The sequence below is a fragment of the Symphodus melops genome, assembly GCF_947650265.1.
Source record: "Symphodus melops genome assembly, chromosome: 7".
In the NCBI taxonomy this organism is placed as follows: domain Eukaryota; kingdom Metazoa; phylum Chordata; class Actinopteri; order Labriformes; family Labridae; genus Symphodus; species Symphodus melops.
The window spans coordinates 2347971-2403313 of record NC_136697.1 but is presented as its reverse complement, the minus strand read 5'-3'; the positions used below and the strand labels follow the sequence as shown (position 1 = coordinate 2403313).

General features: G+C 43.2%; 1 protein-coding gene across 1 annotated transcript; it reads right to left on the bottom strand.

Annotated features, from left to right (window-relative positions):
* Window positions 1-11740: 11740 nt before the first annotated feature.
* On the bottom strand, window positions 11741-44234 carry abcc12 (ATP-binding cassette, sub-family C (CFTR/MRP), member 12). Its single transcript, XM_079348420.1, has 31 exons — window positions 44210-44234; window positions 42617-42675; window positions 42293-42444; window positions 42020-42166; window positions 41576-41723; window positions 41106-41342; window positions 40087-40260; window positions 36733-36880; window positions 36308-36456; window positions 30296-30403; window positions 27148-27576; window positions 26985-27056; window positions 26776-26900; window positions 24582-24654; window positions 22539-22742; window positions 20976-21110; window positions 20693-20789; window positions 19983-20033; window positions 19766-19858; window positions 18932-19035; window positions 18620-18787; window positions 18277-18503; window positions 17990-18127; window positions 17719-17908; window positions 17540-17629; window positions 17164-17353; window positions 15226-15385; window positions 15043-15121; window positions 14752-14865; window positions 12358-12522; window positions 11741-12284 (listed from the first exon to the last, which is right to left on the bottom strand). The coding sequence occupies exons 2-31, from the start codon at window positions 42668-42670 to the stop codon at window positions 12192-12194; spliced, it is 4314 nt and encodes a 1437-aa protein (XP_079204546.1). The 5' UTR covers window positions 42671-42675; window positions 44210-44234; the 3' UTR covers window positions 11741-12191.
* Window positions 44235-55343: the final 11109 nt, after the last annotated feature.

The following is a 55343-nucleotide window of genomic DNA, read 5'->3' as shown; positions in this document are numbered from 1 at the left end:
AAAAAAACATGTAATGCTTATCGTTAAACAGGACTACTGAGCCTGCGGTCAACTACAGTATGCGTTGTGACTCGTCTTCCCCCCGGTGCGCTCTGCACTCCAACTTATAGAGGTCTTAGTCTCACAGAGCGGACCTGACTTTGTCCATCAGGTTTGGTCTACAGGACCCTGCCCAGTGGCCATGACCACTGAGGAGCAGTGGGGTCAACCACTAGGACAGTCTCTCCAACACTAAAGTTCTTTTTTACTTTTGTCCACTTCTGCCTCTCCTGAAGCAGCACGATATTCCTTTGTCCATGGGTACCAGAAAAGATCGGCCATATACTGGACCTGTTTCCAGCAGCACCTTGCATAGAGGTCAGATTTCAGGAAGGTTTCAGGGGGTAAGATAGGCTGTGCTTTAAGCAGGAGGATGTGATTTGGAGGCAGTGGCTCTAAGTCATAAGGTTCAGAGGAAACTGCTGAAAGGGGGCGACTGTTGAGAATGGACTTCACCTCACAGGAAACAGTTTGGAAACAGTTTGAAGGCCTTCATCATTGATGGTTCGCTGATTGAGGGTGAAGTTCAGTAGACAGATCTTATGAGTCTTTCCCAGACCCCTCTATGATGTGATGCTGCTTGTGGATTGAAACTAAATTCCATGAGGAAGTAGAGCATCCTTGATTTTTGATTGATTCAGGGAACTAAGGGCCTTTTTAAACTCCTCCTGAGCTCCAACAAGGTTTGTTCCATTATCAGATATGATGTGCCTAACCTGAACTCTGAGAGGACTTTCCTTGCTGCTGAGTTTCCATGAATAACCCAGTATTTTTTGCGGAGTTGTGAAAGCATATGATTTCTCCCACTGTGTCTAAAGCGGTTGTGGGTGTGTCTTAATATGAGAATTGAGATGTGGGAATCTTTGGGCGAGATATAGGGGTGTTTATTCTCTTCATGCGTTACAGATCTGTGAAGCCTGCCACCTACCCTAATGATTTCTTCATTAGGATGGGAATTTCATTTTATTCTCAACATCTTGATATTTAAGCTGCCCTAATGTAGCTGACTGAACCATAGCTACTCTCACCGGCACCTGCAAAGTGATGCAGTCGTGTACATTTTGGTTTTCCATAATTTTGAGGCTTCGTACTACTTGCTATGTTGAAGTTTTTTTTTTTATCCTTTCTGGACTGCTCATCCATTCAATCCAGTTATCTGAGATAGCTTGGGGCAAAGGCTCATCCCATCCAAAGCCTCTCTGGCAGAGCTCCTGTAGCAACTGCTTCGCTGGTAAGATGAGAGGAGCGAGAAAGCCAAGCGGATGAAAAATTGAACAGACAGTATGCCTCGTCGGATGTGTGGTCTTTGTCCGAGATGGATATGCAATTTGAAATCCATGCACCATTGCAGTCCCAATGCTCTTTCAACTGGAAGACTGTCTTTGTCTAGATCCAATGTCCTAACTTCCTTTGCCCTTTGTTCTTTGAGGATGGAGGCTAAAACTGCTCGGCTGTCACTAACCTACTGAGTAAGCTGAAATCCACCTTGGCTGCACAGTGTGGTGAGCCAACTGAATTGCTTCAGGTTCTGTCGACAAAGACTTTTTCAGCTACCTGAGAGGAGAAACAGCTTACATTTTCATCAGCTTGGGAGGAGGACACTGCACCACATACAGTGGGTAAAGAAAGTGTTCAGACCCCTTTGTCACTCTTTGTTTCATTTCAGCCATTTGCTAAAATCGAAAAAAATAATTTTATGAACCTTCAGCCCAGTCTGAGGTCCTCAGCACTCTGGAAGAGGTTTTCTTCCAGGATATCTCTGTGCTCCGCTGCATTCCACTTTTTTTTAATTGCAACCAGTCATCCTGTCCCTGCAGCTGAAAAACATTCCCACAGCATGATGCTGCCACCACCATGCTTCACTGTTGGGATTGTATTGGGCAGGTGATGAGCAGTGCCTGGTTTTCTGTGCTGGAGGAGGATCTGTGCTGCCACAATTCTGTCTCTGAACTCCTTGGGCAGTTCCTTTGACCTCATGATTCTCATTGTCTCTGACAAGCACTGTGAGCTGTAAGGTCTTATATAGACAGGTGTGTGCCTTTCCTATTTAAGTCCAATCAGTTGAATTAAACACAGCTGGACTCCAATGAAGGAGCAGAACCATCTCAATGAGGATCAGAAGAAATGGACAGCATGTAAGGGAAATATGAGTGTCACAGCAAAGGCTCTGAATACTTATGACCATGTGATATTTTCAGCCTACTCTTGATTCAGGAACTCTAGCTAACTGTAGACCTATACCTAACCTTCCTTTTATCTCTAAGATCTTAGAGAAAGTGGTAGCTAATCAGCTGTGTGACTTTCTCCATGACGGCAGCTTGTTTGAGGAGTTTCAGTCTGGATTTAGAGCTTACCATAGCACTGAGACTGCACTAGTTAGAGTAACAAATTATCTTCTGTTAGCCTCGGACAGGGGACTTCTATCTGTGCTCGTCCTGTTAGATCTTAGTGCTGCTTTTGACACAATTGACCATCAGATCCTGTTACAGAGACTAGAACAATTGCTTGGAGTAACAGGAACTGCTTTAAGTTGGTTTAGATCCTATTTATCAGACAGATCTCAGTTTGTGCATGTTCATGATGAGTCCTCTATGTACACCAAAGTTAGCCATGGAGTGCCTCAAGGATCAATGCATTATATATGCTTCCTCTAGATAGTATTATGAGGAAACCCTCCATAAAATTTCATTGCTATGCAGACGATACTCAGCTATACATATCAATGAAGTCAGATGACACCAACCAGCTACGTAAACTAGAAGCCTGCCTTAAGGACATTAGGACCTGGATGACCAGAAACTTCTTGCTGCTTAACTCAGACAAGATGGAAGTTATAGTGATTGGACCTAAGAACCTCAGAGAGACTTTTTCTGATGATATAGTGGCCCTTAGTGGTGTCAGCCTGGCCTCTAGTAACACTGTTAAGAACTTAGGAGTTCTCTTTGATCAGGATATGTCCTTTAACTCTCACATTAAACACATTTCAAAGACAGTTTATTTTCACCTGTCACAAAACCATGCAGAAAAACTAGTTCATGCATTTGTTACCTCCAGGTTGGATTACTGTAATTCTCTTTTATCAGGGTGCTATGATAATCTCTAAAGACCCTTCAGCTAGTCCAAACGCTGTCCTTTAAAGTTACTAACCTCTCTTTTTTCCGGGAGCTCCTGAGGTCTTAGGTTCCTCGGGACTGTTGATGAGGATGGCCTGCCCAAACAACCACCCACCCCCCATCCTATCCTACCCTTCTTTCTGCATCTTATCCCATCTCCCCCATCCCATTTCAAGCCCAGCACAGTTTAGCAGATGGCTGTTCCGTCATGAGCCCGGGTCTGCTGAAGATTTCTGCCTGTTAAAGGGAAGTTTTTGCTTGCCACGCTATGACGGATTAAGCTGGGCTCTTGGAATATAGCCATAAGTAAGGTCCTTTACTTGCTTTTAGTAATCATAACGATGAGTATGGTCTGTTTACCTGCTCTTTTGCAATGTTAACAGACAAAGAGTAAGGTGTAGTGGAAATTCTCCTTTGTGAAGTAGAGAGTTGCTAAGTCTCAGAAGAACTTCAGACTTCAGCGTTTGAATCAGATCTCTTTAATGACAATCAAACATCACATTCTTTCACATTCTTCACATTCTTCCTGTGCTGTGAAGACAGGAAGGGTCCTGTCTTCACAGCACATTTGCTCATTCAAGGAAGACTATGTAATTTCTTACATTCCTCCCTTTTGACACAAAGTGTCAACACAACATCTTTAGAAATAACCTTAAAGTTTCAAAAAGAAAATTATTAACAACTACAAAATCAAAACTGACTGTTTGTTACAGTAAATAAAAATACAACAGTACATTAAAATAAACCAAATGAAAAAGAACAAAATATGCAACTTATGTTGTTGAAGCACTTTTCTGTAGCAAGCTTTAGTTCATCCTTGTTGGATGTTTTGATCCTGTGTTGGTTCTCGTGTCTTCTTCTGCTGTTGTACACAGTCCATGTTTACCCTTCTGTAAGAGATGGGGTGTCTAAGTATCAGTATACATGACATCAGTTTGATGAGTGCAAGTGAATCAGTTGGTAATGTAAAAATTATGAATATATGAGGACATTTGGAGTCCAATCTTTTCTCTGCTGTAAGCCAGGATTGGCAACAGCCATTGTGGTGACCAAAGCAACGATGAGGACCACAGCCATAATCGTCCAACGGTGTCCTCTCTCAGCACTCAGGTCAGGTCGCTGTTCTTCCTTCGGCGGCATGGCTCAGAAAAGGTTTGCAGTGATGCATGGATCCAGGTTTTCCCATGTGGAGGATGGGCACCCACCTGTGGTTCTCTGATACCTCAAGCAAACATCCCTTTGCTCACTCAAGGAAGACTATGTCATTTCTTACATATGGTCCTGCTTTTTGTAAAGCTTCTTGTGAATTTATACTATACAAGTAAATAAAGATTGACTGATTAAGATTGAACATTCCCACCCTCCAGGACATCTTCACAAGGAAGAGCACAGCCCAGGCAAAGAGGAACATGAGTGACCCCCACCACTTCATCTTCCTGCCCTCTGGCAGGTGCCTTCCACACATTAAGGTGAACACAGAGAGACTCAGGAAGAGCTTCTTTCCTCAGGCTGTCCAGACTCTTAACTCCACTCTCCTCACTTAAAAACATAATCCTTCAGATTGCACTTTGACACCCCTGGACATTGTATACATTATTCTGTACGTTTATATTTTGTACATTCAATAATCGATCATAATTTTTTTAAACGTTTATACATTACTATTTTACTGGACCCTAGCTTCCTGGTAGATAGTCACCTAATGAGGGTCCTTCTCCCCCCCTGCTCTGGCTCCCTGTCTTCATGAGGGTCGTAGCAGACGAGCTCGTGGCAGACGCTCCGGTAAACGTGTCAAATTAAATATATGGCAAAGGAGGATGAACATGATCAGGTCTACAGGGATCTGTCTTTATTCCCTTGCCTGCTGTGATCATCAACAGCGCTGGATCAAGCCTGTTCACCCGGCGTCTCAGGATCTCGATCAGCTGTTGCAGCCCAGCGGGACAACAAGGAGGCGGAGCAAAGGCGGAGGTGTTTCTGTGGATAACCTGCGTCTCATAGACTGCACAGCGTTGCAGGTAGATGGAGACCTGAAAGTCCGGATGGCTCTCCTAAACACTCGGTCTCTGACAAAGAAAACTTTTGTGCTCCGCGATCTGTATAATTCCAATACGCTGGATCTAATGTTCCTAACGGAGACGTGGATACGGGAGGGTGAAATAGCGCCCCTGGTGGAGCTTTGTCCTCCTGGGTCGAGCTTCTTCAGCTCCTCGAGGCTGATGGGAAGGGGAGGAGGGGTGGCTTCGCTTTTTAAGGACAGTTTTAAATGCAAACAAATTTCTAACTGTGCCTCCTTTACCAGCTTTGAACTGCAGCTTTTCACAATAAATCACCCCTCTGTTGTTTTAATCGCTGTAATATATCGGCCACCAAAGTATAATGACACTTTTATTTGTGAGTTCTCGGACTTTTTATCCGCATTTATCCTGCACTACGAAAGGATTTTAATTGTTGGTGATTTTAATATTCATTTGTGTTGCGATGACAAGCCATTGGTCAAAGAGTTTGTCAATATCATTGAGTCTTTTAATCTTTCACAATTTGTGTCAGGACCAACACATCAGCAAGGACATACATTAGACCTAGTGTTAGGCTATGGTATGTCTGTGTCAATCAATGAAATCACCACTCAGCCAATTTCTGATCACTCTCTTATTCTATTTGATATTTTAATCCCAAATCTCCACAGCCTGGAGGCAGCAACAAAGACACTGAGGTCTTCTCGTTATATCAGCCCCAAAGCTTTGAATGATTTTAATTTGAGAGTGCCAGATACAGTTGAGCCAGTATTTAGCCAGTCATCTTCAGTGAACTGCCTCACTGAAAATTTTAACAGCGTGCTTCGAGGCCTGCTGGATTCAGTGGCCCCAGTAAAGATTCGCAGGTGCCCTCAAAAAAGTCCTTTACCCTGGCTCAATGAGGATTTATTGTCATTGAGAAAGGACTCCAGGAAAATGGAGCGTCAGTGGCGTCATTTTAGGCTTGAAACACACTATCAGATGTGGCAGGATTGTCTGAGTAATTATCAGGCTAAAATGTCGGCTGCAAAGGCAGCTTATTATTCTAACCTTATTATGAGCAATAAGCAGAACCCTAGACTGCTATTTGACACTGTGTCTAAGCTCACAGAGTGTCACCAGTCAGTCAGTAGCTCTGATCTCTCAGCCCATGATTTCTTGGTGTATTTTAATGATAGGGTTGAGGGCATCAGAAACAACATATCTCAGTCCTCCACTGTTGTTGGGGAGTGTCTTTTTGCCATGTCTGATCACACAGGACAAGGCCTGACTGAATTTGAGCCAATTTATTATGATAATCTGACCAAGGTTGTTATGGCAGCAAAATCTACAACCTGTTCGTTGGATCCTGTTCCATCCTGGGTTGTTAAAGACCTCTGGTCCACATTAGGGCACTATGTGGTCACTATCCTGAATTTATCACTCTCTTCTGGAGTTTTTCCATCCTGTTTTAAAACTGCTGTGGTTAAACCCCTATTGAAGAAACCTGGCCTTGATGCAGAGACTCTCACCAATTACAGGCCTGTCTCAAATCTGTCCTTTCTGTCCAAGGTTTTTGAGAAGGTCGTGTCAAAACAGCTCTTGGACTATCTATCGTCTCATGATCTCTTTGAGCCACTACAGTCTGCATTTCGAGTAAATCACTCCACAGAAACAGCACTGACTAAGGTGGTGAACGATTTATTGTTGGCTGCAGATGCAGACTCAACATCCGTTTTACTGTTGCTAGATCTCAGCGCAGCCTTTGACACTGTGGACCACTGTATACTGTTAGATCGACTGGAGAAACACTTTGGCATCTCGGGTCATGTGCTTCAGTGGTTGAGATCTTATCTGTCAGAAAGATCTCAGCGAGTTTTATTTAATAATGAGGTCTCTGAGTCTTGTGCTGTAAAGCATGGGGTTCCTCAGGGGCCTGTCCTCGGTCCGCTGCTGTTTTCTATGTATCTGGCACCACTGGGTCACATTTTGCGTTCGTGTGGGATTGCTTTTCATTGCTATGCAGATGACTTGCAGTTGTATATGCCAATTGTAGCAGGTAATGAGTCTGTTGCGTCGAAGCTTGAGTCCTGTCTAGCTGCTGTTAGAGGATGGTTGTCTTCAAACTTCCTGCTTCTTAACTCGGCCAAGACCGAGATGATGGTTGTCGGCCCAGCAAGACTGAATCATTTGTACGATGGCTTTACTCTGTCACTTGATGACTGTGCCATTTACTGTAGGGACAGAGTGAAAAATCTTGGTGTTGTGTTTGATCAAACTCTTTCTTTTGACCTTCACATTAAAGAGGTGACAAGAGTGTCATTTTTTCACCTAAGAAACATCGCTAAAATTAGATCAATCCTGTCCTTTAATGATGCTGAGACTCTTATCCATGCATTTGTATCATCACGGTTGGATTACTGTAATGTTCTTCTGTCGGGTCTGCCCAAGAAGAGTCTGCGAGGTCTGCAGATGGTGCAGAACGCTGCAGCACGCCTTCTTACTGGATCCAACAGGTATGAGCACATAACTCCGGTGCTCTCCTCTCTCCACTGGTTGCCTGTTCACGCCAGAGCGGATTTTAAAGTGTTACTGCTGACTTTTAAAATTGTAAATGGCTCTGCACCAGCATACCTGACTGGTCTCTTAGATTTGTATGTGCCTGCTCGGTCACTTCGCTCACAGGGGACTGGCCTCTTAGCTGTCCCTAAGGTTCGCAAAAAGACTATTGGTGAGCGGTCCTTTTCATTCCGCGCTCCCACTCTCTGGAACACTCTCCCTGCGGACATCAGACTTTCTTGTTCCATTGATGTGTTCAAAGCAAAGTTGAAGACCCACCTTTTCACTGCTGTTTATGCCTGATGTTTTTAATGATGTGTTATGTCTGTGTGTTGAGCTTTTAAGCTGTGTAAAGCACTTTGTCTAAAAGCGCTCTATAAATAAAATTATTATTATTATTATTATTATTATTACCTAAGGAAGTTAGTCGTCCTCTACAACCCCATCACCCAATGCAGAGTCTCTTAAATGTTTAGGGCGCCACCGTGGGCGAGTTGGGGGATTGGGGCAAACAGGAAGTGCCAAGGCATCGTAGTTGTCACAGAAATGATCAAGACTTGACACCACACATCAGATGGCTTACATAGATGAAAGGTTATACATCAGATGAATTCTGCAGGAGACATGATTCAACATCACACTTGAGGTTCAGTGTCATGCACATAACTACCTGGGCGTGCAGTAATCTGTTTTTCTGTGGCTGTCATGGAAACGAGCCACGCCAAGGCCCTTGCCAACGTTGCCTGCATCGGAGTGTCCCGCACGGCAACCCATAGGGGGCTTGGACCAAAAGGGCTGAGTGGGGGACTCTGGAGAGCGCATTACGCACGGGCTCTCAGTCAAACTCTGACTTGGACATTTTGATGGGGCGCATGCGTCAAAAGATCGGCGTTCATGAGAGGGAGATAGCATCTCCGAAACACTCAGCATACGGTGAGAGGGGAACTCTGTGTGCTTCTGCATGATGTCCCATCAGGGCAAAAAATTATCACATCTCTCATCACCTGACCCACGAGCCTGGGAAAATGCTTTGTGTGTGTGTGTTGTAGAGCATTTACACTTGACTTCATCAGATGAGGAGGAGAGGAGACGCTGCTCACAGACTGAGATCTTTTGATGTGATCCACATTAACTGCACTCGTCGGCTCATTATTCCCCATTTTATTGGAAAAATTGATTGATTTTCTCTACGTGCAATAGAGGAAGTATTTTAACTTTCATAATGCAAATATGATTTTTAAATGTAGCCTTGTGTGGAGCATTTGTGTATTGTGATATGATTTCTATGTTTTATTGTACTGTGTGTGCATTCTGTGTTAACCTGCCCAGGGACTGCAGACGGACATGAGCAAACTGCTATAATCTGGTACAAAGCCTCTTTTCTCTGTGAGATTAATGTTGTTTTTGTACATGGTCAACTAAACTAATAAACTAAATTAACTAAAGACACATGGAGATGAACGATGGTAGGACAGGACAAGACACTTTGTAAGTGATGGTTTGATGACAGATTAATATGAACAGTTTTAAGGATATGTAGGGGCGCTGCTGAGCACTGAGCAAGGGTGCAGGTTTGATATTGTCATTCGTGGGGACATGAAATCAAGGCTTACAGTATTTGAAGTATTTAAATAATGTATTGTTCTGTACTGGGAATTGTCTTCAACTATTAAATCAAAAAAGGTCATTTTAGTTCTCATTAATGAAGACTCAAATAAAAACTATCACATGGTCATAAGTATTCAGAGCCATTGCTCTGACACTCATATTTCACTCACTTGCAGTCCATTTCTTCTGATCCTCATTGAGATGGTTCTGCTCCTTCATTGGAGTCCAGCTGTTTAATTAAACTGATTGGACTTAAATAGGAAAGGCACACACCTGTCTATATAAGACCTTTCAGCTCACAGTGCATGTCAGAGACAATGAGAATCATGAGGAACTGCCCAAGGAGCTCAGAGACAGAATTGTGGCACCACAGATGTGGCCAAGGTTACAAAAGAACTTTTGCAGCACTCAAGGTTCCTAAGAGCACAGTGGCCTCCATAATCCTTAAATGGAAGAAGTTTGGGACGACCAGAGCCAAACTGAGCAAGAAGAGCCTTGATGAGTGAGGTAAAGAAGAACCCAAAGATCACTGTAGCTGAGTGTGATACTCACAAAATAAGTATTTTGTAAAGATTACCACTTTGTTTATTTCCTTGTATTATGATTGTATTTTATGCTATTTTGAATGATAGAACTTAATTGATGAGAGATTAGTCAATGACATGCTGTTTCACAAAATGGCCACAGGGTGGCAGCAACCTCCAGCAGCGTCGCTCGGGGACGTTTAGCAACGCGCAGAGCAAGGAGAGCTCATAATCCGGTGAATGGAGAATGAGCAACTGTTGTTCTGCGTCGCTGATTTCCTTGTAATATTCCCAATATTTACAGGTTGGTTACACGCTTTTTTTGTGACTTGTGTGTAGTAAAATGTAATGTTAATGTTCTGTTCAAGAACAGCTATGGCTGCAGCTCCGTGTAACGACTCACAAGTTGATATTAGATGATGACGCAGATTCAGGTCAGGAGGTTTGGCGCCAAGTTACGAGGCGGTCATGTTGATGATTTATAGTTGTGTTCATATGTGTGAATTTAATACAGTGTGACTGCAAATAAGATTTATTCTGTTTTATGGAGTGAAACTTTAACTTGTAAGATGAACAGTTATTACAAAAATACTCTTTTGATGAGAGGGCAAAGATGTTAAAAAGTGCAGACATGATTGATGAGAGTTAGAAGATGTGATTTAAAGAGAAAATATTTGTTTTGGTTAAGTTGTTTGGAACATGTCAGGAGACATTGAACAGAACTTTTCAATGTAAAGAAGACAAAATAACAGATCTTTAAATGCAGTTACAAGTTGAATTCAAGTATGAAAATAAACATAATCCGGTGAATGGAGAATGAGCAACTGTTGTCCTGCATCGCTGATTTCCTTTTAATATTCCCAATATTTACAAGGCTCCTTTCCGAGGGTTATCTATATATCTGCCAGCGGAGACCTAGCTGGCACCCGCTACATGAGCTCCAGAGATGAAATAGGGAGAAAGTTCCAGAAGTCAACTGTCACTGCAGCCCTCCACCAGTCGGGACTTTATGGCAGAGTGGCTTGATAGAAGCTTCTCCTCAGTGTAAGACATGAAAGCCTGCATCGAGTTTGTCAAAAAACACATGAAGGACTCTCAGACTATGACAAAGAAGATTCTCTGGTCTGATGAGAACAAGATTGAACTTTTTGGCATTAATTCTAAGCGATATGTGTGGAGAAAACCAGGCACTGCTCATCACCTGCCCAATACAATCCCAACAGTGAAGCATGGTGGTGGCAGCATCATGCTGTGGGGATGTTTTCCAGCTGCAGAGACAGGACGACTGGTTGCAATTAAAGGAAAAATGAATGCCAAGTACAAGTTATCCTGGAAGAAAACCAGACTGGGCTGAAGGTTCACCTTCCAACAAGACAATGACCCGAAGCACACGGCTAAAATAACAAAGGAGTCGCTTCGGAACAACTTTGTGACCATTCTTGACTGGCCCAGCCAGATCCCTGACCTAAACCCAATTGAGCATCTCTGGAGAGACCTGAAAATGGCTGCCCACCAACGTTCAACCTGACAGAAATGGAGGATCTGCAAGGAAGAATGGCAGAGGATCCCCAAATCTAGGTGTGAAAAACTTGTTGCATCATTCCCAAGAAGACTCCTGGATGTATGAGCTCAAAAGGTGCTTCTTCTCAATACTGAGCAAAGAGTCTGAATACTTGTGACTGTGTGTTATTTCAGTTTTTCTTTTTTAATACATTTTAAAAAATGTCTACATTTCTGTTTTTGTTCTGTCAAGATGTGGTGCTGAGTCTACATTAATGACACATAAAATTAACTTTTTTGATTTTAGCAAATGGCTGAAATGAAACAGAGAGTGACACATTTAAAGGGGTCTGAATACTTTCTGTACCCACTGTAAATAAACCCTTCAAAGCCGAATAAGCAGTGTTATCAAACCATCTCTTTAAAAACGTAACCCTAACCAAACACTATGGAAGACAAAGAAAAAGAGGAACATGCAGCACAAAGGCATCATTGTAATCCTGCCTTTATGGCAGCAGCAACATGTCTCAGTTTGTGTTCAGTGATTCACATTTTCTGTACAAAGTGTTGAAAAATTAAAGGTTCGAGGGTTGTAGTGTATGCAGTTTGTAACGTGGCAGAAGACAGTCACTTGTACATGAATTAATAATATAATTTTTAAATATACATAATGTAATGTGTATCAGCGGGCAGGAGAGAGAATTGATGTATTTACAGAAACAATGAATTTTTCAGCACATCTCTCCGTCTGCAGCTGGGTCATATAACATACAGGTAAGTCTGTAGCTACAAAAAAGAGGCTGTGACTGAGTTATCCTTTGGTTTGTGATTTTGTGGTATACTGGGGAGCTTCAGGTGTTAACAGTGTTTGCAGCATTCAGGAGGGAGGAGAACAAAGAGTCTGGTCTGTGTTTCAGCACATCTGGATGCTCTAACTCTGCCACCTGTCAGACACGATGAATACAGTCAGTTTAAGGGTCATTAAAATGTCAGCATCATTTGCTCTTTTATTGTTACCTTCCCGTTGTCCATGACCAGGATGCGATCTGCGTCTATCACAGTGTTGATGCGATGGGCGATGGTGAGCATGGTGCAGTCCTGGAAGGCTTCTTTAATTGTGTTCTGGATCAAAGCATCCGTCTCTGCATCGATGGATGCGGTCGCCTCGTCCAAGAGAATGATCTGATGACAACAGGAGAGACATTGAGTCTAAGAGATGGGCATGGAAGGTGGAAAGCTTAGTTGACACAGGGTAGCTTGTAAATTGTTCCAAATGAAGAAGTCAAAAAGCTCCAGCAACACTTACACAGTAGTATAAAAACGTATTTTATTAACTTTTTTAGACCAACTTGTTTCTGCTCGTGGACTTCATCAGGCTCATGAAATGGCCTCAAAGAATGGTAGGACAGGACAAGAGACTTTGTAAGTGATGGTTTGAGAACAGAGTTATGATTCCACACAGTGGTCATCCATGAACACAAGAAGGGGAGGCAGGGAATCCAAACAGGGGATTCGAAATCATGAGCAGTTTTATTGGTGTTGTAGCACTGAAGAAAGTTGCAGAAACGATGTGTCTGCAGAGGCAGTTAAAAAGGAAACTCAGAAAACCGAAATATACTCAACAAAAATATAAACGCAACACTTTTGTTTTTGCTCCCATTTGTCATGAGATGGACTCAAAGATCTAAAATTCATTCCAGATACACAATATTACCATTTCTCTCAAACATTGTTCATAAATCTGTCTAAATGTGTGATAGTGAGCACTTTTGCTTTGCTGAGACAATCCATCCCACCTCACAGGTGTGCCACATCAAGATGCTCATCAGACACCATGATTAGTGCATAGGTGTACCTTAGACTGTCCACAATAAAAGGCCACTCTGAAATGTGCAGTTTTGTCTCACAGCAAAATGCCACAGATGGCGCAAGCATTGAGGGAGCGTGCAATTGGCATGCTGACAGCAGGAATGTCAACCAGATCTGTTGCTCGGGCATTGAATGTTCATTTCTCCACCATAAGCCGTCTCCAAAGGCGTTTCAGAGAATATGGCAGTACATCCAACCGGCCTCACAACCGCAGACCACGTGTAACCACACCAGCCCAGGACCTCCACATCCAGCAGGTTCACCTCCAAGATCGTCTGAGACCAGCTACTCAGACAGCTGCTGAAACAATTGGTTTGCATAACCAAAGAATTTCTGCACAAACTGTCAGAAACCGTCTCAGGGAAGCTCAACTGCATGCTCGTCGTCCTCATCGGGGTCTTAACCTGACTCCAGATCGTCGCCGTAACAGACTTGAGTGGGCAAATGCTCACATTCGATGGCGTCTGGCACGTTGGAGAGGTGTTCTCTTCACGGATGAATCTCGGTTTACATTGTTCAGGGCAGATGGCAGACAGCGTGTGTGGCGTCGTGTGGGTGAGCGCTTTGCTGATGTCAATGTTGTGGATCGAGTGGCCCATGGTGGTGGTGGGGTTATGGTATGGGCAGGCATCTGTTATGGACGAAGAACACAGGTGCATTTTATTGATGGCATTTTGAATGCACAGAGATACCGTGATGAGATCCTGAGGCCCATTGTTGTGCCATACATCCATGAACATCACCTCATGTTTCAGCAAGATAATGCACGGCCCCATGTTGCAAGGATCTGTACACAATTCTTGGAAGCTGAAAATGTCCCAGTTCTTGCATGGCCAGCATACTCACCGGACATGTCACCCATTGAGCATGTTTGGGATGTGCTTGACCGGCGTATACGACAGCGCGTACCAGTTCCCACTAATATCCAGCAACTTCGCACAGCCATTGAAGAGGAGTGGACCAACATTCCACAGGCCACAATTGACAATCTGATAAACTCTATGCGAAGAAGATGTGTTGCACTGCATGAGGCAAATGGTGGTCACACCAGATACTGACTGGTTCTGAGTCCCCAGACCCTCAATAAAGCAAAAACTGCACATTTCAGGGTGGCCTTTTATTGTGGACAGTCTAAGGTACACCTATGCACTAATCATGGTGTCTGATGAGCATCTTGATGTGGCACACCTGTGAGGTGGGATGGATTGTCTCAGCAAAGCAAAAGTGCTCACTATCACACATTTAGACAGATTTATGAACAATGTTTGAGAGAAATGGTAATATTGTGTATCTGGAATGAATTTTAGATCTTTGAGTCCATCTCATGACAAATGGGAGCAAAAACAAAAGTGTTGCGTTTATATTTTTGTTGAGTGTATATAGAGAGGGTTGAATTTGTCTGTTTCTTACCTGCTCTTTAGTAATGTTAACAGACAAACAGTAAGCTCCTCTACCTGCTGTTTGTAAAGTGTCTCGAGATAACACCTGTTATGAATTGACGCTATACAAATAAAGATTGATTGATTGAATCCAAGTACAAACCTTGGAGTTGCGGAGTAGTGCTCGAGCCATACACATCAGCTGCCTTTCTCCAACGGAGAAATTCTCTCCATTCTCCAGAACCTGAGCCTCTAGTTTCCCCTCCAGTCGAGCGATCTGAAGAAGAAATGTTTCTTTCATTTTGACACTCCACAAGAAGGTTTTTCGTAGTTTTCACACCACACCAGGTCCATCCATCACACATATGTGACATCAGAAGTGAAATATAACACTGTATACCTGCGTATAGCTTGTACTACAGCACTGTTTTTCTGATATTATACTGTTACATACTGAATCCTTCATGTAGGTCTTCTGCAGCACTGCCCAGATCTCCTCGTCTGTGTAGTTATTGAAGGGGTCGAGGTTGTACCTGGAGGAAAACGCACTCTTTATTTTAGTGACTGAATAAGTCTGTGTGTGTGTGTGTGTGTGTGTGTGTGCAAAGCTCTGGAGGGTTAATGTAGCTTCAGTTACCTGACTGTGCCAATAAACAGTACAGGATCTTGGGGGATGATTGATAATTTACTGCGCAGATCCTCTAAACCAATGTACATGATGTCCACTCCATCTATCAAGATGGTTCCTGCTGACGGCTCCACAAGCCTGAATAGAGCCACGCCTAAAGAAGACTTCCCTATAGAAAACAAGTTTACAGAGGTTAGTTTTTCTGCAGAAAGTCTGGGTATCTTAATACAACAGGTGCAGTCCAGAGTTTGAACAGAAAGCAGGATAACTGCACGCACAAGTATTAGTGGGAGACTACAGACTCCAAATTTATACTCCATCTAAGCTCTACAAGATCATCATCACAGCATACTCCATACTTCTACACTCCGAGAACACAGCAGCAACAAGGCTGTCCTCATTCCCAAGCCATTATGCAGATTCTTCTCAGACTAATATTAATATCAACTCATCAACTCTTCATCCTCAGAGCAGCCTACAGTCCAGGTTACCATTACGCCAATGCATGGCCTCTTTCTCCTTTCATAAATTCAGACACTTGCCTCCAGATTTGGCTTTGTATCCATCATCAGTCTCATTGTTTCACAACTCCTCCACCTGAGGCAAGGACTCCCCACCGACCCGGAGAGGGCAAGCCACCTTTTTCCGGTCGAGAACCATGGCCTTAAGATTTAGAGGTGCTGATCCTCATCCCAGCCGCTTCACACTCAGTAGTGAACCACCCCAGTGTGCGCTGAAGGTCCGGGTTCAATTAAGCCAACAAGACCACATCATCCGCAAAAAGCAGAGACCCCATACTGGACACCCTCCGGCTCCTGCTGCACCTAGAAATTTTGTCCATAAAAGTAATGAACAGAACCGGTGACAAAGGGCAGGTCTGACGCGCACCAGGAACGACCGTCCTTAGCAAAGGGCCCCGAACCCCATACTCATGGAGCACCCCCCACAGGGCGCCACAAGGGACACGGTCGAACGCCTTCTCCAGATCCACAAAGCACATGTGGACTGGTTGGGCGAACTCCCATGAACCCTTGAGGGTTCATTGTATTTCTTTGCTTTATTAAACCTTCTGGTTTGTTCAATTTGACCCTGAGTCTCTTCTATCCCTACTCTACGAAAACCAGCACGCACAAGGTGACTTAAAAACCCTTAAAAGGCCCTTCATCACCACTTGTGATTTTTCTTCTTCTTTTTTTGTTCCGCAACTTTGCCGCCATTTTGGACGAGCCTGAATGTGAATGAAAGCACAGCATGAATGAAGCTATGGCCACAGCGCACCATCATGATGTCTCGGTGTTCCCCTTTTTTATTTTCCCAAAAGGCCACGCTATAGAGGTTTTTTTCTCCGACATGCATGACATTTTTTTTGTATATTCACCATGTTTAAAACTAGTATTATTATCTTGAGACACACTCAACACTGGTGTCAACAGAATAACAGATAATTGATCTGGAAAAAGAAAAGCAGTCTGATATCTGCAATAGGCCAGACCACAACATGCCATGCTGCTGTTTCCCACACTAATGAGGTCAGTTAATCCAGAGTCTGTGTTTGTGTTGTGCTTTAAGAACTCTGGAGAAATGAGATCAATAAGAAAAGATCTTCAGAAAACAACGAAAATAAGTCATTATCACCATAGAGAAAATAAAATGTACACACTTCTATGTGTCAGAAATTATCCTTATCACTAGAAGCTAAATGTCATATTACAAGAAACACTGACAGACACTACGGAGCCGGAACCTACCACTGTTGTAGGGGAGGTTTGGGACAGTCCAACTTGAGCTGGCCTTTTTAACACAAGTGTTGGAGTAAGTAAAAACCCTGCTGATTGACATTCATGTAAAAACCCTACAGACTGTAAAAACCCTGCAGATTGGTATTGCTGTTAAAAATGCAGTTCTACTAAACTCTTTTGATAAAAAGCACAAAAAAGACATGTTTACCAGATCCTGTCCTTCCCACGATGCCTAACTTCTCTCCAGCTCGGATTGGGAAATTGAGATCGCTGAGGACGATGGGTGTATTCTCCCTGTACCTCATGTTATAGCCCTGGAAGGTGATGGCGCCGCTCTTTGGCCAGTCGTCTGGGATCTGAGCCCCCTTTATGTGTCTGGGTGCCTCAGAAATACAATCCTGTTAAACATAATGATAATGTGTTTTAGAGTGAGGGGTCAGAGAGGGGTTAATGTTAAGGTGAGGGGTTAAAGTCAGAGAGGGGTAAAAGTCAGAGAAGGGTTAAAGTTAGAGTGAGGGGTTAAAGTCAGAGTGAGGGGTTAAAGTGAGGGTTTTGCTGTTTGGTGAAGAAGACCCGAGTCTTACATTGCTGTATTCCATCAGCCGTTCCACTGAGTTGAACCTCGCCTCCACCTCTGTCGCCTGCCTCACTACGAACTGAAGCATGCCTGTTAACTGGATCACAACGACAGATTTGGTTTTGTCCTGTATGTTCTGTCTTTTAGGAGATAAACCATATGCTCATTGAGTTTGTGCAAGTTTACCTGTATGGTGTAGGACAAGGCCAAGCCTTTCATTGAAGGACTTATGAGCTCATCCCCACTGAGCACAATGAACAGAGCCACTAAAAACGTCATGGCGGACGCCATGAAGTCCAGCCAGAAAGAAAGCCAGCGTGTGCCAGAGTGAAACAGTAGATAATGGTTGGAGTTCAGGTCGTTTAGTGTCTTAAATCTACAACATGATGGACATGATACAGATAATAAATTGTCAGAAATGAAAAGGAAGACATGTTGAAGATCTCTGCTATCTTACTGTTTAATGTGGCTGTCTCTTATGTTGTAGGCGTGGATGGTGCTGAGGCCCTGCAGGGTGGAGGTTGTCATAGAGATGCAAGGAGAGCGACTAATATTTTCCATCTTTTTCATCTGACGAATACTCCTCTGGAACACACTGCAGAGGAATCATAACACATATCTATTGGCACAGGAGGGCTCTGATTGTCTCTAATGGTGACTGAGCCTGAAAGGATTATTTCGAGTTGACTGTTCTGGTGTTTGTTTATTTTAAGCCACTTGTAGTGTTAAAAGTTTTGAACTCACAAAAGGATGAGCGTAAACACAGCTCCCATAACAACGACAGCCACAAGCATGGCTGGGAACACGGTAGAGATGATAATAATGGTAAAGGTGACCATCAGAGTAAACTGAATGAAAGGGTCCATGTGAAGAGGAAGAACTGTGTCCACCTCCTCTTGATCTTTAGAGAAACGGTTAATGATACGACCAGTCGGTGTCGTGTCAAAAAAACTCATGGGACTGGCGATGATCTGAGGAGAAAAACAGCAATTAGTTAGATGTCCACACTTGTTAAAGAATCACAGGTTTCCACTTTTTGTGAACAGTGGATTTGTTTGGTCGCTGGAGATCAGTCGGGCCATGGTACCTTTTTAAACATGGTGTCATGGAATTTGCAGGCAGCACTCATGGTGGCCCGAGTGTAAAAGAAGCACTTTGTCAGTGCAAGTAACACCATGACGACAACCATCACCCCGTAAATGATTTGGTAGAAGTGCAGGTCTGGGTTTAGTGAGATGTCCGCTTCACTAGAAGTCTAATGAGAAAAACCAACAGATCCATTATTAATGTTAGACAAGACGACGACCATGAGGAATAATGAAGAATAAAATGAAACCCATTTGTGTGTGTGCGAGGAAATAAAGACTCATAACTGGCTCATAACAGGAACAGTCCTCACCCCGTTCCCATTCCCAAGCCAGTAGCTTAGCCACCAGTTACTGAAGGCCGTCGATCCCACCAGCAGCACGATGTTCATCACTGCGACCAAAGTGGCGAAGTAGCCTGCAGTGACACAGAAACACTTCTATTCATTGACCAGAGAGTGTACATGTGATCAGTGCAATCATGTTTGATCATGTTTGTGCGTTAGTGTGTGTGTGTGTTAGTGTATGTATGTGTGTGTTAGTGTGTGTGTGTGTTTGTGTGTATATATTTGTATATATGTGTGTGTTAGTGTGTGTGTGTGTTTGAGCGTGTATATGTTTGTATGTGTGTGTGTTAGTGTGTGTGTTTGTGCGTGTACATGTTCGTATGTATGTGTGTGTTAGTGTGTGTGTTTTAGCGTGCATATGTTTGTATGTATGTATGTGTGTTAGTGTGTGTGTGTTTGTGTGTATATATTTGTATATATGTGTGTCTTAGTGTGTGTGTGTTTGAGCGTGTATGTTTGTATGTATGTGTGTTTGTGTGTGTATATATTTGTATGTGCATGTTTGTGTGTATGTACTGTATGTGTGTGTTAGTGTATGTGTGTTTATGCGTGTATATGTTTTTATGTATATGTTTGTATGTATTTTTGTTAGTGAATGTAGGTGTGTGTGTATATTTATGTTTGTTCGTGAATGTATGTGTTTGTGCATGTGTATGTTTGTATGTGTATGTTTCTGCATGTGTATGTATTTTTATTTTATTTAACGAGGACGAGAAACTCATTGAGATTAAAAATCTCTTTTTCAAGAGTGCCCTGGACCATGTATGTGTGCATGCATGCATGCATGTGCGTTTCTCAGACCTCCAGCTGCCTTGCAGTACTCCCGGTAGACTCTCCAGGACACAGCTCCTTCTGAGGAAGACTCTTCACTCACCAGCTGATCACCGGCAGCAGCTTGAACAGGAGACAAGGATTTCTTAGAACCATGAAGAAATTCAACAGATTCACAGACCAATTAAATGAGCAACATCTAAAACAGTAATTATGTCTTAGCGATACTTTGACATTGAAGACTTACAAATGTGATCAGCTGTTGACCCATAATCCCTCTCGTCTGACATGTCAAAGCCTGAAAGGAAGCACAGTATCCAAGTGAAAGAGAATCACTGCTGGACTAAAGCTTTGGTTATTGGCATGTATGACTATGACAGACGTTCATGTCTGTCTGTCTGTCTGTCTGTCTGTCTGTCTGTCTGTCTGTCTGTCTGTCTGTCTGTCTGTCTGTCTGTCTGTCTGTCTGTCTGTCTGTCTGTCTGTCTGTCTGTCTGTCTGTCTGTCTGTCTGTCTGTCTGTCTGTCTGTCTGTCTGTCTGTCACAGTCTTCACTGTACAGGACAAAATTAAGTGGGCCCACACCAAATTACAGCTTACCTCAATATTGGAGCCATGTTATGTAAAAAATGTGTACTTTGTTGTTAATACTTCAACGTACTGTTGCTGTGCAAACCTGTGTTTGTTGTTCTTGTCCTATATAAAAAAAACAGACTGAAATAATAATAATAAATAATTTCTCAGTCTTTGTTAGCAGTTTGTGAAATTTTGTGTTCGCACGCTACGTTCGGTCACATCCTGTGCATCTCTTGGGGGCTAAGTCCCCCCTGTCCTTAAAAATTAGTAATGCCCCTGCAGACGACCATAGAAAATCTAGATTATATTTTCAAAAACTTTTTTTTATGTTGAATCAAGAAATCACAAAGTCACTCATGTAATCCATCTGATGTCACCATACCGGGGTTTAGTATCCCACTGTCTGCACGATCTCTCAGTTCAATTTCCTTCAACTGGGCGACATCTTGGGCTGAGACTTCTTCATTGTCTGTCTGAGTCTGTAAAGGATCAACAAGAAGTCAGTGACACACAGAGTCCGGACACGTTGGAAACAACTAAATATCTTAGTGTTACAGAAAGTCCTTCCTAAGGGTTGAGTTATAAGACAATCAGACGACTGGTGACAGTAGATTAAACAGCATGTAAAGACACGATGAGAGGAGCAGAGCTCTGTTCACTCTTACTGTGGACTGTTCTATCTGGTAGTTGCTGATGAGTTGAGCGTAGCGTCCGTTGACTTTCACCAGGGCCTGGTGGTCTCCGGCTTCCAGCACCTTGCCATCCTCCAGAACCAAAATGTCATCACAAAACTCCAGATACTGACAGAGAGAAATCATGACAACTGTGTCAATAAAAGCATTTCAAACCAGCCCAGTGCTTAGCGACCACAGCTCCACACCATCACCTGGACATGCATCCAGTGCTTGGGCCGATTCTATTTACATTATATATGCTTCCTCCAGGTAATATAATGAGAAACTCCATAAACTTTCATTGCTATGCAGACGATACTCAGCTCTACGGCCCTTAGTAGTATTAGCGTAGCCTCTAGTACCACAGTTAAGAATCTAGGAGTTCTGTTTGATCAGGATATGTCCATTGATTCCTAAATTAAACATTTCACCTTGGTAATATCTCTAAGATCAGGCAGATCCTGTCACAAAATGATGCTGAAAAATTAGTTTATGCATTTGTTACCTCCAGGTTGGATTACTGTAATTCTATTTTAGCAGGGTGCTATGGTAAATCTCTAAAGACCCTTCAACTCGTCCAAAACGCTGCAGCTCGTGTTCTGACTAGAACTAGGAAAAGGGACCACATTACTCCTGTATTGGCTTCTCTCCATTGGCTCCCTATAAAATCTAGAATAGAATTTAAAATCCTTCTTCTCACCTACAAAGCTCTAAACGGTCAGGCACCATTGTATCTTAAAGAGTTAATTGTACCGTACTATCCATCAAGAACATTACGTTCCCAGAATGCAGGCCTGCTCGTGGTGCCTATAGTCTCTAAAAGTACTATGGGAGGTAGAGCCTTTAGTTATCAGGCACCGCTCCTTTGGAATCGTCTACCAGTCGGGGTCCGGGAGGCAGACACACTAGGTACTTTTAAGAATAGACTTAAAACTTTTCTTTTTGATAAATCTTATAGTTAGGGCTGGCTTAGGACCAGCTCATAGTTATGCTGCTATAGGCCTAGACTACCGGGGGAACTGGCACCAGGATCTCTTATCTCTCTCTCCCTCTTTCTCTCCCAGCTTTCATATCTTATTACTGCTTGTCTCTATCTTTATATTCTAACCTCTCCTTTTTCTGGGAGCTCCTGAGCTCTCTTAGGTTCCTCGGGACTGTTGATGAGGATGGACTGCCACTGATTGGGCATCTATATCAAGTATGTGTGTTTGAGTGCATTTGTATACGACTGTCATAATTGAATATACAGAATATTTTTACTCACAAGGCCTTTGTCCAGCTTTGAATTTTCTTTAAAAAAATAATGTGTTTTTGATCACCTCAGTATAGAAGAATGTTTCAAATGGGTCATATACTTTAAACCTTATTTTATTTGATCACTTTACTTGCTGAATTGTTTTGACTATGATTAGCTGCAAACCATGTTTCAACTTTGCTCTTTATAAAAATGTTAAATTATATAAAAAACTGAATCAGATTGAAGAATTTGTAACCAATTGATTGACAGCAACGCTTACATTTTGATTGATGGTTTCAAAGTAAAAGACTTCCCACCTGGAGTTGGTGCGTCGCCAAGATGATTGACTTCCCATGGAGCTCCTTCTTAATGCACTCTTCAAAAATGTGTTTCCCAACATGAGCGTCCACAGCAGACAGTGGGTCATCCAGCAGGAAAATGTCCTTGTTGGAGTAAACAGCTCTGGCCAGACTGATTCTCTGTTTTTGTCCCCCCGACAGATTCAGCCCCCTCTCTCCAATCTGACGAGGAAAGGGCAGCAGAGCAATCAGAACCGCTCCACCTGTCTCTTCTATTGATTTACTACAGTTCATTAGGAACGAGGATGGCACTTCCACTGCCATCATCAGCACATCTGGTTCTTCACTTGATTACTTGTTTCAACTGAAGTTATACTATTCTAATGAAAGGGATGCAAAACAAACATGTGAGTGTTAAACTTTTGTATATTTATATATAGATTTATTTGGTTGGAAGGTTTCGGCTGTGAAGAACTTTGTTTCATGGTTTGAACGGATGTTTAGTTTATTGAGAGAAAAGAGCACAGTGAATCATTGGTGGTCTGATCAATGATGACATAACGAGCACACAGAGAGTTTAGTGGAAGAAAAAGTAATACAAATACTGGGTCACAGTGAACTCAGCCATTTAAATGGTAATAAGCTGATGTTCACATTGAGAGAGTCAAAGGTCAATCAGGATTGACTGTCTTTGTGGTTTTATTTAAAGGACCAATCAGAGAGCTGTGAGAGAGATGATGACTCTGTGATCATGAAGGAAACATGCTGTGTTGAAGCTTCTCTTTAACAAAGCAGCAGCCAGTATGTCCTCCTTCTAACTTTAGATTCTGCTCCTGAATGCTCTGGATTTGTTTGGACCAGAGAAGGTTGGCGGGGCTTTGAAGGCCGTTTTGGATGCCCCTGGGTTTGCCAGATATGAGAGCAGTTATCAGGTGAACAGGTGTTGCAGCGATGGAAGCGGGCAGTGGAAGTGCTTCAGATAGAAGTGATTGTACCCGAGCTAAAACGCCTCTGCATGTTTCTAATAAGCTCCAGCAGCAGAAAGCTGCTCAAACTAGGATCAATGTTGGAGATGCTTTTGAAACATGAAAGGATTACAGACCCATGCAGAGCTGGCTAAACACTGAAGCTACAGTGTCCACGGGTGACCTGTGTGAGCATCCACTCTAGAGAGGAGTCAGAGTTAAATACTGCTCCTTTAATGACTTTTGAACCAACAAAAAAGTGAAAGAATGACTAATATTGGCTCAGTGACTTATTTGAACAGAGAAAAAAGTTTTAAAATAATGAAAAATATAAAAAATATAATTTTAAACTGAGATAAAAACATCTTGCTCAATATCTACACTACATAATAAAAAATCAGCAAACAACCAATCAAAACTGTTTGTTGAAGGACATTGAGGAGTTTTGATGTTTGGCTCCTCTGAGTTCAGAATCCTGGATGCACATTACTGACATTCAAGTTTACAACCATATCAGATCTCCCCCGAGTAATTCTTTTCTCCTCCTCATGGGTTTTCCTGGAGCAAATAACTGAGTATCTTTGGAGTCAACTGTTGGACTTCATACACCAGTTTGTCCCAGCATGCTGTGCCTCATTCAGGATCATCTTCTGTAGAGACCATCCCAGATGGTTCAATCCATTCAAATGCAATGTACCTCAACTTGGTCAAGAAGATCTTTACCACTCTGAAGAAAAGTCTGAAGGGGGTTAGGGGTCTGGAACCAGAGGGTTCAATTCCTGGTAAAGATCAAAGTAAAGGATTTGGGTCTGGTTGCTCCTGGGGGTCCTGGGGAGTTCTTCTACTTCTTAACCCCTGCACAGCGGCAGAGGTCTTGAAGGCTACTTGTAGTACATTATTTGGGCAGCTGTGAGGTGACTTGGTTTCATCCCCAGCAGCTTAGGATTTCCACATCTGCAGGATGCACTCAAAAACGTTGTTCAGTACTAACATATCTGTGATCATGGGTTACTGATCTGCGACCCTGTCAAGCCCCCTGGACTTTGTGTAGCTACTCTAAAAAAGAATCTTTAAATATCACAAAGAGAGTGCCTACCTCAGTTTGATCGCCATGAGGAAGGATTTTCAGGTCCGCCTGGAGACTGCACACATCAACAGTTCTGTCATATCTGTGGAATAAAACATTAAATGATCTGAACATCAATGCACAACATCAATTTCAAGTCTGATCATACAGCTAAATTCAGTTCACACACAGTTCTGTCTCTCAAACTGGGGCTTTGGGGTGTCTGAGAGGTTGAAGGATTGTTGGGAACATGGGGACCATGCATCATTAAGTAGGCCAATAAATCCCATAATATCAGAATCAGTATCAGTTTTATTGCCAAGCACATTTACATATACAAGGAATTTGTCTTAGTGTAATGGTGCGAAAGGAAAAACAAGGCTAAAATAACAGGAACTTAAATAAAAAGAAATATGAGAAGCAGAAGCAGAGAAATTACATTAAAAACCAGAGGGCATTAATGGGACGCATAAAGAAACAGTTTGAGCCTTCACTACTGTGATGTTTCCTGACTGTGCGGCTGATAAGAGTCTGTGTTGTATGAGGGGAGGGCAGGGATATTGTTCAGGAGGCTGACAGCTGAGGGGAAGAAATTGTTCTTGTTATGAGAGGTTTTGGTCTTGATGGAGAGGGGAGAGTCTCAAATGTGCAGGGTGAGAGGGGTCGGCCACCATCTTACCTGCACGCCTCAGGGTCCTGGAGGTGTACAGGTCGTGGATAGATTGCACCCAATCACCTTTTCTGCAGGCATGCAGGGATCAGACAAAGGGTCCGTGTGATGCTGCAGCATCACATGAATCAGAATATTGTCAGCTTTACATGGATCACCTTATGTTGGAGTTATGTGACAACAGATGTCCCAGCAGCTTTGTTTTAAATGATGATAAATCCTGTCTCTTCAGTTTCATACAGACTTCATTTGCTAACTATAGGACATTTCCTGCCACCCCCTAAGTAAAACTTTCTGCAAGAGGTGGGGATGAGCCGAAACGTGAACACAGGAGATAACAATCAGGAAAGTGACCTGAAAAGAGTCAGTGGTCTGTTCTTTTACACTCTTTCATGAACACCACAATTTACAGGTTGCCTTGTTATGAAGGCTGTCAGACTCTGTTGCTTGCTCTTTTACCTCCTGAGACCTTCTGTCTGGGTTAGGGGTTATCTTTTCGATGAAGAAGGAGAAGTCATTCTGAAGTGTAAATCAGTCATCAGGAGTGCATATGAGAAAGGGAATAATGTCCCTGGCTGTTAATGTGATGTATAATGAGAGCAAAGTTCCTAAGCATGATCATAAAGACCATGTTGATGATGTGACTCATCTGAAAAGTATCTTTCAAAGATCCTCTCAGATAAGAGAAGTGAACGTAAACTACTATGACAAGTAACTAAGAGAACTTTCCCCCAGTCAAAGATCTCTCTTGTGAGTCAGGCGTGCAGGACTCAGTTTTATAGTCAGTGTCAGCGCATTGAAGAGGTAAACATTAACATCCCATATGATCACCTCAGTTTATACAAGGTTTTCCTAACAAAAAGGTGACAACTGTTGAAGCTGCTTCTCCTGAACCACCTTACCCACTGGAGGTTTACCCTAACAAACAAAGTGGTAGGGGTTTGAATGATTTAAAAAAGGCCCTATAGGCTGCACAGTGGTGCAATGGTTAGAGCTGGTAAACTCATACTAAGAATGTTCCTGTTATCAAACCTGTCAGACACAAGCTCTCTGTGTGTGTCCGTGGAGTTTCCCCACAGTCCAAAGACATTCTCATTAGTTACATTTGGAACTTGTATGTGTATTTCTCTATATGTCAGCCCTGTGATTGCCTGGTGTTCATCAATTCTAAATCATAGTGGAGGAATCCTGAGTGACATTACCCATAACCCATTGGTTTCTTCTATTTTGGAAGCCTATCCATCGCTGTCGCCATATAAAACAAGCTGATTGTGTCAAACATTGGTTCAACTTAACAGACAAAGATGTCGAGCTGAGGCGGGCCTTAAGCCTCCTGACAAACCATGTCCTCACAGCAGCCTGCAGTCGAGTCCTTCATGCTTCTAACTATGCACAATCTCCTTTATAAGATCAAAATGGGTAAGTTATAAAAACTTAAACAGCGTGTGCCAAGAAAGACATGAACTAAGACTTATTATATTAAGACTTATTTTTTTCTACCAGGCTAGAAAACATGTTTAAGCCACTGTTTAGGTGGTCATGTGACTTAATTACTTGGCCTGATCGAAAGGTTCCCCCATCAGGATATTTTCTTGAACAGTTCCATGAAATATCCAGGCCTGCTGGGAAACGTAGGCAAATGTCCCATCAGTTGAGAGGGAGCCTTGAAGAAGGTGCATCTGTGACAACAAAAAAGCACAATTTATTGAATTATGTTTGATTCAACACAAAAGAAAGCAGGAGCATCATCATGTGAGGCTGACCTGTTCCAAAATGCTGGAAATCAGTGACGTCTTTCCACTCCCAACATTCCCACAGATTCCAAGCAGGTTCCCCTTCCAGAGAAAACACAGTGACAGGATTAGTACCGTCGCCTACCTCCCCCAAAGTTCAGGCCATGAAACCTTTGTCAGTGGTAAAGAACACCTTGGGCAGTGTGAAGGAGATGTTTCTCAGTGTAGGTAACATTTCTGTCTTTTCATGCTGGGACGTCTCTTCCACTCTGTGTCTGTTCATCCCATTGGCTGAGTCCACTCTGTGCCTGTTCATCCCATTGGCTGAGTCCACTCTGTGTCTGTTCATCCCATTGGCTGAGTCCAGTCTGTGTCTGTTCATCCCATTGGCTGAGTCCACTCTGTGTCTGTTCATCCCATTGGCTGAGTCCAGTCTGTGTCTGTTCATCCCATTGGCTGAGTCCACTCTGTGTCTGTTCATCCCATTGGCTGAGCTGGGGGTTGAGTCAGTCTGACTGTCCAGTTTAGTCCAGGATAGTGAAGCATTCTTCATCACTATGGCTGAGTCACTGTTTTTTATGTGGCTAATGTAGGGCTCTGGATTCTGGATCAGCATTATTTTCTGCAGGAAAAGTATCAAAACTGCATTAACATCGAATTAGATATACAACACAGATACACATGAGGACTTCGGTAATTTCAGACTTAATTCAGAAAAAGTAACCTTTGCCTTTTACGACCCCTGGGTCCAAGAGATCAAGCCATTGTGACGCTAAAATGAAAGTTCCTCATTTGAATTCATAGGACTGAGTCCAAAAACCGACCAGTCCCTGTAAAGCCTGATACTTGTCCAAGTGTACAGCACATATGTTTACATGCTGGTCAAATAAAACAGAAAACATTGAGGACTTCAATCTCTGAGATTTAGATACCTCTAAGACATTCAAAGTTTAAATTATTTATTCAAGCAGTTAAGTGGCGGTGGCTCAATGCTTCCTTTATAACCTCCTTTAGGAAACACTGGACCATCCTTTACGAAAGGACTTAAGAAAGTGCCGCCCCACAATTCATTGCGGCCTCAACTTTTAAAGCGACTCGACCCATATCCGAGCGTTCAGGAAAACTAAGGATCTGTCAGAGGAGAAATGTGGAGACAATCTGCACATTGATTTGACTTATCATTATTTACAGCCTTTGATGTTGATGTTATAAAACCATCACAGTGAAGTTTCCTGGTATCTAAAAAAAGCCTACCTTTTATTTTAGTTCACACCTTGTGGTTTTTAGCATTATTTCACCGGTAAGAAGGCACAGGAAACATTTTTAGATAAGCTTTTTGTAGTCCATTTTCTGAAAACTGTAGTTCCACCATGGCAGACTCGTCACTAACCTCCGCTGCCGTCACATTATTATGACATCACCGAGTGAAGTGCGGTCGGATTGCCAAAACAACGCGATCGCCTTTTCCTAAGTCCTTTGTGAATTCTCCTAACACCTTTCCTAAGTCCTTTATGAATTCTCCTAACACCTTTCCTTAACCCTGTGACTTTTTCACGGGGTTAAGGTAAAGTGGATAGTGAAAGTAGATAGGAGGGACAATCCGAATGCACCCACTGTTGGGGCGTACACACTAATTGTCTGTTTTGATTTCATGGAAGTTCAAAGTTTGATATACATTTGAATAACAGGGTGCATGCCTGACCTGACCTACAGGTGTTTGTCAGGACACTTAAGTCCCGCCTCTGATTCACCTGTTTGTCTGTCGGGCTGATAGAAAGCTCGGTTGAGTAAGTCAGCTTTTCAATACCCATTGGACAATTTCGCTAACCCAACGTCTGATCGATACACTGAACCTGATGTCTTGGTTGAGAACTGTTCCTAACCTGGTAAGTTTGGTCACGTGACACTTGCACAAGTGAATGGATGTCATGTGACCCAGACCAAGATGGCAGCATAAGCAACAGGCTCCCGATTAGCACCGGATAAAAGGGGGGGGGACTATCTACAATAGTAATAATAAACTTTATTTATGTAGCACCTTTCCAAAACAGGGTTTACAAAGTGCTTTACATGATAAAACACCAGAGTCATAAATGTAAATCATGAGACAGAAACGATATCAGTAAAAGCAATACTAAGCATAAAACAGTCATAAAACAAAATAATAAAAACAATAAAAACAGATGGAGTGGGAGAATAAAACAGAGGACCATTCGAAGGCTAGCCTATAAAGGTGTGTTATAAGAAGTGACTTAAATGAGAGAACAGTCTTTGCCATCATAATCTCCTCTGGGGGGTTGTTCCAGAGTCTGGGGGCAAACACTCTGTCACCTTAAAATGACACAAGCTTGTTGTGTAACACAGAGTGCAGGGTAAAAATACTTAGGTTAGGTATAGGTTTGACTACCGGGGGAACTGGCACCTTGAACTCTTATCTCTCACTCCCTCTCTCTCTCTCTGCTTTCATATCTTATTACAGTATGTCTCTATCTTTAAAGTTACTAACCTCTCCTCTTTCTGGGATCTCCTGAGCTCTCTTAGGTTCCTCGGGACTATTGATGAGGATGGCGTGCCCAAACAACCCCCCGCCCCCCCATCCTATCCTACCCTTCTTTCTGCATCTTGTCCCATTTCAAGCCCAGCACAGTTTAGCAGATGGCTGTTCCGTCATGAGCCCGGGTCTGCTGAAGATTTCTGCCTGTTAAAGGGAAGTTTTTTCTTCTATGACGGATTAAGCTGGGCTCTTGTAAATTTGCCACAAGTAAGGTCCTTTACCTGCTTTTTGTAAAGCACCTGTTATGAATTGACATTATAAAAATAAGGATTGATTGATTGATTGATTGAATGTCCTCCAGACAATTCATAAACGAGGACATTTCATTGGGGTCACAGCTGAGATAAATCTGGGTGAGGTCTGTGTAAAAATGAAAACGAACGTTGTGTGCTCTCATGAAATGTCCTCGTGGCAGCATGTAAATAGTAAAAAGAATTAGAAACTGGCACAGAACTGAACCTCCCATTGTACACTAGTGGTTAGAAATGATAAGGATTAACACTTCAATGTATATACTCTGAATAATGGACTCCTGTAACCATGGCTGTTTGATTACTGGTAATTATTAAAGATAAATAAAAATGTAAGTGAAAAAAAAAATCCACAAGCAATAAATAATTTTATCTTCAACAAATATTGTCTCTGCTGGCTCTAGAACGATGACATGCCAAATGATGAAATGATTGAAAGAAAGGTGGTGGGTAAACTAAAACAGGAAGGGAACCTATGAAAGCTGTATCAGAGTAGTAACAAACACTAACTGATATTAAGACAACAGAAAGCTTACCTTCAGTCGTGTTAACGACACTGCAGCCTCAGCCAAGGTTTTTACAGACAACGGCATCAGAGCGAGGCAGAACCTCATGGAGTTAAAGATGGCAATAGTGGTAAAAGCCTGAGAAACAGAAGGAATGATTGTCAGACAAAACCTGTGAACAGGAACATCGTCCTCTAACAGCCAGCGGTTTTATACAGAGTCCTTGTTCCTGTGTGCTGTCAGCTCCATCCAACACATTTTATTCACACAATTTTTAAAGCAATTTTCAGTTTATATTGATTAGTATGCAAAACTGAAAACCTCCCCCTGTTATTTTAGTGTTTTCCAGTAATGACATTAACATTTATTTCTCTTTTTTACATGAAAACCAACATATAAATTACATTTTATATTCCTAAGATTACACACAAATGTATGTAAAAATACAATAATTATTTGTAATTAAAAAAGTAGCTCATTATTGTGAAGGCATATATCTATAGAATTTTTTTTGTGTTTTTATCTGTAATTTTGAAATGAATCTTATTAATGTCGGGGGGGGGGGGGGGGGGGGGGTATTTTTATATTCAAATTCTGTGAAATTCTGTCACTGATCCTGGAGGAGGTGCAAGCTGGAGTTAAGGAGAATCGAGCCTGCCAGATGGTGGGAGTGTGACAGCAGGGAGCCTGGACAGGATGGGAGCAAGCAGCGGAGCGCAAGGTCACATGGACTGAGCTGTGGAAGGCTGAACCCCATAGGTTAAAATTCCTGATCCAGGTGGTCTACGATGTGTTACCAAGTCCAACCAACCTCTTTACCTGGGGGAAGGTGGAGACACCAGCTTGCCTCTTCTGCCAAAGGAGAGGAACCTTGAAGCATATCCTAAGCCCTGGGTGAATTATGTTACCGCTGGCAACACAATCAGGTCCTGAAAGCCATAGTGGATACCGTCCACAGTGGGATTAGCCACAGCAAGAGCCTCCATCCAGCGAAGAACACCGCTTTTCTCAGAGCTGGGAAGAAGTCAACACCTTATCTGTCCTGTTGGCAACGACGCGCGACTGGGAACTGTCAGTTGATCTGGGGAAGCAGCTGAATTTCCCTGAAGTGGTTGCCATAACAACTTTAAGGCCAGACATTGTGCTGACTTCAGTGACCTCCAAGTAGGTATTCCTCTTGGAGCTCAGAGTGCCTTGGGATGACTGGTTGGAGGAGGCCAATGAAAGGAAGCGGACGAAGTACTCTCAGCTTGTGGAGGAGTGCAGGAGCAATGGTTAGCGGGCAAGATGCCAACCCATTAAGGCACGATGTCGAGGTTTTGCGAGCCAATCCCTCCTTAGGGCCTACAAAATGCTTGGCATCACAGGGGCCAACCAGCAAAGGGCCATCAAATTGGCCACTGATGCAGCAGAAGTGGCATCAAGGTGGTTGTGGATAAGAACGGGAGAGGCATGGCATGTAGCGCTACTTGGACACAAGCTGGGGCTTGATCAACCCCGGCTGGGTCACCCAGCTGGGTGGGGGTCTGATTGTTGAAAGATACGAAACCCCCTGAGATCTTAGATTACATCACTGATGATGCCTCCAGGCGCACCGAATGGTGTATCTAGAACTATGTGTAACTGTCTCTTTCTTTCACAGTATTTGTCACATTGTAACTCTGACACCTGTTGAGAGATCTCAAAATGAACTTTCATCTGGCCTGCTAGGAAAAACCGCAAGTGGAAAGATTTGTCTTGTCTCAGTCAGAAAGTTGTGGTTAGCCAGCTACCAACTGTCAACTGCCAGGTGCAGCAGAAAAGGAAATTCATATTTGTTCATGCTTTTACTTGTGTTATGGCCACACACTTTTATTGTCAGAGTGCAGAGGAAGTAACAAGAGGGAGATCATACTTAGTGCTTAACGCTTATTTTGCTCATGTTCATGTAAGAACCCAGTTTTGATGGCGTGATGTGAGAAGGGTGTAAACTTATCTGTCCTTTGCAGTAGCCTTATGCAAATTATTATGACAAGCATGTACTCACACTGGCAACAGTATATATATAGAGATGAAGGAAGAGCAGCAGCCTTTTTTCCTCGGACGAGCAGACTACCTCATCTTTGAGAGCAGAGACTTTGTCTCCTGAACTTCATCTTGAACTTTCAGAGCCTCACAAATGATAGATAAGTAGCTTTATTATATAGCTTACATCCAGGAGGAATTTAGCTTACTTATAACCAATTGCTGCAATTTATTATTGCTGTGTATTATTAAAAACTATATAGGAAGTCTTCCATTGTAAGACTTACACCAAATAGAACTCGTCTATTTTTTTTGTTCATCTATGAGAGCCAATCCGGACGAACAACAGGGTTCCCACAACGTAAAAACATTCTCCCCAGATCTTCCATTAACCAGAGAAGGTAAGCATAGACGAAGGATCTGAATTATAGAACCAGAGACCGCAGAGTGAGAGCCTGAGGGGTTCAGTCCTCCGGTAGGAGAGGTAATCGATCCTCATCCCATCATCTGACCAGTGGGAAGAAGCGAGTCTCGAAGCGTACTATATACTTTCGCCAAACCACATCGAAACTATAGTCCAGTAGAGCAAACCTGACGAGATCCAAACTTAACTCAAATAAAGCAATTAAACTGGGGAGTTCAAGAGGGAAGCTCATCATCTACAAAAAGCAGAGACAAGATCCTGTGGTGCCCGAACTGGACACCCTCCGACCCCTGGCTGCACCTAGAAATTCTGTCCATGAAAGTTATGAACAGAACCGGTGTCAAAGGGCAGCCCTGCCGGAGGCCAAGGTCCAACTTACTGCCAGCAATGTGAACCAGGCTGCTGCTCTGGTCATACAGGGACCAGGCCGCCCCTAGCAAAGGGCCCCGATCCCCATACTCTTGGAGCACCCCCCACAGGATGCCACAAGGGACAGGGTCGAACGCCTTCTCCAGATCCACAAAGCACAAGTGGACTGGTTGGGTGAACTCCCATGAATGCTCTCCATCATGGACAACACACACCACCCTCTGCACAGCACCTTCACCGGGCAGAGGAGCATGTTCAGTGACAGACTGCTGTCACAGCCGTGCTCCACGGACAGGCTCAAGAACTCTTTTGTCCCCCTGGCCATCAGATTGTACAACACCTCACTGTCACGGCAGGGAAGAAGCACACTGTGAACCCTGAACTCTTTTTTTCTTTTCACTTTTTTCTCATTCCTCATCTGCACTGCTGACCTCAGAGTCAGCCCCCAGTTGGACACTGTAATGCATATTGATAGTCACCTTACTGAGCACTGGTCACTCTAAAGATAATCACCCTAATCATGTCTGGTTTCATCCTACTGTTGTGTTTAGCTACATCTGTAATGGTTGACATGATCACCCTAACTAGGTCAAGTTTCACTCTATTGTCCTCAACACTTAATGCTAATCTGCTCCTCAATAGTTGGGTACTTAACGATAATCACCCAAATCACTCCTAGTTTCCGCTTATTGTCTAGGACACTTAATGCAAATCACTGCTCCTTTAAGTTGGTGAGCCAATTTACATTCCTGCATTGACTGTTTAACGACTGTACTCACACCTCTGGCATAAGCTCAAACACCTCTGTACATGCACGTGTAACTAGTTTCTAGAAGGCCAGCACTTTGTTTCTAAGGCTCTTTAACTGTTTACAGGTCTCTCTTAACCAACACATGTTTTTCTCTCCTCACAGGTTATGTACATTATCTATCTATCTATCTATCTATCTATCTATCTATCTATCTATCTATCTATCTATCTATCTATCTATCTATCTATCTATCTATCTATCTATCTATCTATCTATCTATCTATCTATCTATCTATCTATCTATCTATCTATCTATCTATCTATCTATCTATCTATCTATCTATCTATCTATCTATCTATGTATGTATGTATGTATGTATGTATGTATGTATGTATGTATGAACCCTCGAGCACCCTCGAGTGTAGTGGAACCCAGCTCCTCAAGAGGGACTGGACTCTTCATCTGATTTCATGACACATTTCAATTAGTATTTTGCTTTAGACCCTGTGTCACCTAGCGTTTTTTTTTCTCGAAGCCTGCGTCTTTTTTCAGTTGTTTTTAACGGGTAGGGAGCTTCGCAGCAGAAAGGGCATGTCTGGATGAAAAGCGCAGCATCCAGTGTCTTTTTGCCATTTTTGTGAGTCCACTTCGAGCACTTTCCTCTTTTCAGAAAGGCTCTGTTGACCTCATGAGTGCTCTTTTCAAAATGTTATATGTGATATTCTCTGTATTTTAGCTTCCTACAAATCGTAACTTCTACCCACATCGCCTTTGCTCTGTGTCTGCTGGGTTTAAAAATGATCTCTAATTTTAAACGTGCAGTCAAAAGTAACAGAGTCTGCTGCACAGCGGCACTTTGTGAACAAACCGTTGTCATGGAGACAGGATGGACCGGCAGCAAGTGAGTTTGATCAGTGGTTAATAAACTTTGATGACATGTGGGCCTATAGCTCGGTGTTTTTGCAGGGGACTACTTTGATTGGTGAAGTTTGTAGGGAAAACTGTAACATTACAATAACAATATAACACTGACTTGGAAAAGCACAAAACAGCACAATTGTACTTTCTTCACCTATTTTAAAGGTGAAATCATGAGCTCAACAGTGCGTCAAGCACAACCGTTGAGTATGACCAGTTTCAAAATAAAAACACTAGATGCCAAACTATTTTTAAGGGATACGGAAATTCCCAGAGCAAAGACAAAAGAGATAAGTAAGGTCCTTTACCTGCTTTTTGTAAACATAACAATGAGCATGGTCTTGTTACCTGCTCTTTGTTAATGTTAACAGACAAACAGTAAGGTCCTTTACCTGCTTTTGTAAAGTGTCTCGAGATAACGCCTGTTATGAGTTGACGCTATATAAATAAAGATTGATTGATTGATACAAATATTGAAAGACGGCCAGTATCAGTGTGAGGCTATGCGATGTTGATGGGTTGAATAATATAACTGTCCCTAAAGCTGAATCTATCAACAGACTGGATAATATTCACGCAGCATATCACGGCCGTGGTTCTGATCTAACAGACAACACAGAGACTCTGTGCAGGCTGAGAGATAGACATACAATTTAATGGTCACTGTGGAGCCCTTATATACAGCACAACAGATGTTACAAATTCCATCCCACTTTAGATATTTCTGTACATGGTATGAAGAATCACATTACCTTTACTCTTTAAATGTCAAACCTCTATTTGAGTAACACTTCATCATTGTACTGTCAACTGAGACCATACATTATACTTTTGTGATACCTCATATATCGTGTTTCTCTTCACATATGGTAATATCTTCTCAGAATAGATCGTAGTCTGCTAACAGCAAAATCTTCTCTACAAGATGTAACCAAACTGAACGTATTAACAGAAATTCGTACTATCAGATGTCTAACGTTTGCATGATGTCAGGACATGGTGTTAGTTAGTACAGTATTAAGACTGATGTATGTATAATACTGAAGGTACTATTTTACAACTCTAATTATACAATTACTGAACTAATTGCAGTTAGATTGTATTTTTACAGGTCTTAAAATACTTTTAACTTGTGTGAACAAACTTTTTAGAATGTGTTTGATCCTAGTAATAGTGGTGATAGTGAATTTTTGGTTTTTGTTTGTCAGCCATAGCTGCCAGTCATTTAGCTACTTGTACGTTTTGGATACCCTAACCCTAACCCTAACCTTTTTTGAACGTTTTTTCAACGTCATTTTCTGCAGAGCCTTCAATGGAAATTTCTGTAAATTTACTGTTTGTGCACTTTATTTGAATTAGGATATTTTACTTTGAAACTAAAGTTTTTGTTTGTTAGCCGTAGCTGCCAGTCATTTACCTTCTTTTTACGATTTTTTATTTTTATTTTTTACAGTGCAGATAATCATGTAAACATAAGTTTCCTGTCTCAGGAACAAGCATGCACACTTCAGCATGCTTTTATCTTCTGTTCATCACAAAGCAGTCCTGTTTGGTATGTGCAGCTTTGATACTCACATCAGAGGTGTTCAGACTTAAGCCCAACAAAGTGTGCACGGTAAAGGTGAGAACAGTAGCAACGGTGGGGATGATGCCTGTGATGCTGGTGTTCAGATTCTGGATGTGACAGACCCTCTTCAGTTGTTTCTTTTCTTTTTTCCGCAGAGCTGTCAGAGACATAGTCAGGATCAGGACAATACTGTATTTTGTTCTTTTCAGCACTATTACATTAGTAACAGTGGATCCTCTGTCAGCTCAGTTTCACATTAACGGCCTGTTGAAGGTCAAATCTGTCTGTTAGTGTTCACTTGAATATTTGGGTTAGATGTTTATTAAAGTGTTTCTGAATGTTCTGAGGAGATTTTTTGATGTGGTAAAGAATATTGAATTAAAGTGTCGGACTGAGCAGATGACTGAGCAGAACAGATGTTCGACATTGTTACCTGCCACCTTCTTCTCAAAGGATTCTTCCCAGGCGTACATCTTGATCAGTTTGATACTGTTGAGAATCTCATTCATTGTGCGAACACGGCTGTCGGTTATTAAAATGGTTTTCCATCTGAAGCCGGTGATGAGCTTGGCTAAGAAAAACTTGAAGCAGAGAAAAAGCATGTAGAGTAATAAGTGACAACACGTGTGAACAGAACACGTGAACAGATGAAATGAAGTTAACTTGTGGATAAAGATACTCAATTCATTACCAATGGAGCTCTCTAAATATCACATATGATCAAATTATAAAATCAATTAAAACCGCAAGCGGTGATGAAGGGACCGAAGCACCCCGCGCATGTCGGCGCGTGTCACGACCGCGAGAGTGTGACCACGGGAGTGCAGCTGCGACAAGTGGCCAAGCAGCAGGCCTTACAGTCAACGAACGTTAAAAAATTGGAATGTAACCTGTGAAACGCGAATTTTCGCCATTAAAAAAAAATATGGCAGACTTCCTGTTTAGTATTGACTATGGGTGTAAGAGGATTTTTTGTAGGTCGTGACATTATGAACGTACAAAAAAATTGTCATGCATGTAAAAGAAAAAAACCTCTATGGGGAGGCCTTTCAGAAAGGTAAAATAGGGGTGCACCGAGACATCAATGTTTGATGGTACGCCATGGCCACGCCCTTAAACAAAATAACGTGCGGAGCACAACGAGAGATCTTCAACATGTCTAGAACACACTAAGATTGAGTTTACGATGATCGGATAAACGCTTTTGGAGGAGTTTGTTCAAATAGCTAACCTGTGAACCGCGAATTTCAGCCATTAAAAAAAAATATGGCGGACTTCCTGTTTGGTTATGACAATGGGTGTAAGAGGATTTTATGTAGCTCCTGACATGCCCAATGAGCATAAAAAAAATTGTGTATATAGGACAAAAAAACCTCAATGGGGAGGCCTTTTTGAAAATTTCAAGGGGGCGCCACTGAGTCATTTAGCCACGCCCACTTTTTGTGCCAAAATGTCTAGTTTCATTTTTCCACTGGGATCATGTGTGTGATGTTTGATGAATGTATGACTATATTAAGGCCCGAAACAAACTACTTCCTGTTTGTGACGAACAACGCATCCGTAAGACCACGCCTTTTGAGGAAATAACGTGCGGAGCACAACGAGAGATCTTCAACATGTCGAGAACACACTGACATTCTCATTGTGTCCATTGGATAATTGCTTTTGGAGGAATTCGTTCAAATAGCTAACCTGTAAACCGCAAATTTCAGCCATTAAAAAAAAATATGGCGGACTTCCTGTTGGGTTTTGACCATGGTGTAAGAGGATTTTATGTAGCGCCTGACATGCCCAATGAGCATAAAAAATCTCATGCATGTAGGAAAAAGAAACCTCTATGGGGAGGCCATTTTTAAGATTTCATGGGGGCGCCACTGAGTCATTTAGCCACGCCCACTTACTATAACAACATGACAAGTTTAACTTTTCCCCAGGAATCATGTGTCTGATGTTTGGGGACGCTACACCTATATTAAGCACTGTAACAAACTACTTCCTGTTTGTGAAGAACAACGCGTATGTACGACCACACCCTTTAACGAAATAACGTGCAGAGCACAAAGAGAGATCTTCAACATGTCAAGATCACACTGACATTCTCATCGTGTCAATCGGATAATTGCTTTTGGAGGAGTTCGTTCAAATAGCTAACCTGTGAAACGCGAATTTTCGCCATTAAAAAAAAATATGGCGGACTTCCTGTTTAGTATTGACTATGGGTGTAAGAGGATTTTTTGTAGGTCCTGACATTTTGAACGTACCAAAAAATTGTCATGCATGTAAAAGAAAAAAACCTCTATGGGGAGGCCTTTCAGAAAGGTAAAATATGGGTGCGCCGAGACATCAATGTTTGATGGTACGCCATCGCCACGCCCTTAAATGAAATAACGTGCGGAGTACAACGAGAGATCTTCAACATGTCTAGAATACACAGACACTGAGTTTACGATGATCAGATAAACGCTGTTGGAGGAGTTCGTTCAAATAGCTATCCTGTGAAAGAGGAGTTTCGGCCATTTTTGTTGCATTCAAAAAAATATGGCGGACTTCCTGTTTGGTTATGACGATGGGTGTGAGAGGATTTTATGTAGCTCCTGACATGCTTAAGGAGCATAAAAAAATTCATGCACGTAGGACAAAAAAACCTCTATGGGGAGGCCTTTTTGAAAATTTCAAGGTGGCGCCACTGAGTCATTTAGCCACGCCCACTTTTTATGCCAACATGTCTAGTTTTATTTTTCCACTGGGATCATGTGTGTGATGTTTGATGAATCTATGACTATATTAAGGCCCGTAACAAACTACTTCCTGTTTGTGACGAACAACGCGTCCGTATGACCACGCCCTTTGAGGAAATAACGTGCAGAGCACAACGAGAGATCTTCAACATGTCGAGAACACACTGACATTCTCATTGTGTCAATCGGATAATTGCTTTTGGAGGAGTTCGTTCAAATAGCTAACCTGTGAAACGCGAACTTTCGCCATTGAAAAAAAATATGGCGGACTTCCTGTTTGGTTTTGACTATGGGTGTAAGAGGATTTTATGTGAGATCTCGCATACTGAATGTGTCTAAAAATTTTCGTGCACGTACGATGAAAAAACCTCAATGGGGAGGCCCTTTTGAAAATTTGAAGGGGGCGCCACTGAGTCATTTTGCGAATTTTTACTACGAAATGACGAGAATATCAAATTTTTCGCCAGACCTGATGAAGTTGGAGATTTTGATGAGTTTTCATTCACGTTCAAGCCGTCAAAAATGGCTCCAAAGAGGCGGAACAAAAAAAAAAAAAAAAAAAAAATAATCATTAGGGTTACAATAGGGTCCTTCGCACTGGTCAGTGCTTCGGTCCCTAAAAAAAAAATCATTAGGGTTACAATAGGGTCCTTTGCACTGGTCAGTGCTTCGGTCCCTAATGATGGCAGAACTGCAGAAATAGAGAAAGACAGACGAGCACACATTCTGTGATCTAAGTGATGTAAGTGTCAGCGCTCCGAAATTAATTAAATCAATAATTGATATTATAGTTATGAAGCTGCACATGTCATAACTTCAAGTGCAAAATGAGATGTTGGAAAAGAACCCAACCCAGTCAAGAGCTTCATTGGAACATACTGTAGGCACAGTGAACCATACATTTGGTCGACCGAGTCTTTGTATACCATGTGTCCATTTGAATGTGTTAGGTTGAAGCTCTGACGCTGTGATGGACCACATGTTTCAACAGCTATGACGATCTTGACTTTGCTCAGCTGATATTTGCAGATTGCGTGCAGTGTACAGACCTGAACTGGGATGAAGATGATGAAGGTGCAGACTCCAGTCAGTGCAGTGTAGCCCAGAATGAAGCAGGCGTAGATGATACACACGAAAAACAGCACTGGAGAGGAGAGCACAAAGCTGCCAAACAACACTGCCTCAAACAACCTGTGGCCGTCGTTGGTCAGAACATTTATCATCTGGACAGGAGGCAGAGAGAGAAGGACGTATTTGATTTCTCAGAGGAAGGTTTCGGACACTATCAGTGTGAGGAGAAGTTTGGTATCAACAACATTTCACTGCTCCTACTTTATACTGAAACTGATACTACTTTAATGAGGGGTAATCATTATGACATTTACTTTACTGAGCTGCCAGCTTACCTGCCTGTGTTCCTGGACTATGTCATACCTGCCTGTGTTCCTGGACTATGTCATACCTGCCTGTGTTCCTGGATTATGTCATACCTGCCTGTGTTCCTGGACTATGTCATACCTGCCTGTGTTCCTGGACTATGTCATACCTGCCTGTGTTCCTGGACTATGACATACCTGCCTGTGTTCCTGGACTAGGTCATACCTGCCTGTGTTCCTGGACTATGTCATACCTCCCTGTGTTCCTGGACTATGTCATTCCTCCCTGTGTTCCTGACAGACATAGAAAGACATATCTGTGGACCAAATCATTTTATACGTTTTCCTAATTGGAATGTGTAATATGTAAGCTCTAATTTGTGTGAGCAGTTGAGGCATGTTACACCACTGAGGGAAGTTCAGCCGATATCTGTGTTTGTTTGGCGCTTTTGAAACTCTCTGGGATCTGAGATAAGTACATTGACAGCTTGAGAAAACAACTGGAAATAACCTGCATCACAGGCAAACTGAGTCAACAAAATGGATGGATGCATGTACGCTTTGTGGTCACCATACTACATGCATAAAAAAAAAAGAATCCTAGGAATTCAAAAGCAAAGATTCAAACCCAAGCAGAGAAATGTTGGTAACCTTCTTTAAATGTGGACTCTTCTGACTACAACCCAGATTACCTCTCCTATTGACACGCCGCTGTGCACCCGCAGAGAGATAATTTTCTGGTAAGCCATTGAAGAGAATGCACCCTTCAGTCGGACTGCAGTACGGAGATTCATCGCCCACAGTAAGGATATTAGGAATGCTTTCATGAACTCTGAAATGAACAAACCAAAGGCCAGACCAACACCATGGTACACTGTGGAAGTCCCCGGATCTTCAGCATAGTTTAGGAGCTCGTACACCAGAACAGCCTAAGAGGAAGGAGAGGTTGATACAGTGTATTAGTTCTCATGTGTTCCTCAGGTCACTTTGTATTTGTAAAAGGGGTCAGCTCGACATTTATACAGTGTCATTAATGAATGAGTGTTGTTTAGATACTGTAGTTTCAACAGTATTAGTCTGAGAACTTTACAATTAGGCTTATAGGCTGCACTGGAAGATTTAAAGAAGGTTAAAGTGGTATAACAATACTTCACATAATTACCGGGCCAATAAATGCTGCCAACATGGCAAGGATACCAATAAGGACGGACAGAATCAGCCTGGTTCTCTGAAAACGAAAAACCACTCGGACTAAAGATGCCTTCTCCAGGCCCACTTTCGCCACTTCTTCCTCCCAGAGTCTGTGCAACCTAAACAGTAAATACTCTGAAATCAATTATTTTTGCTTTGTTAATAAATGATTAAAGTCATAGTTACATGTTTGTGCATGTGTTTGTCTCTGAGAGCTCCTGTGTGGTTGGTGGTTTTATGCTTGATTTTCTTTATACTTGTTTGAATTTGTGTGCTACAGTCAAACTATCACACAATGCAACAACACATTCCCCGCGACACTTCTAATAGGTTACGTCAGTAAGGTAACATGGTAAAATATTGTCTGTGACAGCTGTACAGAAATATGCAGCTAACATGGAGAAACTTGTCTGACCTCTCTCCGCTGGTGTCTGCTGAATCTAAATGAGACAAGTTGAGGGAGTTCATGTCCAGCCTATTTCTGAAAATGGCCCACATCATGGGTGTCATCCAGATGAAGGTGGAAAAAGACAGGAAACCTGCATTGTCCAGAGGGTGTGGACTAGACAAGGAAACATAACCTGATATGAACTATGCAGTGGGTTGGATATGTCACAGCCAACAACAACAACAACAGGCTCAAAGAAATGCATTGAGTGTGAGTTAGGAAGTCCTCAGTGACACTGACTTTGGTGAGGACAGGCGGAAAGGTAGGAGGGTTTGAAGGCTCTTCTGGTATTTTCTGAACAGCGACGGTTGAGCTGTTTGGTTGTTGTACAAACCCAAAGGTTCTGGATTGGAGGCCAAAGAGTCAATGTTCTTATGGACACCATTTTCAGCCTGAAGAGTCATGAAAAAGGTTCATAAAAACAGATAAAAATTTGACAAGCAGAGTTGATAGATGACAAAAGGTAGATCAAACACTCTCATAATAAAAGCTCAGGAGGTTGGAGAAAGAATAGAAGAGGAAAAAAACTCCTTGTGGTGGAAGCTGCTGTTTGTTTGTACTTACAAAAGAAACTCCTTGAGTTGTTCTGCTCTTTTCCAAAGAATACTCCGTTTTCATTTTTTCTGTACCAGGGAAGCAAAAAGAAAATTGTACTAATTTAAGATGAAAGCAAGATTTCTTTTCTTGATGTTTCATTTCCTGTATTTTCTTTTTTAGAAGATGACGTATATTGTTTTAATAATAAGAACTGTCTTCTGATTGCTACTGAAACAGTCACTTTTGGAGGTGATATAGGCTGCCTTTCAGGCTCCTGATAACTCTGATTGGCATACTGTGATGCTCTGTACCACCATACAGTGACACTTCACAGCCATCAATGGTTTTGAAAAGGTTTTCTGCAAATACCAGAGAATCCTGAAGCTTGATTGGTCAATACAGCTCAGACTAACAAACACAGAACAGACTGAAACAAGAATAGTTCCCATGCTGAAAATCGAGACCCTGAGAACAGGTTTCCACAAAGACCCTCTTCCACCTGACTCTGATGAACAGATAAAATATCTCACAAACAGGAAATGCTTGGGCGTATTTGTTTTCAAAATTGTCAAACTACTGACCCTGCTGAATGTGCTTACTGACATGAGCTCACTAAAAATAACAGAAATAATGACAGCATGATGACACAGCTCTTCATGTCTTCTGAGTCTTTTTAGTAAGTCGCGTTTTGACTTCTCTATGGTTTATGTCTCCATCTCCTGCTAGAGCAGATATTCTAACTTCAGTTACTCTAACTTAAAAAAATTCTGTCTTAAGCTCTTCTTACTTCAGTTATTCTAACTTTGATATTCTATCTTTAGCTCTTCTTCAGTTATTCTAACTTTGATATTCTATCTTTAGCTCTTCTTCAGTTATTCTAACTTTAGATATTCTGTCTTAAGCTCTTTTTCATTTATTCTAACTTTGATATTCTATCTTTAGCTCTTCTTCAGTTATTTTAACTTTAGATATTCTGTCTTAAGCTCTTCTTCATTTATTCTAACTTTAGATATTCTATCTTTAGCTCTTCTTCAGTTATTCTAACTTTAGATATTCTATCTTTAGCTCTTCTTCAGTTATTCTAACTTTAGATATTCTATCTTTAGCTCTTCTTCATTTATTCTAACTTTAGATATTCTGTTTTAAGCTCTTTTTAATTTATTCTAACTTTGATATTCTATCTTTAGCTCTTCTTCATTTATTCTACCTTTAGATATTCTGTCTTAAGCTCTTCTTCATCTATTCTAACTTTAGATATTCTATCTTTAGCTCTTCAGTTATTTTAACTTTAGATATTCTATCTTTAGCTCTTCTTCAGTTATTTTAACTTTAGATATTCTATCTTTAGCTCTTCTTCAGTTATTCTAACTTTAGATATTCTGTTGTAAGCTCTTCTTCAATTATTCTATCTTAAGATATTCAGTATATTCAGAACTATCATTACAGCTCGGTCTCAGTGTAACTTCTGCTTCACATCTTTGAATGTCTAGAACTTTAACCAAAGTGGTCATAGCTATGATTCTCTTATTCAAGTCAATCGGTTAGAAGAACCAATTAAAACTATAGTTAGGACTGACTGAAGTGAAACTTCACAGCAGAGGATTCAAAATGAAACAGTACCTTAGTGTGTATGAAGAGAGAGCAGTCTGTCAACACTGAGCATGGAGCCAACACTGGACACACGTTCCCCCTGCTGTTACATAAGTTCACTTTTATAGCGATCAAAGGTTGGCCTGTTCAGAGGTGATTTTCCCAGCCTATTCTTTGGAAGGCAAAACAAAGGGGTTGGAATCATTGACATGATGTTGGGTTGTGTATGTTGTTTTAGAGTTAGTGTTGGTCGTTTCACAGTTTGTTTTCTTTTCATATGTCTCAGATTGGGGTTAGCACTCAGAAAACGTCCCAGTAATGTGAAGGCTCAAACTTCTTTGTGCATTACATTAATGTCATGCCATGTCAATGTACATTTTCTCTCATCCACCCTCATTTTTTAAAAATTATTGTTTTTATATTTGACATGTTTTTAATTCTATTTTATATATTGATAATTGCTTCTCATATTGTATTTAAGTACTTGCTATTTTAGATTTGTTGCCCATGTTAGCTGTTTTTTGCACCAATAAACCAAGACAAATTCCTTGTGTGAATGTACTAAATAAAAATCAAAAAGAATTCTGAATCATTTTTTTATCTCGATGGGACTTCCTGGTTTAATAAAGGTCAAATAAAGAAACGTAAAAATGAATAACTCTTGGTGATGGATAGCAGTGATTGGAAGCTGATGTTGAATAAATAATTCTACAAATGAATGTATCGGAAAGCTTCATAAACATAAAGTAATACAGACTGACCATGTAAATGATTAACATATATCATCTGTCTCATTTGGGTGTTTTGTTTCATCATTGATTGCCTTCAAATTAATATGATTGATGATACTGATTTTAAAAAAAGTCCTGACACAACAGTGGAGCCATTAGGATTGTTTTCCAAACTATACCAAAGAAAACAAGGCTCATTGTGTTTCTGTGATTCTGCAGATTTGTGAAAAGCCTTTTTACAGCCTTCAACAACAGAGACCATCCAAAGTTAAGCAGAGTAAATGTTCACATGACCTGTGACCCCTTTACCAGAGGTAAACAGAAGCACCTCTAAAACAACACCAACTTATTTTATGTCTCTGAAAAACAGAACAGAGGTTGAAGATCTCTAATAAAGTTATAGGGTGAAAGCATGGACACATATTTAGCCAGAATCCTTCAAAATAAAGGACCGGACACAAATAAATACACCATGTTGAAAGAAATGAGGTCCAAATTTTGGCTCCACCCCAGAGCTAGGAGGAGGAGTAAATGGTGCCGTCTCACTGTCTCGTATTTACTGGTTATTGTTCTACGAATGGGGTGCGTTCAGATTGTCCCTCCTATCCACTTTCCTTAACCCCGGAAGCAGCGTCTCGCGCATCCGACCCATATCCGAGCGTTCACGAAAACTAAGGAACTGTCAGAGGAGAAACGTGGAGACAATCTGCACATTGATTTGACTTATAATTATTTACAGCCTTTGAATTTCTTTTTATTGTGTCAAGAAGGTGAACTTTTATACATTCTTTTATCATGTTTGAGGAACCAGAACAGAGGTTGAAGATCTCTAACAAAGTTATAGGGTGAAAGCATGAACACATATTTAGCCAGAATCCTTCAAAATAAAGGACCGGACACAAATAAATACACCATGTTGAAAGAAATGAGGTCCAAATTTTGCTGTTGATGATTTGCTGTTATTTATAAAACCTTGTTTTTAAAAAAAGAATAGGAAAAGAGATGCAGATCATAGAGGTTAGCACTGCAATAATTTATCTTAAACAACTTTGATCAATGTTAAATCCAGAGGTAAACTTTGAACGTGATGTTGATGTGATAAAACCATCACGGTGAAGTTTCCTGGTATCTAATAAATCCATCCATCCATCCATTTTCGGCCGCTTATCTGGGGCCGGGTCACGGGGGCAGCAGTCTAAGCAGAGACACCCAGACTTCCCTCACCCCAGACACCTCCTCCAGCTCTTACGGTGGGACCCCGAGGCGTTCCCAAGCTAGCCGAGAGACATAGTCTCTCCAGCGTGTACTGGGTCTACTCCTCCCGAAGGGACATGCCCGGAACACCTCCCTAGGGAGGTGTCCAGGGGGCATCCGGACCAGATGCCCAAACCCCCTCAACTGACTCCTCTCGATGTGAAGGAGGAACAGCTCTACTCCGAGCTCCTCCCTGGTGACCGAGCTCCTCACCCTATCTCTACGGGTGCGCCCTGCCACCCTACGGAGGAAGCCCATTTCGGCCACTTGTATCCGAGATCTCGTTCTTTCGGTCATGACCCAGAGCTCATGACCATAGGTGAGGGTAGGAACGAAGATCGACCGGTAAATCGAGACCTTCGCCGTTCGGCTTAGCTCTTTCTTCACCACGACGGACCGATACAGCGACCACATGACTGCAGACGCCTCACCGATCCATCTGTCGATCTCACGCTCCATCTTCCCCCCACTCGTGAACAAGACCCCGAGATACATAAACTCCTCCACCTGGAGCAAGGACTCCCCACCGACCCGAAGAGTGCAAACCACCTTTTTCCGGTCGAGAACCATGGCCTCAGATTTAGAGGTGCTGATCCTCATCCCAGCCGCCTCACACTCAGTAGCGAACCGCCCCAGTGCGCGCTGGAGGTCCGGGTTCGATGGAGCCAACAAGACCACATCATCTGCAAAAAGCAGAGACGGACCCCCTCCGGCCCCTGGCTGCGCCTAGAAATTCTGTCCATAAAAGTAATGAACAGAACCGGTGACAAAGGGCAGCCATGCCGGAGGCCAACGCGCACCGGGAACAGGTCCGACTTACTGCCGGCAATGCGAACCATACTTCTTCTCCGGTCGTACACGGACCGGACCGCCCTTAGCAAAGGGCCCCGAACCCCATACTCCCGGAGCACCCCCCACAGGGCGCCGTGAGGGACACGGTCGAATGCCTTCTCCAGATCCACAAAGCACATGTGGACTGGTTGGGCGAACTCCCATGAACCTTCGAGCACCCGCTGGAGAGTGTAGAGCTGGTCCAGTGTTCCACAGCCAGGACGAAAACCGCATTGTTCCTCTTCAATCCGAGGTTCGACAAACAGCTGGATCCTCCTCTCCAGTACCCTGGAATAGACTTTCCCAGGGAGGCTGAGGAGTGTGATTCCCCGGTAGTTGGAATACACCCTCCGGTCCCCCTTCTTGAAAAGAGGGACCACCAACCCTGTCTGCCAGTCCAGAGGCACTGTCCCCGACCTCCACGTGATGTTACAGAGGCGTGTCAACCATGACAGCCCCTGCACATCCAGAGACTTAAGATACTCAGGGCGAATCTCATCCACCCCCGGAGCCTTGCAACCAAGGAGCTTGCCAACTACCTCGGTGACTTCGGCTTGGGTGATGGACGAGTCTACCTCTGAAAACTCAGCCTCTGCTTCCTCGGTGGAAGACGTGACGGTGGGATTGAGGAGATCCTCGAAGTATTCCTTCCACCGTCCGACTACATCCCCAGTTGAGGTCAGCAGCTCCCCACCTCCACTGTAAACAGTGTTGGTGAAGCACTGCTTCCCCCTCCTAAGGCGACGAATTTTTTGCCAGAATTTCCTCGAGGCCGACCTCAAGTCCAATAACAGAACACCACTCTGGTTCAGATCAGGGAGGCCGTTCATCCCAATCACCCCACTCCAGATCTCACTGTCATTGCCCACGTGAGCATTGAAGTCCCCCAGTAGAACAATGGAGTCCCCAGTTGGAGCACTGTCCAGTACCCCTCCCAGGGACTCCAAGAAGGCTTGGTACTCCACACTGCCGTTCGGGCCGTAGGCCGAGACGACAGTGAGAGACCTGTCCCCTACTTGAAGGCGCAGGGACACGACCCTCTCGTTCACCGGAGTGAACTCCAACACCTGGCGGCTGAGCTGTGGGGCTATGAGCAAGCCCACACCAGCCCGCCGCCTCTCACCGTGGGCAACTCCAGAGAAGTAGAGATTACACACATTAAGCCTTTTTTTTTGCTCTCTCCTGCTCATCCGTGTCCATCTCACCATCCGTGTCTGGTGAGCTCCCGTCTCTCGCCCTCCTGGCCGCAGTTGGCCCCCGACTCCCCTCGCTTGCAGCCTTGAGAGATGTCACCGAGCCCACCACCACCGCCGCCGCCTGCACCTCTCCTCCATCACCTCTCCGCACCGGGTCAGCTGCCTCCTCCTCCTCCTCTGCCTCCATCTCCGTCGCCATGCTCTCCTCCTTGCTCTCCTCCTCCTCCTCTCTCTCCTCCACGCACACCGACTCCACCTCCTCCACCGTCACACACTCCTCCACGCTCTCCTCCTCCTCACATTCGCAGTCCTTTCGTCTACAGGTTTCACATCTGATACTTTTATTCAAACACTCCCTCGAGAAGTGACCCTGCTTCCCACAGTGGTGGCATAGGAAGTCCGGGCATTCTCGCAGGATGTGTCCTGGTTGTATGCATAACCTGCACACTTTCACTTGCCTGTCGTGTATTACCCTGAAGTACTCTGCTCCCGGTGCTGTGTCAAATTTTGTCGAGTAAGGCAGTGATTTTACTATTTCGTTGAATTTCACCTTTAGAAATCTGGTCCCATCCGCTATATCGGTCCCAGGCGACATCCTCCTCTTAATGACTGACACCGGCCTCACCCCCCAAGATAGCAATTTCGCCACAATTTCGTCATCAGAGATGTAGGCTGGGAGGTTTGAAAAAGATACGACCATCTCATCGTTGTTTAGTTCTTTCGCTATTTTTCTCGTCTCTCCGATCTTGAAGCCGTCTAGTAGTCTTTCTTTAGCCTTGTTATTGCTTACGGTAACCTCAAATTTTTTCTCTCCAGTCATTCTGCAGGCTAACAGTCCTCCACATATTAGTTTTATATTGTTCATAAGTTCGTTTGTAGGGATTCTATCCCCAACTACTTTGATATTAATTGTCAAAGTTCTTTCAAAAATCCTCCCACCTCTCTGTTGCTCTGCATTCCTGCTCTCCGTCTCTTTTTGTCCTCCGTTCTCCCCTTCAGCTAATTTTCCCTGGTTTCTCCTCGCCATTCATGTCCGTTTTCCGCTCCTCCACCTCCTTTAACGTCATTTTTAGCACTCTTTTCAGCTTTTACCACACTCGCATCTTCTTCATTTCTCTCACTCTCTGTTGTTTACGGTCTTTGTTCATTAGTTTTTCCTCCCATTACCTTTTTTTCTGCAGCGTTTTTCGCGAGCGGCTCCTCGCCGTTTCCGCCCCGCTTTTCGTTCATTTTGACATTCTTTCCATCCATTCGTCCGTTCTCCATGGCCGTAGTCATTTTAGCTTTTCTGGTCGTCTTTACCGTTGTCCATTCGTTCATTCCGTTGTTCTTTTTCCCGTCGTTGTTGCCGTTCTTATGTCTTTATCCTGTTTTCCCCGTCCTTCTGCTGCTGCAGTCTCGCTATTCGCGGCCATCTCCCTCGCCAACTCCGGCGGTTTTTAATGAAAAAAAGACTCAAAACTAATTCAAAAGTTCCCCCAAACAGTCACGACTGTTGGGGGACTATTCACACAGAAACGTGGACTCCAAATCACTCACTCACAATGGGCGTGTAGAAAGGGCCCTTTTCAACATCTGCTGCGCTTGGCCATAATGTGTCTTCCAGCACCTGGTATTCCCAGGCGGTCTCCCATCCAAGTACTAACCAGGCTTAGCTTCCGAAATCGGACGAGATCGGGAGTGTTCAGGGTGGTATGGCCGTAAGCCACAATGGTGTGCAGAAAAGGCCCTTTTCAACATCTGCTGCGCTTGGCCATAATGTGGGGGAGCAAATCCCCCACATTCTTGAATCTGGCAAAACTTTCGGACATCTGAATTTATATGTCACTGTCACCACATGATAAAAACTATTTCAATTGATTGTGTCCATCACTCTTTGCAGACTGTCAAACATGTAGTCACGAATGTTCTATAGTCCAGGTGAAGAGAAAAAGAAAAAGCTTACAGCACCTGGTATTCCCAGGCGGTCTCCCATCGAAGTACTAACCAGGCCCGACCCTGCTTAGCTTCCGAGATCGGACGAGATCGGGCGTGTTCAGGGTGGTATGGCAAATGCTCCCCCACATTCTTGAATCTGGCCAAACTTTCGGACATCTGAATTTATATGTCGCCACCATAGACTGTAAAAATAATGGACGGGACAAGGTACCCTGTGGAGTGAAGCTTTTATTTTTAGAGCTCCCCTACTGACTGGCTGCAGTATAGATCATAAACCCCGCCTCCTCAATGATAACGGACGGGATGTGGGTCAAACTGTTAAGTTAAAATACTCGTCACATAATTTTTTTCCAGACCTAAACTCTGCTGTGATCATTAGATATTATCACCCTACATGGTGTTCAAGTGCTCATTTTTCTGTGAAGATTGTTTTAAACAAGTTATTTGAGGTTAAAAAACGGATAAATAAGTAGTTACGTCGTGAAGTGAAGCCGAGACGCCTTTGGGCACTTCACACCTGTGCGCCGACGTGAGTGGCCGCACATTCAGTAGCTCCGTCCCTGTCGTACTCGTCTTGATATGTTATTTGTTTGTTTTGGCTCTGTGCCAACTTCTACTTTTATAGTTTTTATAGTACACTTTCAGTGTATAACTTTATGTATCCTATGGATACTTTTTCGTGTTTTCGCGGAAATAGCAGCGGAAAACTTTCTTATTCAAGGGAGAAGCTGCTCTCACTCCGGACAGAGGGACAAGCCGGCATCATTCACCCGATACCTGAGGAGCTGAGGCAGCGGTACAGAGGCTGTAGAGCTGGCGCTAGGCTAAAGGCTAGGCTAGCGGCTAAGCGATGGAAGTACAAGCTCTCGGTTCCAGTGATAGTTATGGGGAACGTAAACTGTCTAACCAACAAGACAGACGAGCTGGCTGCTCGCGTGAGGAACCACCGGACATTTAGAGAGTGCAGTTTAATGTGCCTCACAGAAACCTGGCTGACTCAAAACACCTCGGACGCTAACGTGCATCTACCGGGCTTCACTACAGTGAGAGCGGACAGAGACACGAAACGCAGCGGCAAACGGAAAGGAGGAGGACTCGCGTTGTTTATTAACAACAGATGGTGCCACCATGGACATGTTACTGTGAAGGAGGCAACGTGCAGCAAAGACATCAAGCTGCTGGCGGTAGGTCTCCGTCCTTACTACATGCCCAGGGAGTTCTCCCACGCCATTGTTGTTGTTGTTTACATCCCCCCTCGAGCACACGTCGAGACTGCGTGTGATGTCATCCACTCGAACATCTCGAGATTACAAACACTGCACCCTGATGCTTTCATTGCCATCTCAGGGGACTTTAACCATGTTACATTGAACTCCACACTACCGGACTTTCACCAGTTTGTAAGCTGTCCCACCAGGAAGAACAGGACAATAGATCTCCTGTATGCAAACGTGAAGGACGCCTACACTGCCACCCCCTTACCACCTCTGGGTAAGTCCGATCACAACCTGGTCCTACTCAAGCCACAGTACAAGACTAAGATCCAGAGACAACCGGTAACAACACGCACCTTCAGAAAGTGGTCTCCCGAGGCAGAGGAGGCTCTCAGAGACTGTTTTAAGACCACTGACTGGAGTGCCTTGCAAGAGACTCATGGTGATGACATTGAGGGGGTCACACACTGCACAACTGACTACATGAACTTCTGTATGGACGTTGTGGTTCCCACTAAAACTGTGCGCTACTTCCTGTACAACAAGCCCTGGATCACCAGCGATGTCAAGGTGATCCTTAACAGGAAGAAAAGGGCATTCAAGGAGGGAGACCAGGCAGAGCTGAAGCGTGTGCAGGGGGCACTCAAGGTCAGACTCCGAGAGGCAAAGGAGGAGTACAGAGGGAAGGTAGAACAGAAGCTGCAGCAGAACAACATGAGGGAGGTCTGGGAGGGCATGACAACCATCACAGGCTGCAAGAAGAAAAACAACAACGCAGAAGACGGGGACCCTGAGAGAGCAAACCAGCTCAACTTTTTTTTTAACAGGTTTGACAGCCCCGTCGCTGCAGCCAGTGCCTGTCCCCCCAGTACCCCTCCACACACCCCCTCCCCCCCTCTCACTCCCCCCAACACCTCCACCAGGACAAACACATTCTCCAGAGACAATCCATCCCCCCTCCCCCCCACCATCACCAGAGACCAGGTGAGCAAGGAGCTGAAGAGACTCTGCCCCAGGAAGGCAGCAGGCCCGGACAAGGTGTGTCCCAGGATGCTAAAGGCCTGCTCTGCTGAGCTGGGGGAGCCACTTCAGCACGTCTTCAACATGAGCCTGCGGCTTGGGAAGGTTCCTGTGCTCTGGAAGACCTCGTGCCTCACCCCGATCCCCAAGAAGAAAAACCCCAGGCGACTTCAGACCTATCGCTCTGACATCCCACGCTATGAAGACCTTTGAACGGCTGCTGCTCCAACACCTCAGACCCCAGGTCCAACACGCACAGGATCCCCTGCAGTTTGCATACCAGGCAAAGGTGGGCGTGGACAATGCCATCCTCTATCTTCTACACAGGGCGTACTCTCATCTGGACAAAGGGAGCAGCGTGATGAGAATCATGTTCTTTGATTTCTCAAGCGCTTTCGACACCATCCATCCCCTCCTACTGAGAGACAAGCTGACTGAGATGAGGGTGGACTCGCACCTGGTGAGGTGGATCACGGACTACCTCACAGAGAGACCACAGTACGTCAGACTAAAGGACTGCACATCTGACACTGTGGTCAGCAGCACCGGAGCACCACAGGGGACCGTGCTCTCCCCTGTCCTGTTCACCCTGTACACCTCTGACTTCCAGTATAACTCTGAGCTCTGCCACATGCAGAAATACTCGGACGACACTGCGATAGTTGCTTGTGTCAGGGATGGACAGGAGGAGTACAGGAGCCTGATTGAGGACTTTGTGACGTGGTGCAGTGCCAACCATCTGCAGCTAAACACCTCCAAGACCAAGGAGATGGTGGTGGACTTCCGAAGGAACAAACCACATCTAGAACCTGTTTCCATCGAGGGGGGGGGGGGGGGGTCCACGTGGAGGTGGTCAGGACCTACGGGTATCTGGGGCTGCAGCTGGATGACAAGCTGGACTGGTCGCTTAACATGGACACTACCTGCAGGAAGGGACAGAGTCGTCTGTACTTCCTGAGAAGGCTGGGGTCCTTCAACATCTGCAAAAAGCTGCTGCAGATGTTCTACCAGTCTGTGGTGTCCAGTGTCCTCTTCTATGCAGTGGTGTGCTGGGGAGGAAGCTGCAAGAAGAGGGACGCAGCACGCCTGGACAGACTGGTGAGGAGGGCCGGCTCTGTGGTGGGTACAGAGCTGGACTCACTGGTGACAGTGGTAGAGAGGAGGTCTCTGGACAAAATGCTCTCCATCATGGACAACACACACCACCCTCTGCACAGCACCTTCACCGGGCAGAGGAGCATGTTCAGTTACAGACTGCTGTCACAGTTGTGCTCCATGGACAGACTCAATAACTCTTTTGTCCCCCTGGCCATAAGACTGTACAACACTTCACTGTCACGGCAGGGAAGAAGCACACGGTGAACCCTGGACTCATTTTTCACTTTTTTTTCTCACTCCTCATCTGCACTGCTGACTTCAGAGTCAGCCCCCAGTTGGACACTTTAATGCATATTGATAGTCACCTTACTGAGCACTGGTCACTTTAATGATAATCACCCTAATCATGTCTGGTTTCATCCTACTGTTGTGTTATGCTACATCTGTAATGGTTGACATGATCACTCTAACTAGGTCAAGTTTCACTCTATTGTCTTCAACACTGCTAATCTGCTCCTCAATAGTTGGGTACTTTAATGGAAATCACCCTAATCACTCCTGGTTTCACCCTATTGTTTTGGACACTTAATGCTAATCACTGCTCCTTTATGTTGCTGTGCACTTTAATGGCCCAATTTGCATCCCTGCATTGACTGTTTAACAACTGTACTCACACCTCTGGCACTACCTCAAACACCTCTGTACATGCACATGTAACTAGTTTCTAGAAGGTCAGCACTTTGTTTCTAAGGCTCTTTAACTGTTTACAGGTCTCTTTTAACCAGCACATGTTTTTCTCTCCTTCACAGGTTATGTACATTATGCTATATAAGTTTTAAGTCTAATGCTAATGCTAACTGCACAGGTTTAACCTGTAATTATGTTTACTCTTAGTCACATAGGGGCTGCTAAATCTTGTTTGGGGGATTATTGTATACAGGGGGGGGGGACAGCGGGTGTGTATTGTAACTAATCAATAAAGTATCTATCTATCTATCGATCTATCGACCGACCGACCGACCGATCTATCGACCGACCGACCGACCTGTGGACTCTAACGCATCTTTGCAGTTTTTACGGTAAGTAATAAAGTGTTATTTATGTGTCATTGCTTAAAGTGTTTTGAGCGAGCTAACATATTAGCAGTCTAAGCTAGGTTAGTTAGGCATGATTTATCTTTTTATTTTACTTTTTAATATGAGCAAACCTAATAACTCACATGTTGTGTTTCTTGATATTGTTATATTATTTTTGTGAGTGAAATTGTATTTAAAACGAAAACATCGTAATTAAAATAAGCTCATAGATGCCGTTCATTGACTGTACAGTTATGTTTCAGTAAATAATAAATAGGTCTGGTAAGGTTTTTAAAAAAGTATCAAGGACAAAAACAAAGCTAAATACTATAAATCTGTCCTGTATAATTACTGATGTGTACATGTTTACAGTCTGTGTAAAGAGTGTGTTATACAGAGACTAACATGTCACCATGCAGGCTGATATTTATAATACTGTATAATGAGGTAGAATATTTCTCTAGATATCAGGATAAAACTAAAGAAAGGTCTGATTGAATATAACTTCTGTCTGATTTAAGAGACTAACAGAAACGTGAACACAAACAATCAGCGGTGATGTAATATAATATCAGCCGAGCATCATGCTGCTTAAACCTGCCAAATATTCAGCATGAGCTTACACACATTACCAATCCAATAATCACAAGTTGATCATGTTGTACATTTAATGATTAATAAATTGTGTTATAACTTGACAAAACGTGACACAGACTACAAAAACAGGCTGCTTGTTAGGGTGGTTAGGAGGAGACAGACAGGCTCAATAAAAGAAGAGAGAGTTATATAAAACACTTCTTGTCAAA

Coding starts and splice junctions, on each gene's coding strand:
- abcc12 (XM_079348420.1), bottom strand. CDS start 42,670: ATGAAAACGGAGTATTCTTTGGAAAAGAGCAGAACAACTCAAGGAGTT. Junction 24,655..26,775: donor GAACCTTTCGATCAGGCCAA/GTAATTAAGTCA, acceptor TTTATTCCACAG/ATATGACAGAACTGTTGATG. Junction 18,504..18,619: donor ATGACACCATGTTTAAAAAG/GTACCATGGCCC, acceptor TTTTCTCCTCAG/ATCATCGCCAGTCCCATGAG.